Raw genomic sequence first — 71,440 nt, forward strand, 5'->3', positions numbered from 1 at the left:
TAGGCAGACCCCTGTAACATTCCTGTAGCAGAAGTATAGGCAGACCTCTGTAGCATTTCTGTAGCAAGAGTGTAGGCAAACCCCTGAAACATTGGTGTACCAAGAGTATAGGCGGACCCTAGTAACATTTCTGTAGCAAATGTTTAGGCGGACCCCTGTAACATTTCTGTAGCAAAAGTATAGGCGAACCCCTTAAACTATTCAGTAGAAACTGCACAGGCGGACCCCATTAACATTTTTGTAGCAAAAGTATAGACGGACCCCTGTAACATTTCTGTAGCAAAAGTATAGGCAAACCCCCAGAAACATTGGTGTACCAAGAGTATAGACGGACCCCAATAACATTTCCGCAGCAAAAGTATAGGCAGACCCCAGTATCATTCCTGTAGCAGAAGTATAGGCGGATCCCAGTAACATTTCTGTAGCAAGAGTGTAGGCCAACCCCTGAAACATTGGTGTACCAAGAGTAGAGGCGGACCCCAGTAACATTTCTGTAGCAAAAGTATAGGCAGACCCTTGTAACATTTCTGTAGCAAGAGTGTAGGCAAACCCCTGAAATATTGGTGTACCAAGAGTATAGGCAGACCCCAGTAACATTTCTTATCACCGTGGCAACAGTGTACTTCCAAACAAAATTCGAAATTTATCCCCGAGAAGAACTGTCTGACTAATACGTAAAACGTAACGTTTATTCAATAGTTAAATAAAATTCATGGACGAGTACATACATAAAGTATTTAAAAGAAAATAAATCCAACACCCAAGGGTGATGAGCGTAACCTTGTGTTTAGAACCTGAGACACTCCTCAGGCACAAAGTACTAGAACATACATCTCCTACTGTCTATATGTCACACGTCATCATAATATTTTCACGTGTGGCTACAGACCTCTAGTTATGGTATGTATATGGCAGATAATGTTCAAAGTTGTAGAGAGGCGATGCATCTATAGATTATACAAAGCAATGCATCTATAGGTTATGCCTCCTTCATCTCCCCTTGTCCTAGGTGGGATGTATCAGAGTTCACTTATAGAGCAGAGCAGAACTATATTATCACCTCTAAGGTTCACAGTCAGTTGACCCTAGGGTGAACTTCCTAGGTAATAGGTACTCAAAGAGGTATATTTTTATTCCGCTAGCCCTCAGTAACGATGCTTGTGTAGCAACATGCAGGTTGATATTACTGCATAAGGTACATCTATTCAGCACGTATATTTATATTACTGCACTAAGTGTCCCAGTATGCAGGCTGGTACCGCTGCATTCAGTACACTCCTTATTATTACTGCACCAACTATATTAGTGATTCTATCTCTCTCATCTCTTTCTAGTTAATCTCTTTCTGATCAACGCGTTTCCGCAACAGGTATATACGCCTGTTGTTTCATCTGGACAGAAAGCAATACTTCCAAGACTGGGACTAGGGTGAAAAAGTCTCTCAGTCTTGAGCAGGTGTTTGACCTAACTTATAGATTTCGATAGCATATGCCCAACACTCCACTAGATGCAGCAGTGGAGGGTAAGGGTTAAGTGGATTTGAGTGCAACAGCCCATAAGTTCAGGGCACAACTTGTAGCACAAGCAGCTACATGGATAGAGGCAGCAATGGTAAGTGAAACTAAGGCTCCAACTTAAATACTTCTAGCTCCGCCCATATTGGTCATGTGGGGCTGTCTCTGGCCCCAATCAGGTCCTTAGGATACCAACACACCCTCCCCTGTGACGTCAGTCCGTCGTTGCATGATCAGAAGATCATTCCGAGTACCTCCCACTCATCTCCTCTATTCGTGCAACGTGACCGCGTCATCACGCACGGCCGTGCCACGTCATGACGCCAGCGCCCTGTCCCACTGGGGGGACGTCGCGTGGTGATGCGAACATACAGCGACGGAATCCGTCGCAGCGTCAGCGTCATCGGCATCCACAGCCAATGGGAGTAGGTCTTCGCTCCCTTCCATATTCGTATCTTAGCGCATGCGCATGGCGCGAAGATACTGCGACGAAATCCGTCGCGGCGTCAAAATCATCTATAACCATAGTTAATGGGAGCCGTTAATAGCCCCTCCCATATTCACGTATCTTTGCGCATGCGTAGGCCCTCCGAATAAAGACTTAGTCTCTGATAGGTTAGCGCATGCGCCTAGAGTTTCTACATGGACTTAGTTATTTGTCCAGTACTTGGACACATCCCTGATGCCGGAGATGTCCTGTATTGATGAAAATGACATGAAGGGGTAGGTGTTGTGCCTAGAGACATCTAAGTCCCCAATCCAATAATAAAAGAGGTCACAAATCTCCGTGTCTTGATTTCTTTAATTTATGTCGGAATCCCTGCACACATAAAGGTAAGTTGAATCATCCAGCCTGATATAGATAATAGCTGGAATATCCCACCTGAGTGTAATTTAATTCACTACATCATTGACCTAATCTATAATGCCCTCACTTAAAGAGGATACAGTAGCGTATGTAAGTTGAAATGGACTCTTAAAAAGGGTCCTATTTTATGGCCACCGATACCTGTGTGTATACATAGTTGGTCATGGCCTCATGGTCTCAGCAGATTTTCATAGGGGAAAGTACATACAAGGAAACGGAGATAAATTAGTCCCATTTCCGTAGTATCATTCCGGGGACTTTTAATACCATGCCTTAAATGCACAGTCATATGTAGGGAACAATGTAAATAATAATATAATTTGATGTTATAATGATTTTCAAATAAATGAGGTAAACGAAAGGGTCTCATTCAGGCCCTTGGGTGCACATGTATCCAGTCTGTATATCCATGTGCATTCTTTCTGTAATAGCCTTTTGTCCAAATTACCTCTTCTTCCATTGTCCTTAACACATTCAATGCCCCGAAATGTCACCAGATCCGGATTACTGTCATGTACCTCTTTCATATGTACTGCTAAGCTTGTTTGCTCCTTTCTATTGATGTTCCCAATGTGAGCTAACACCCGACGCCGTAACTGCTGTTTAGTCTTCCCTATGTATACCAGAGGGCATGGACATGAAGCCAGGTATATTACTCCGCTCGTGCGACAATTAATGAACTCTCTAATGCTGTATGTTTTCTGTATGGAAGGGCTTGTGAAGGTGGTACTCTTTTGCATGTACTTGCATGCTTTGCAACTACCACATGGAAAAGAGCCCTTTGGGGCTTCAACTGGAAGCCATGTTGGATTTGTTGGTATATGGGACAGATGACTGTGTACGAGTCTGTCCCGCAGATTTCTACCACGTCTGTAGGTTACAAGGGGCCTACTGGGCAAGAATTCTCTCAGATCACTGTCCTTCATCAGGATATCCCAATGTCTCGTAAGTATGTTTCGAACATCTTGTGATTTGTCGTCGAAGCACCCGATAATTCGCGTTGACTCAGATGTAGATTTTTGCTTGGGTTCCAGTAGATCTTCTCTCCTCAATTCAGTAACCATCCTCTCTGATTTTGTGATGACTCCTTCTGGGTATCCTCTATCTCGGAATCGTCTATGCATCTCCACAGCCTTAAGATTATAGTCGCTCTCATTGGAGCAATTACGCCTAGTTCTAATAAATTGGCCTTTAGGTATTCCGCGCTTCAACTGGATCGGATGATGGCTGGACCAATGGAGCAGAGTGTTTGTAGCCGTCTGTTTCCGAAAGATAGTGGTCTCAATGCAGTTATTCTCTGTACGTGAGATCGCCAGGTCCAAAAATGTTATCTTATCGTGGTCAATCTCTGCTGTTAAAAAGAGGTTGTGATCGTTTCTGTTTAAATGTTCCACAAACTCAAAAAAATCCTTTTCAGGGCCCGTCCACAGTACAAGGATGTCATCGATGAACCTTATCCACAGTTCTACAAATACCGTCCATTTTTCATTTTCTTCACTGAACACCTTCACTTCCTCCCACCAGCCCAGGTACAGATTGGCATAACTGGGGGCACACGGGCTCCCCGTAGCCGTACCCCTGGACTGGTGGAAGAACTTCCTGTTAAACAGGAAGTAGTTGTGTTTCAGTACATATGACAGGAGTTCAAGTAGTAAGATGTTATGTTCTTTCAGATGTAACCCTCTCTGTCTAAGAAAAAATTCCACTGCATTTAGGCCTTGTGTATGAGGGATAGAACTGTATAAGGATTCCACATCGAGACACGCGAATTTTGTTTCCTGGGACAAATGGATGCCCTCAATACGTTTAAGGACATCCATTGTGTCTTTCGTATAGGCCGGAAGTGCCTCGACGAAGGGCCTCAGTACCTGGTCGAGGTACTTACTAACGCCCTGTGTCAGACAGTCGATACCCGAAACGATGGGTCTCCCCTTGAGTGGGGATAACCCCTTGTGTACTTTGGGGAGCCCATAAAAGGTGGCAATCTGAGGACTCGTATTGTACATATACGCAAATTCCTTGTCACTAATAAGTGATTTATCCCTAGCTCGTATCAGGATTTCTTTCAGTTCACTCAAGAACTCGTCTGTGGGATCTTTTTGAAGAATTTTGTAGGTGGCATTGTCGTTCAGCAGGGAGAAGCACATTTCAAGATACTGCTTCCGATCGAGTAGAACAATGTTTCCTCCTTTATCAGAAGGTTTGATAACAATACTTGTATCTTTCTCGATGGTTGTTAAAGGATTTAATAATGGCAAGTTTTCTGTCAAGCTGCATTGACACCGCACCTTGGCTTACTGAGGCCAGATCAGTCTTTTCAAATAAGGAATTGGATACTAGTTCACACACCATCTCCATCAACCAAGCGTTTAAAAACCTGACTAAACTATATAAAGATTTCGTACGCGCCTGGTGGGAGGTCCAGGGTCTCTCCAACTATCTGGAGAATAAAATAGTGCCCCGAGGACTTAGAGTTCATATACTGCCCCCTCCCAAGTTGAGGAATAGCACTTTTATGTCCAAATGGGAACAAGAGGCTACGGCCAGCTCTTTAAGATTGATGACCTTACTCCTAGAGGAGGAAAAGATTAACCTGGAGAGGAATAGCAAAGCTCTTGATGAGTTCATTAAAGAGATACAGAAGTTCTCAAGTGAGGCCGATTTTGAGAGAAGAGAGAACTCTCTCAAATTAACTATTGAAAAGTACACTTGCCACTTGAAAGAACGAAAACACTACCAATACAATAGAGATATGAACGACTTTAAAGAGAACAGGGCATATGATAACAGATCCCAAACGGAGTCAGAGCTAAGTTCCTCGGAAGGGGAGGTGCCCGTAAGTGATATCTCAAGGAGAGGTCGATTCCCAGGTAACCCCAGAAATAGGGGACCTAGCAAACAAAGGCCTCGTAATAAGACAAGAACTGATTCCAGAGATAGACATTTTTTAGGGCAGCCAATCTCTCACTATATGCTACGAGACAGAGGGGGCCCAGGACCATCCCACCAGTAAGTGATACTCTAATCACTGAGGACTGTGAAGCCATTGAGACTCCGCAAAACGAGAAGATTAATGAACTCCAAATCATGAATTTATCTAAAAAGATTCTATCAAATGAGGAGACGTCTGTATTGAAAAAAGGCCTTTCATTTATCCCGACTAATAAATATAATGACTTCAACTGGGTAAAAGATGTATCATTGTTCCTACGCAAACTCCGATGGAGGAAACATTTCCTGATACAGGAGAGAAAAAAATGCTCAGAACTGGGTCTGAATATTAATGATAGAGAAGCATTGTCAATACTAGAATCTCTTGAACTGGAGAATGAGAGGGACCCATCGCAGGGACCATTTACCAATCTCCAACTCAAAAGCACGAGTACTCCGATGGGAGATTTCCCATTCATTGACCTATTTGAATCTATGGTCAGCCGAGAGCTGAAGCAATTATCAGTCAATAAGACATATGGGAGACAGAATTTAACACCTAACGAAATGAAAGCTTTAACAACCATCGAGAAAGATACAAGTATTGTTATCAAACCTTCTGATAAAGGAGGAAACATTGTTCTACTCGATCGGAAGCAGTATCTTGAAATGTGCTTCTCCCTGCTGAACAACAATGCCACCTACAAAATTCTTCAAAAAGATCCCACAGACGAGTTCTTGAGTGAACTGAAAGAAATCCTGATACGAGCTAGGGATAAATCACTTATTAGTGACAAGGAATTTGCGTATATGTACAATACGAGTCCTCAGATTGCCACCTTTTATGGGCTCCCCAAAGTACACAAGGGGTTATCCCCACTCAAGGGGAGACCCATCGTTTCGGGTATCGACTGTCTGACACAGGGCGTTAGTAAGTACCTCGACCAGGTACTGAGGCCCTTCGTCGAGGCACTTCCGGCCTATACGAGAGACACAATGGATGTCCTTAAACGTATTGAGGGCATCCATTTGTCCCAGGAAACAAAATTTGCGTGTCTCGATGTGGAATCCTTATACAGTTCTATCCCTCATACACAAGGCCTAAATGCAGTGGAATTTTTTCTTAGACAGAGAGGGTTACATCTGAAAGAACATAACATCTTACTACTTGAACTCCTGTCATATGTACTGAAACACAACTACTTCCTGTTTAACAGGAAGTTCTTCCACCAGTCCAGGGGTACGGCTATGGGGAGCCCGTGTGCCCCCAGTTATGCCAATCTGTACCTGGGCTGGTGGGAGGAAGTGAAGGTGTTCAGTGAAGAAAATGAAAAATGGACGGTATTTGTAGAACTGTGGATAAGGTTCATCGATGACATCCTTGTACTGTGGACGGGCCCTGAAAAGGATTTTTTTGAGTTTGTGGAACATTTAAACAGAAACGATCACAACCTCTTTTTAACAGCAGAGATTGACCACGATAAGTTAACATTTTTGGACCTGGCTATCTCACGTACAGAGAATAACTGCATTGAGACCACTATCTTTCGGAAACAGACGGCTACAAACACTCTGCTCCATTGGTCCAGCCATCATCCGATCCAGTTGAAGCGCGGAATACCTAAAGGCCAATTTATTAGAACTAGGCGTAATTGCTCCAATGAGAGCGACTATAATCTTAAGGCTGTGGAGATGCATAGACGATTCCGAGATAGAGGATACCCAGAAGGAGTCATCACAAAATCAGAGAGGATGGTTGCTGAATTGAGGAGAGAAGATCTACTGGAACCCAAGCAAAAATCCACATCTGAGTCAACGCGAATTATCGGGTGCTTCGACGACAAATCACAAGATGTTCGAAACATACTTACGAGACATTGGGATATCCTGATGAAGGACAGTGATCTGAGAGAATTCTTGCCCAGTAGGCCCCTTGTAACCTACAGACGTGGTAGAAATCTGCGGTACAGACTCGTACACAGTCATCTGTCCCATATACCAACAAATCCAACATGGCTTCCAGTTGAAGCCCCAAAGGGCTCTTTTCCATGTGGTAGTTGCAAAGCATGCAAGTACATGCATAAGAGTACCACCTTCACAAGCCCTTCCATACAGAAAACATACAGCATTAGAGAGTTCATTAATTGTCGCACGAGCGGAGTAATATACCTGGCTTCATGTCCATGCCCTCTGGTATACATAGGGAAGACTAAACAGCAGTTACGGCGTCGGGTGTTAGCTCACATTGGGAACATCAATAGAAAGGAGCAAACAAGCTTAGCAGTACATATGAAAGAGGTACATGACAGTAATCCGGATCTGGTGACATTTCGGGGCATTGAATGTGTTAAGGACAATGAAAGAAGAGGTAATTTGGACAAAAGGCTATTACAGAAAGAATGCACATGGATATACAGACTGGATACATGTGCACCCAAGGGCCTGAATGAGACCCTTTCGTTTACCTCATTTATTTGAAAATCATTATAACATCAAATTATATTATTATTTACATTGTTCCCTACATATGACTGTGCATTTAAGGCATGGTATTAAAAGTCCCCGGAATGATACTACGGAAATGGGACTAATTTATCTCCGTTTCCTTGTATGTACTTTCCCCTATGAAAATCTGCTGAGACCATGAGGCCATGACCAACTATGTATACACACAGGTATCGGTGGCCATAAAATAGGACCCTTTTTAAGAGTCCATTTCAACTTACATACGCTACTGTATCCTCTTTAAGTGAGGGCATTATAGATTAGGTCAATGATGTAGTGAATTAAATTACACTCTGGTGGGATATTCCAGCTATTATCTATATCAGGCTGGATGATTCAACTTACCTTTATGTGTGCAGGGATTCCGACATAAATTAAAGAAATCAAGACATGGAGATTTGTGACCTCTTTTATTATTGGATTGGGGACTTAGATGTCTCTAGGCACAACACCTACCCCTTCATGTCATTTTCATCAATACAGGACATCTCCGGCATCAGGGATGTGTCCAAGTACTGGACAAATAACTAAGTCCATGTAGAAACTCTAGGCGCATGCGCTAACCTATCAGAGACTAAGTCTTTATTCGGAGGGCCTACGCATGCGCAAAGATACGTGAATATGGGAGGGGCTATTACCGGCTCCCATTAACTATGGTTATAGATGATTTTGACGCCGCAACGGATTTCGTCGCAGTATCTTCGCGCCATGCGCATGCGCTAAGATACGAATATGGAAGGGAGCGAAGACCTACTCCCATTGGCTGTGGATGCCGATGACGCTGACGCTGCGACGGATTCCGTCGCTGTATGTTCGCATCACCACGCGACGTCCCCCCAGTGGGACAGGGCGCTGGCGTCATGACGTGGCACGGCCGTGCGTGATGACGCGGTCACGTTGCACGAATAGAGGAGATGAGTGGGAGGTACTCGGAATGATCTTCTGATCATGCAACGACGGACTGACGTCACAGGGGAGGGTGTGTTGGTATCCTAAGGACCTGATTGGGGCCAGAGACAGCCCCACATGACCAATATGGGCGGAGCTAGAAGTATTTAAGTTGGAGCCTTAGTTTCACTTACCATTGCTGCCTCTATCCATGTAGCTGCTTGTGCTACAAGTTGTGCCCTGAACTTATGGGCTGTTGCACTCAAATCCACTTAACCCTTACCCTCCACTGCTGCATCTAGTGGAGTGTTGGGCATATGCTATCGAAATCTATAAGTTAGGTCAAACACCTGCTCAAGACTGAGAGACTTTTTCACCCTAGTCCCAGTCTTGGAAGTATTGCTTTCTGTCCTGATGAAACAACAGGCGTATATACCTGTTGCGGAAACGCGTTGATCAGAAAGAGATTAACTAGAAAGAGATGAGAGAGATAGAATCACTAATATAGTTGGTGCAGTAATAATAAGGAGTGTACTGAATGCAGCGGTACCAGCCTGCATACTGGGACACTTAGTGCAGTAATATAAATATACGTGCTGAATAGATGTACCTTATGCAGTAATATCAACCTGCATGTTGCTACACAAGCATCATTACTGAGGGCTAGCTAAAAATATACCTCTTTGAGTACCTATTACCTAGGAAGTTCACCCTAGGGTCAACTGACTGTGAACCTTAGAGGTAATAATATAGTTCTGCTCTGCTCTATAAGTGAACTCTGATACATCCCACCTAGGACAAGGGGAGATGAAGGAGGCATAACCTATAGATGCATTGCTTTGTATAATCTATAGATGCATCGCCTCTCTACAACTTTGAACATTATCTGCCATATACATACCATAACTAGAGGTCTGTAGCCACACGTGAAAATATTATGATGACGTGTGACATATAGACAGTAGGAGATGTATGTTCTAGTACTTTGTGCCTGAGGAGTGTCTCAGGTTCTAAACACAAGGTTACGCTCATCACCCTTGGGTGTTGGATTTATTTTCTTTTAAATACTTTATGTATGTACTCGTCCATGAATTTTATTTAACTATTGAATAAACGTTACGTTTTACGTATTAGTCAGACAGTTCTTCTCGGGGATAAACCAGTAACATTTCTGTAGCAAAAATATAGGCAGACCCCTGTAACATTCCTGTAGCAGAAGTATAGGCAGACCCTTGTAACATTTCTGTAGCAAGAGTGTAGGCAAACCCCCAAAATATTGGTGTACCAAGAGTATAGGCAGACCCCAGTAACATTTCTGTAGCAAAAGTAGAGGCAGACCCCAGTAACATTTCTATAGCAAGAGTGTAGGCGAACCCCTAAAACATTGATGTACAAAGAGTAGAGGCGGACACCAGTAACATTTCTGTAGCAAAAGTTTAGGCAGACCCCTTAAACCATTCAGTAGAAACTGCCTAGGTGGCCCCGAGTAACATTTCAGTAGCAAACGTATAGGCAAGCCCCTGAAACATTAATGTACCAAGAGTATAGGCGGACCCCAGTAACATTTCTGTAGCAAAAGTATAGGCAGACCCCAGTATCATTCCTGTAGCAGAAGTATTAGCCGACCCCTGTAACATTCCTGTAGCAAGAGTGTAGGCCAATCCCTGAAACATTGGTGTACCAAGAGTATAGGCGAAACCCATTAACAATTCTGTAGCAAAAGTATAGAAGGACCCCTGTAACATTTCTTCAGTAAAAGCTAAGGCAGACCCTTGTAGCATTTCTGTAGCAAAAGTATAGGCAAACCCCTTAAACCATTCAGTAGAAATTGCATAGGCGGACCTCTGTAACATTTCTGTAGCAAGAGTATAGGCGAACCCCTCAAACCATTCAGTAGAAAAAGTATAGGCGGACGCCAGTAACATTTCTGTAGCAAGAGTGTAGGCAAAGGCCAGAAAAATTTGTGTACCAAGAGTACAAGTGCACCCCTGAAAAATTGCTCAACCGCGAGGGCAGGTGAAACCTATAACCTTTTTTAAACATACTGCCCTTACTACTACCTCACTGACAGACAACTGTGTCTCATCATCCTCATCCACAAAAAGCTCTTGAGACAGTTGCCGGCAGTCCCCAGCCTCATCACATGGACTCCGTGAACTTTCCAAAGATTGGGCATCGGTCACGACAAATGCCTCAGGTGAGAGAGGAACCATTTTTTCCCACTTATGGTAGGGACCTGAGAGCAGTTCCTTGGAGTCCACCTGCTCATAAGAATATGTCATTTTCATGGAGTGAGGAGGCTGGTAGGAAGGAGGAGCAGAAGCGAGAGGATTCAGAGTTGCAGTCCCTAGGCCTAGAGTAGTGGACTGCGTAGAAGACTGGGCGGTCGATACATTGCTGGACGCATTTTCTGCCATCCACGACAGGACCTGCTCACACTGCTCTGTTTGTAATAAAGGTCTACCACTCAGACCCGTAAATTATGATATGAAGCTGGGGAGCCCAGAAACTTGCCTCTCTCCTAATCCTGCAGCAGCCGGCTGTGATTCACCATGACCAGGAACTCGGCCTGTGCCCACACCCTCACTTGGACGTCCGCGTCCATGTCCTCGACCCTTACCCCTACTTCTCATCATGGCGGATTAAGAATAGAGCAGGGCCCAAATAAATTACCCCACTGTACAGCACTGACAACTGTGGTTTAATTCACAGCACACAGAGACTTGTAGCTAGCGGATGCTCTATGCTGTGACTTGAAAAAATTAACCCGCTGTCTTGCGCAGATACCTAGGGGTAATTTACCGCTCACAGAGACTTGTAGATAATAGAGGCTGTGTGGAGTGGGAGAAGACTCTTAAGTCAGTGGATAGTGCTGGTAACAGCGGCTATCTCAACCCCACCAAGGAAAGGGTATTGTGAGACGCTCTGCACAGAGGCAGAGCTGAAATACTTTGCAGTGGCCCAGGAAATATTACAGTACTGTTTAGCGGTAAGACCTTTGTCTAATGCACTGCAGACACAGAACGGTATAAAGTATGAATGGTATGAAGTCGTTTGCAGTAGGCTAGGAATTTAGGAAATATTAGAGAGCAATTTCATGGTGAGAGCTGGTTGGATTTCCTGCATGGAGGATCAGGACTGTATAGTGTAACTTTACCTATAGAAGTGGCTGTGCCCCTACACTCTGTGTCTAATGCACTGCAGACAACGAATGGTATAACTGAAGTCGTTTGCAGTAGGCTAGGAAATATTACAGAGCAATTTCACAGTGAGAGCTGGTTGTACAGCACTGCAGGCTGAGAACGCAATTACTGAAAGGCTGGGAACAGGCCTAGATGCGTAATACAAAAATTGATGCACTGCTACTCCCAGCCAGACACAACTATAATGCACACGGTCAGATGTAGCCCTAAGAAGGACCGTTGGGGGCCTTGAAGACAGGGTCCTACTCTAACACTTTCCCTATATAAGCAGCTCCTTCCCTAAACTCTGCATAATACACTGCAGACTGAAAATGCTATAGTTGAAATGGCCTGCACAGCTCGAGATGCTTTAAAAAAAAAAAAAAATTGGTGCACTACTGCTCCCAGCCAGCCACAACAGTAATGCACACAATGAAGAGTAGCCCTAAGAAGGACCGTTGGGGTTCTTGAAGACAGGATCCTACTCTAACACTTTCCCTATATCAGCAGCAGCACTTTCCCTAACCTCTGCCAGCATGTGTCTGAGGCGAGCCGTGGGTGGGACCAATTTAAGTACTCGGTGGTCACCTGATTTTACCGGCCACTCACTACTGTGGGGGATGGGAGAGGGCTGGCACGTCACAGCAGGAAGTTGTAATGCCTTCCCCGCATGTTCCTTGGCTAGAACATGGCTCTAAACATGCGGGGAAGGAAATGCAAGTGACTTGAATACCGTGTGGTGTTCGTCTCGAGTAACGAGTATCTCACGTACCCTAATGCTCGAACGAGCATCAAGCTCAGACGAGTGTGCTTGCTCATCTCTACTCTGGATATAGTACCCATTCATAAATTCATGAATGCGTGAGTATCAAGAAGTATAGCATCCGGTGATTATCCAGCGCGGGTTGGTCCTCCTGGTCCAGGGGTGAATAGGAGCAGGTCTTGACTAGGTTACCCCTCTGGAATAGTGTGTGAGCCCCCTGGAGAGGGTGAGCTTTGGAAGAGGGAGTCTTCTCCAGGACTGTCTGGCAGTGGAGGGGAAATATCTGGGGCTGGTCCCTGTACAGGCAATGAAAAACTCTGGGGAGAGGCATTCCTTGTGACTGGCTCTGTAATCTGATGGTCAGCTGATTGAGAGCCATTTCAAATACGTCCTTTAGTGATTGGTCCTTACTGCTCAGGGGCATTTTAAATCTATTACGACCTCCATTGGCCAGTGGAAATGTAATTTAAAATCAAATATATGCTCTCCTCTTTCTCTACTCCTAGTATCTACAATCTGTATTGTTTCAATATTATTTTGCACAGAACAATCATATAATTAGTATGCATGATTGCTTCTGCCATTTGTCAATCGGTTACATGCTCATGCAGTCTGGAAGTTAGCATGGGACTAGTGCAGTGTCAACTGCAGAGGTTAGAAGGAGCAACAGAGGTAAATAAGTGTCTTTTATTTGAATGCATAAAACAAATAAAGATAATTATTATTAATAAGGAACCTCATGGGGTATTCTAACTACTAGAAGATGACCAGGAGGGGCATTATTACGAATGGTGATCATGTGGGGCAATATTATAGAATGCTGGTCTTATGTCCACTTTAAACGTGCTTTAACTGTATTCCTAAAATAAACACACTGGCACTGTTCACACCACAGTACCAGTTGCTAGGAGGATCACAGAACCCAGTTGCTGAATGAACCACAGAATCCAGCAATGTTCTCTTACACCTACTGAAGGAGACTACATGAATTGTACAGCAAGGCAAGGTGGAAATAAAAACCCTCCGTAATTGCCCTCAGGTGTACTCCAACAGCAACACAAACCCTAAACAACTCCCACCAGTGTTAGAGGATGCAAATGAAAAGAAAGACAAAACAATCAGCAGAGTGAAACTCAACTCATAATAATAGTACATCCCCTTCTAGAAGGAGCCTTCGTACCCTTAGAGACCAGTCTACCAGAATTATGTCTATGATAGATCTTTATGAGACAATCCGAATTAACATCCATGGCCGGAACCCACGTCTTTTCCTCTGGCCCATAACCCCGCCAATGAACCAAGTACTGTAATTTATGTCTCACATGACGGGAGTCTACAATGCAACTGATTTTAAAATGGACATCCCCATTATCCTTCACAGGAGTAGGGAGCGCCAAACCATTCCCTAAATTGAAATACTATTTTAATAGAGATTTATGAAATACATTAGCTATCCTCAAAGAGTATAGGAATTTCCAACCTAAAAGAAACCACACTGACCTTTTCTATGGTTTTGAACAGACACAGAATCTAACAATGTACTCCTACACCTGCTGAAGGTGACTGCAGGAATTGAATAGCACAGAAACAAGGCTAGGGGAAAATACAGACCATCCCTAATTGCCTTCAGGTGTACTCCAACAGCAACACACACCCTTAACAACTTGCACCAGTGTTATAGGATACAAATGAAAAGAAATACAAAACAACCAGCAGAGTGAAACTCAAGCAGTCACAACAGTTGGCCATGAAGGGCATTTCTTCTGAATGCGGGCATAAAGGGATACACTATTAATGTGCAAGGCTGCATTTACTGTGTGGGACCTACAGGAAGTACAAAAATAAAGATACTAATATCATGTAGGACATATGGCATTATTGCTATTTGTGGCACTATAGATGTGCAGATTGTGCAGAAGTGTTGGAAATTAAGGCAGGGGGCTGGAAATTTGAGGAGTCAAAGAGGTCCATATGTCACATTCTACAAAAACAAGTTTTGGCCAGGAGAATTTGTGATGGTGGCCTAGGCCAGATGGAAAAATAGAGGGACAGTGAACAACTCCAGTCAGCGGGGATACAACTGGTGATCACTGGAAGTAGCTGTACAGTAATCACTTATATAGTCTGCAGAGTGTGTGTGTAGAATTAGTATCTACAGCTACCGTATTTGGTTATTGTAAAGGCCGTTTTCATCTAGTGCCTTTTTCAGTAACGCTATGGTAGTATTATTTGATCATCAAGTAGTGGTGTTATTAGTATTGTTGATCTTTTGTAGTTGTCTTCTTTCATTAACAGTGTGTATTATGCTGCCACCTTGTGGTGATAATATGGTATAGCAGTGTAATCTGGTCGTTATATAGTGTTGTTATTGATAATATTGCTCTTGGTACAGGGGATTTTGTGAAATTACAGTATGGGAGTAATAGAACAGGTCACGATGTTTGCAATGATATTGTGAGTGTGTGTTTTTTTCATTTTTGGTAAAAACAAACATTTTTTATTTTGTTTTTAACAAACATCATTAGCCAGTCCACCATGCTAGGGATATCACTATGCGTTTGCTTCATTATTTGGATAATGCTTTGCTTTACTCAGTATAGCAAAGCATTATCCCTTGTGAGTCTGGAACATAAAGCAATTTATTAGGCTGAGATAACGGGTCAGACTAATAGATGTATAGCTATCACATGCATGGAGACCTTTCCTAGCCCTTTGGCTGACATGGTTACTCATCAGCAATCTGTGGTTGCATTATGAAGGTGCTGATTAGAAATGAGAGATCCCCTTACCATTATCTAACTACCAAGATGTCATTGTCACTTATGACCATGGCATTTAGAGAGATACATTATAGGATTGGAGTTTACTCTGACCCTTTTAATTACAGCAGATCGCTACCTGCATCTAATTTGAGGCAACTGCAAGAAGTTGTCTTTTAAACATGGGCCAATAATCCCATAGAACAATTTCAACACCTATTGAATTGTATGCCTTGTCAAATTCCTTTGGTTCTGAACATCAAAACAGCCTCAATGACCTAGTAGACAGAAGTCTCTGAAGTGCCCATTCCTTCAATATACGGTAGTTCCCTCAATCCACTAAACTACAGCTAAAGATATATGAACCTCAATGAATTAAGTAAGAAAAATGCCTGGAACATAGTGTTATATCCTGGATCCGGTTTCCTATTTAACTTTATATTTACTTTCTAATAAACTACAAAGATTTATGAACCAAAATGAATCAAGAAAGAAAAAGGCCTCAAGCATAACGCTACATCCTGGATCCGGGTTCCTTTTCTATTTTCTATTTCTTGTGCTTGTTAAATGGGAACACATGATGCTTGAGGCAAAAGTGACGTCATTCCACAGTTGCTTAATTTATTCTGACACATACACTACACTTAATGCTACTTATTTGGTGGTTAATTAATGCTACCAATGCTAATACAATTAATGTTACCATCCACTCTCAATAAAATTTACATCATGGGGGCATGGTTTGGCTGAAAAGTGGAATGGACGCTTAGTCCGGAGCTCCGGGACCCCAGGATCTCTAAAGCAACTAAAAGCCTCCACAACTGCTACCTACTAACTCAGCTGAAAGTGTCTGAACTCCAGGAGCTCCCCGATGTCCCGCTGCAAGTCATCTCAAGTCCAGTTAGGACGCCTTGAAGAGTTCTTCTCAGTGCGTGGCCGACCACGGGAATCTGCAGCCGAGGCCCTGCCACCATTAATCTCCCTGTCGGGAGAAGAAAGGAAATCCTAGGCGACATGTTCCTCCTCACCGCCAGACCTGTCACCCCTCCAAGAAGTGCTAACCCTCTGAGGTAAGCACTGCATATATCTCCAGAAGGCTCTCTTTCCCCAGCAGCTTTATCACCCAGAGAGGAAATTACTATTAGAGAAGCACAACGCACTTACAAACTGTCGTTGGCTCTACAAGATCAGGGACATTCTCGTGCTTCTCCCTCTTTCAGCCCTCTCAAACAACATTCAAAACTATCAGAGGAACAGGCAGAAGGTACATTTATACCTCCTATAAATAACTTTATATCCTCAATGCACAGAAAGAAACAACCTGCAACAGAGAGATTCTCTGCAATCGAACTTCGATTCCTTATCATCTACTCTGAAAAACAACTTGGAAGAGTTTGATAAAAGGATTACTCATGCAGAAAACAAAATGGGAGAAATTACTCACTCACACAATGAAATCATTGACTCCCACTATGCCTAGCAGAAGAAGTAGAACTTTTAAAAACCAAAATGTCTGATATGGAAGATAGGAACCGCCCCAACAACATCAAATTTAGGGGAATACCGGAGTCAATCCCTGCATCAGTAATTACTAAATATCTCCCACAACTAATTCAAGCTGTAATACCTGATGCTTCTTGTATAGATTTAAAAATTGACAGAGCGCACAGGCTACCCAAGCCCAAATTTATACCAGACACAGCTCCTAGAGATGTACTGCTGCGGACCCAATTTTTCCATATTAAAGAGGCTGAAATGCAAGTGGCTCGCAAGCTAAATCAATTACCAGTACCCTATGGGGACAGCCATCTCTATATGGACTCATCCCAAGCAACGTTACAGCCAAGAAAGACATTTTAGACAATCATCGGCACATTATGTCAGGAAAAAATACCTCATAAATGTTTTTTTTACACCAAAGCTTATGATTTAAAAAGAAGACATCCACCATATCCTCGCCAAGCCAGAAGACGCAATTCCTCTCCTAAAATCATGGGGCATCCATCTTGCTGACAAAATGCCTATGTCCCCTTCTAGGAGACCCAGAGACCAGGAGAAAAATCAATCACCAAGCAACTCAAACTGGTAAGGTTATGGAAAATGTATCTGGAAAAGCTGAGAGCCTGGACATTGCTCTTACCTAGGTGAACTCTCCACCCCCCCCCCCATGAACAAGCCCACATTCTGTAGGGTCTTGTTGTTTTTTGCTTTTATGATGATCCACGATCTGTCTTTAATGTTTCAGTTAACATGTTTGTTTTTTGTTCACATTGTTCTGAGAAGATACTTATTTGATTCTATGCTGTGCTCTAGCAAAATGTATGATACAAATGGTGATTAAGCTTCTTTCTATGAATGTTAATGGGCTAAAAACTCACCTTTTAAATGCTCATCCTTATGGAGAGAAGCTTTATCCAATCATGCTGACATCTTATGTGTTCATAAAACCCACTTTGCTTCCTCTGCACACCCACAGATTGCACATAAAAAATTCCCAAACATTTATATGGCTTGCGCTCCTACTAAAAAAGCAGGTCTACTAATTTATTTAAAAAATACTGTCCATTTGGAGGTTTCCTATATGGAGCTTCACCTTAAATGGAGATTTATTTCTCCATTTCGAGTAAGGAGCCCCATTGAAGGCAATGGGCAACTCAAGCATTTTTGTATGGGACCGATGTTCCGCATAGGTCATGACTTGTGAAACACTGGAAAACCTCAGAAAGTCTTGGAAACACCACAAAAACGGATAGTGAAGGGCAGGGGCAGCATGCATGGCTGCATCTGAGGCTCCCAGGTCCCACTATTAAGCCAAAATGGGGGCAAGAGTCTGGTGTCACCCTCCTAACAATTTTTACTTTGGACAAACACTCATTAGCAAGGCACACCTTAGCTAAGCACCACACTACCTGCAACCAAGGACAATCACTGCCTGCGGGTCACACCGTTGCCTTTTCTCCTGGATTACATGCTGGCATTGCTGTTGAAACCCCCCCCCCCCCACACACACACGATCCTGCGTCCACAGCGCACCCAAAAGTTTCCCTGTGCAGCGTTCAGCTGCCCTCATACCACACGCTCGCTTCATAGCCACACCACCCTCATATCTATTTATAAGCACGTACTGGATGAGGAGGAACCGGAGGCACACACTGCAGAGGGTTGGCAGGGCCAGGCAGCGACCCTCTTTGAAAGCGATAGCCCACGATGCTGTTGAGAATTGATGATAGATTGACGTGCAATCATTCCAATCCCATGGCACCTCCGTCACAAAATTGTCAGGAGCCGCAAACGTGGGCATAAAGGGGACTCAGGTGCCAGCACTTCTACACATCTCCACAATGCAGCAATACTCCGTGTGGGAAGCACGTGAGCGGGCCCAGGGTCAGGCTCGGTCCCAGCCTCCATCTTGTGTGACTCAAGGAGCCACGAGTTACATAGCAATAGGAAATCCTCACAATTCATTCTGTGTAGGTGTTAAATAGCTGAACACCACAATGGGAAGTCTTTGAGTTCCTTGGGCTTCCCTATGCTGTCGGTGCACAAAGATGGAATTACACAAGTAGAAATCAGAGCGCTCAAACATGGCAGAGTTTCACCCCGCCAAGGACGTCGGCCCACATTTCTACCTTAGTCAGTCAGTGTATTTGTGCCAGACAGGTAAAGCAACGCAATGGCAAGTCTTTGTGCACTCACAGCATAGGCGAGCCCAAGGAACTCAAGCATGGTATTACACATGAGGAAATCAGAGTGCCCAAACATGGCAGAGTTTCACCCTGCTAAGAGCCTCGGCCTACTTTTCTGCCCTAGTCAGTCAGTGTATTTGTGTAAGACAGGTAAAACACCGCTATGGGAATTCTTTGTGCACTCAAAGCATAGGCGAGCCAAAGGAACCCAAGGAAAGTATTGACATGAAGCAATTACAATGCCCAAACATGGCAGACTTTCACTCCGCTGAGGACCTCGGCCTCTGCCCACACCCTCAGCAATCGTGGGCATAAAGTGGACTCTGATGCTAGTACAGCTGTGAAGGTCTCATTAAATCAGTTATGGTTGCTTTCACCTCTCCAAAGACTGGATGAACCAGGAAGATGTTCCACGGGCCAAACCTGGCGCAGTTGTATTTCCCCCAGGACATAGGTCTCTGCCCACACCCTCAGTAATCGTGGGCATAAAGCGGACTCCGATGCTAGTACAGCTGTGAAGGTCTCATTAATGCAATAACGCTCCTTTTGTTTGGCCCAAACCAGTGTCTCATATAACTGTGGTAACATGAGAAAAAATACATGTTGCCCAGTACTGATCCCCTGACCCCAAATAGGAGGAGGAGGTGGCCTTACAAGGCCAAGTAGCCATGACCAGGACCCGCTATAGTCTGTGTGGAAAGTATGTGAGCGGGCCCTGGGTCAAGCTCTGTCCCAGCCTCCACCTTGTGTGACCCAAGGTGCCCTGAATTACATAGCAATGGGAAATCCATGTGTCCCTACACAATTCATTCTGTGTAGGTGTCAGATAGCTCAATCAACACCGCAAGGGGGAAGTCATCTGCACTCTGCACCCTACCCAGGTCAGTCACTGTATTTGTGCCAGACAGGTAAAACACCACCATGGGTAGTCTTTGTGCACCCACAGCATAGGCGAGCCAAAGGAACCCAAGGAAAGTAATAAACATGAAGCAATTACAGTGCCCAAACATGGCAGACTTTCACTCCGCCGAGGACCTCGGCCTCTGCTCACACCCTCAGCAATCGTGGGCATAAAGTGGACTCTGCAGTAAAAGTAGAGGCAGATCCCTGTAACATTCCTGTAGCAAAGGTATAGGCAGACCCCTGTAACATTTCTGTAGCAGATGTATAGGCAGACCCCTGTAACATTTCTGTAGCAGAAGTATCCGCAGACCCCAGTAACATTTCTGTAGTAAAAGTATAGACGGATACCCAGTAACATTTCTGTAGCAAAGGTATAGGCAGACCCTTGTAACATTTCTGTAGTAAAAATATAGACGGACCTTAGTAACATTTCGTAGCAAAGGTATAGGCAGACCCCAGTAACATTTCCATAGCAAAGGTATAGGCAGACCCCTGTAACATTTCTGTAGCAGAACTATAGGCGGACCCCAGTAACATTTCTATAGCAAAAGTATAGGCAGACCGCTGTAACATTTCTGTAGCAGAAGTATAGGCAGACCCCAGTAACATTTCTGTAGTAAAAGTATAGACGGATACCCAGTAACATTTCTGTAGCAAAGGTATAGGCAGACCCTTGTAACATTTCTGTAGCAAAGGTATGGTCAGACCCCAGTAACATTTCTGTAGCAAATGTATAGGCAGACCCCTGTAACATTTCTGTAGCAGAAGTATAGGCAGACCCAAGTAACATTGCTGTAGTAAAAGTATAGACGGACCCCAGTAACATTTCTGTAGAAAATGTATAGGCAGACCCCTGTAACATTTTTGTAGCAGAAGTATAGGCAGACCCCAGTAACATTTCTGTAGCAAATACTGTCAAGCGACATACTGTCATCCCCCGTCTCCTGTTCCAATCAGAATAATCCTCGGATCACCAACACTTCTGAATTTATTAATGCTTATGACATATAAATATTGTATTGCTGAAGAAAAGTGTCCAGGCCCCTCTTGTACTCTTTTATTTAATTCGCCTTCACCATGTCCTCATGCAGAAATTTCCATTTTCTCACTGCTCTTACAGAAAAAAAAACCTCTTCTATGTTGGTGTAGAAACCTTCTTTCTTCTAGATATAGAGGGCATCCTTTTTTTTTACTGTCAGAGTCCTGGGTATAATAGATCATGGGGGAGATCTCTGTATTGTCCCAATAAATTTATATAGTCATTATTTCACCCTCAGGCATCTTTTTTTCTAAACTAAATAACTCCAATTTTGATGTAGTACAGCACTCCTCCAACTTAAAGAAGAGTCACCCCTGGATAAATATGTACAACACCAGGAGGTATAGGTTACTGGGTGATCCTATAACTCATTAATTGGTGGATGATTGCTCCCTGTGCATGGTGATATTAATTGTATTGGGGTTTGTAACAATAATTGACCACTAAATAGTAGCGTTAGTTGTACTGTGCATGAAAGAACTAAACAAGTACATGTGGTATGACTACGCTTCTGCCTGAGGCTTCACATGTTCCTGCTTAACCAGCACTCATGTACTCAAAACATAAAATGGAAAAGGTACAAAGATCGCCGGCAGACGAACCTTTTCTCCCGCGCGGGGAGATACTCGCTAGGATACTCGCTAAATGCTCGATCAAGCAATTGTCCTTAGCGAGTATGCTCGCTCATCTCTACACACTACATTTGAAAAAAACCCTCCCAAAACTGACACGTTTTTCATTGTAGATTTTGAAATAATATTTTATGTAAAATGTTTGGCACAGAACTCACTCATCTTAAGGTATTTTAAAACTGTTATTGGCATAGCTAATTTTAGCATTCTTGTGTTCCAGGTTTCAAAACTTTGTGATGGAATAACATATTATACTGTTATTGAATAAAGACAACTATAAAGATCAACATTACCAAAAGCAACACTAAATGGGTATAAAACCAGGATACACTAACATGAGGATCAGCTTAGGAAATGTCTAGAGCATAGGAAAGATATTGCTCAGGCACTGGAGCGATGGGGGGAAAGCATGCCAAGTAGTCTGATTAGAGAGGAGATTGGCAGGGGAAGAATTAGTGTGCACCGGCCATCTAAGAGACCAAGAATCATAGCGTGCAAATCCCAGTGGAAGAAGGACACTGAGCAAGAGAGCAGCAGCAGGAGGAGAGCAGCGTGCTGGCCATGTTATTTAGCTCTAGTTCATGGATTGTGTGCAATTTTTTCTGTTGCCTTTTATTACTTGGCATCCTAATATGCTGACTGTGTGATATAATTGAACCTGGTCTGGCAATTCACATCTTACTGTTTACGTAGCATGTACTTAGTAAGAAAAAGCAAATACTAAATGGGATCCAGGATGGAACATTAAGTTCTAGGTGTTTTATTTTCTACTGCGATAAGAAATCTTTCTGACATTTATGTGGTTGAGGAAATTATATATAAGCCATATATACACAGCATTCTCCTTTCTCTGACCACTGTCTCGCTATGTTCAAGTCGTCCACCATTGCCTTCATCACTACAGAAGTGACACAACATAGAATGATGACCATCTTGCTGCTTGTGTGTCTATCGCTTTGTTTTGAAGTCTTACAATCTCAATTGCTGGTAAAGTGATTTATTTCTCAAATTTTGCACTTTAAGCATTGCATATTTGCATTTATGTAGATATTTCAGACTTCTATATTTGAATACTCTCAATATTAACAATAGAGAACATTTATTACAATAAGCAAAAGAGCAATATAATATATCTACAGTATTTACCTGCCAGATATTTGCTGGTGAAGTACATTTTGCTGAGCAGTTAGGCATTCCAAACGTACCACATGCCTATTGTCATATAACTCTTTAACATTTAATTTGTTAATATGGAGCCACAAAGAAACATGTTTGGATGGTAGAAACAATATAGTAAATTTGTTGAGGGGTACATGACAGCACGGGGGGGGGGGGGAAATGAGAGATTCAGGTGGGAGCTCAGTTTATTGCATTTAGGCATCTTTATACAACTTCTTAGACTCCATGTGCATCTGGCTAATAATGCTGGAGGGGTCCAATGAGCGCTTCCCTGGTACTAACAGGAAGCAAATGTGTGCTTAATATGCAGAGAATATAACCCATTGATTTCATGCAGCATGTTTTATTTTTTATGCACATTCGCACAACAAAAGTCCCTATATAAGTGTATACCAATACCCGCACAATTGCACAAAATTCTGCACAATCCCACTAAAGAAAACACACCAGGAACTAAGTAGACCTTTAAAATCGAGCCGTGGCTGTGTCCAGCTCCCAGGTGAAATTGACCAGTGAGCGCAAAAAGTACAGTAATATGTACATATATTCATGTAAGGCGGCTCTTATGCAGAATTGTGGTGCATTACCAGTAATAAATGTGCCCCAATATCAACAATTCTCCCTTACAGTGTGTGAATGCAGAGGCCATATTTACACCTTGTGTCAGTGATATTTTGCTCCAAAACAATGTCTAATCAGTTGTGAGATTCATGTATCAGCCATTTCCACCAGAAATAAAAGGTAATTAGTTCCTTGCATGTTAGGTTTAAAAACTGGAATATAAACTGGGTGTGGCTTGCTGCTTGGCCATTTATCATTTGCCGCTTTTTAAAAGTTAAATTTTTGCACTATCTTAGTCCAATAGATGGTAGGCATACAAATTAGAGAAACATCTCCTAGACATTGTTCCTGTGATGTCTGCGCAAAGTCAGCGTGTGCACACCTGCACAGAAGTGAGTGTGCATAGACTTATTTCTAAGGGAGTGAGAGCACACAGCCTTCTGAAAAAGTCAAGCTTTCTGCCTTCACTTAGGGCTACTTCTGATAGACGTATGCATAACTGTGGACACCTCAGTACAATGAATTTGCTTCATGAAATCAATGGGTTTGCTCCCATACCCATCAGCATGCTCTATGGTTGTGCACATCGATGCACCAGAATCCCCATAGAAGTCTGTGGCAGGTGCAGAAATGCTTGCTCAATGCTTGGGCAAATCACAATATGCAATGCAATTCCATGAAGAAAAAAACATCTCGACCTTCTTTGGTTAAATATACTCTTAAATCACAGCAGGGGGTGTCCCACGCCCCCTGTGAACATGCACTATGTATGCAGTAAATACAGTAAAATATGTCAATACTGCATGAAAAGCACATAATTCACATCGCAAATATATTGCAGTTAGGTGCATGAAAAAATGGATACGCCAATCTGAAGGAGCCCTTGGGGTTGTTGTAGACGTGCAGGTTATCGTTTGATTGAGAGAATGACATAAAAGTTAGCTTGTTCTCCCGTGCAGCTTGTTCAGACAGGCAGATACATCATTGGTTCATTTAAATGAGAACTCATTCAATTGTTTACATTCACTGTATTAAGGGAATGAGAACAAATGATTTTTAAACCAAGCGATAAGTGAATGAGCCAACAATGATTTTTATTCTCAGCTGAGAGCTGCCCCTGTTACAGCTGTGGCAGAGGAGAATGTTTTGTCTACTATATGTTCTCAATGGGGTCAGCGCTGCTGCCGCCGGCCCCATTGAGCGCATATAGAGAAGAGAACAGGAATCGCAGATCGCAGATAGGTGCGATCTACGATTTCTGTTCTATAATTTATCGGACGAGCGCATAAAAAGCGCTCATGTGTCCGATACCATTGCAAAGCAATGGTTTTATAAAATCGCCGGACGCATGCGCAAATCGCACGAAAAAACGCCCGTCTGACTGAGCCCTTAGGCTTCTTTCACATGAGCGCATATCGGCCGTCTGTTTCACAGACGACTGATATATGCTATGTTGTTAGTGAAAAATCTGGTGAACAGGCGCACAAATGAAGCACTTGATTTGCGTGCCCGTTCACCAGATCTTTTTACTAATACTTAGCGTATATCGGCAGACATGTTTTGGGGCCGAAATAAAAACGCCGGGTGCTATATTGGCTTGGCCGGGCATTTTTACGTCTCACAAATACGCCCATGTGATCTGAAGCATTGGAATCCAATGCAAAAGATCATAGTGCATATCAGCCAGCCGTAAAATCAACGGCCGATAAGCGTGCATGTGAAAGTAGCCTAACTCTGACGGTGCTGGAAGAAATAGAAAGAGACTCAGGAGGCAGGACGACATCTCCATCTGCTAGACCAAACACCATCTATAAGGTGTGAGTAGAATTAAAAGGGCCATCCATGTTCCTTTGGGAAATATGCAAATAGAAAGATGGAACAATACCTCTGCAGTGCCACCTATTGGAAGACAGCATTCCTGCAAAACCTTGTAAGACTTTTTAAACATGCCTTGTAACAATAACTGAGAATTGTGAGCCAAAGCCACAACTACCACCTCTGTACGCCTTTCATTAGCCTAGTCAGAAACCTGCTGCACACTAATGAGTGGCAATCACCCCAAAACAGCTGTCTGTCATTGTTACAAAGCTTGTTTAAAAAGTCTTACATCAACTTGTAGGAATGCTGCCTTCCAATAAATGGCATTGCAGAGGTATTGCTCCATCTTTCATGAAAAAGGCACACTTCTACTATATCTGTGGGCTCAGCACCAGCTACTCTGCCTCACTCATCATGTCGAACAATGGTGGTTCCATGGGGTCTGCCAGCAGGGGGCACTGCTGATCTTCATGTAACAACAAGGCCAGCAGTAAGTCCAAGATGTTTCATGCTCCAGCAGCCAGAGCCAATGGAAATTATTTATAAAAGCTCGTTTGTAAAACACCTCAGCAACATGCGGTAGATTTGATAACTTTATGGAATCCGGGAGGTCGTTCCTTTTTCTGGGAGTCTTAAGAACAGCCTTAATTGACAAGTGTAAATTGGTTTACTTCCTCCTGTGACATTAATATGAAACCTTATAAATATATTCACTAAACATTTATTTCCTGTATTTTACATGTAGAAGTGTGGAGATCCGTGTATATACAGTGATGATTGTGAGAGCCGGTGTTGCTTCAGGGATTCCCCTAAGGGCTCTGGGAAATGTGTCCTAAAATCAACACCTTATGTGAGATGCTACGGCCCGGTGAGTACCTGTAAGCCGCTGTTGTACTGGTTCCTCCTCCCCGCACTCAGCATAATTACTCGCTCACATTGGCTTTAACCTGTCAGATCCCCATCATTAATTTTCCAATATGATACTCCATGAGGCAGAATTCCCACTTTATGACCTACAGCTCAGATTGGCATATTATTCAACAGAATTTCAAAATAGTGCAGATTTAGCTGTATATTCGGGTGCGGAATCTGTGCCCAATTGTGCAGTGATATTTTACCATGTGAACGAGTCCTAAGGGCCCTCTGTCTGTCTCTTTACATTTTCTTAAGTAACTATTTTGCATTGCTCATAAACCCGGAGCATCTTATGAGAACTATACATGGAGGGGTTACCATTTATTTCTATTAGAAGTACGAGGTTAGCAAAATTGTACGTCCCCCAACTCACAGGGCTCTGAGGGCATTCTGCTTCTCCAAATTAAGAGCCGAGATGAGAAGACCTGGAAGTTTTGTTCCGATCATCTGTTCAACTTTTAAAATCTGCACCAAATGTCTTTTGTTGTAGATTTTGGTACATATTTGCAAAATTTGTCCTGCATGTTGTCCATCCCCATGCAATATGTTGGTGTGTATGTGCCAAGATAGATAGCACAGCCTGCAGTTTTACTTGCATTACAAAAAAAAATAAAAATTGCTGGCGATAGTGGCTCAATAGACGTTAATAGGCTAGTGGCATTGCATTTCGCACCTGCGCAGAAGCCTCCAAGACATATTCTTAGGCTTATTTGCACACCAAAATCCCCATAGGAGCCTATGAGGTGCACGAAAGTGCACATATGTACGCATAGGCATGTGCAAAACACTGAGCATACTGGAACTCTGGCACCTTGTAAGGCTAATAAGCCTTTTAAATCAGGGCGTGACTTCTCACCCATGGGAATGAGCTATGCCTGTGCAAATTTAGCTTGGTATTTAAACTCATGCTGATTCTTCTGAATCTCCTATTAGTTTATTTTTATTTTTTTCTTTTATTTTCTTTTTTAGATGCATGTGTAATTTTTTGCTATACTGAGTTTACCAAATATCACATTGTGTGGCTAAATAAATACAAAATAAATGTCAAAATGTATTTAAAAATGTACTTAAAAAACAAGAATCTAGGGCTTATTCAGACAACTGTATATCTGCTGCAATTTCACGCCTGGCCGATATACGGTGTCCCTCTCTACAGAGGGAGGAGGCTGGAAAAGTCGGGAGCAGTGCACTGAGCTCCTGCCCCCTCTCTACCCCTCGTCACTATTTGCAATGGGAGGGGTGGGCAGAGCTAAGTCAGGGAACTGTTTTCACTGTCAGTGAAAACCTGGCCGATATACGGTCGTCTGAGTAAGCCCTTATATTGTAGAAGTGACGAATAGCAAAAAGACCCATCCAGTATTACAGTAATCATCATAGCCCATATAATCATCTCCATACTGTCACTGAACAAATTCCACTATACCAAGAGCAATATCACCAATAATAACACTATATAAGGCCTAAATATTCCCGTCACACCATTGATTACGTATTACACCACATGATCACCACAGTGATAAATACCAACATACTATCACTGAAAAAAGAACACCACAAAGATTAATAATAATCAGTAACAACACTTTGAGGGTCGGATAATACCCCCAGACTGTGATCACATAATATCATTATAGTGTTACTGAAAAAAATACTGCACAAAAAACTATATTACATCCCATTCAGTGACCATATAGTGGTAAATATTAGATCTACACAGATGTTTTGCAGGCCGTATATACGATTACAGTACTGTTCTCTCTAGTGATCACAGGTGATATCCCCTTTGACTCTAGTTGTTCGCTTTCCCTTTTACTTCATCTGGCCCAGATAGTCATGACGACTTCTTCCAGTTGCAACTTCTCTCTACAGAATTTGACACAGAGATTTTTGACTCCTCAATTTTCCAGGAACCTAGCTTTGTTTCCAAACGTCTATATAATCTTCCCATCCCTAGTGCCCCAGGTAGTAGTAATGCACTTGAGGTGACCAACGTAGTATTAGTATCCCATTTTTTGTGTTCTTTCTAGGCCCCATATAGCAATTGCCACTTTTTGAGTCCCAAACACAATAAAAGAGCCCCCACTCGATAATATTACCTCTAAAAAGAATTTCCACCCAGTAATAATGGCCCTGATAGTCCACTGCCAAGTAATAATGGCCCATATAGGCCAGCAATCAGTAGTAATGCTCCATATAGGCACTCACTCAGTAATAATTCCACATGTAGGCCACCCATTTAATATTAATTATTATTACCCACATAGTGATTATTAATCACCCACATAGACACCCAATCAGTATTAACCCCTTAGTGTCGACCCCATTGCCTTTTTATGTCCTGCCTTAGTGGGCTTTAATCCTAGAGGACGTAAAAACATGCATCCTCTTAGGAATAAAGCTCCGCAGACTTTGGACATGATATCTCCATGATGTTGGTGACCTGAGGTAGCCAACAGCATGGAGCTGTCATCCCGGGCTGTGAGGAGCCACCCCCCACCCCCACGGCAATACAATAGCGCCAATCACATTAAAGTAAATAAACAGTGCAACATAGATGGAGTTTCAGCTCCCCTCACAGATCGCAACCATGAGGGGGACTGAAACTTCTTACCTAGGTCCTTGGCAATGCCCGGTGATGTCTGGCGCTGTACCGGACCCTTTGCCGCCTTCTGCGTATGTGCGCCAAGGGAAAAATGGTGACGCATGGGCACAAGCCTGGATCACACAGGGAGATCTAAAATTTCCTGGCTCACGGCCAGTACTCTATGATGGTAACAATTAACACATGCCTCCAAACCGTCTCGGATCCTGTGGTACAGTCTTGGATTTTGGGGGTTATTCCTCCATACCAGGAGGAATGTCAAATGTCCTGCTCATCACTATATGGACAGTGATGATGTCACCAGCATGTGATAAAATGGGGCCAAAGTTTTATATAGAGGAGAAGAAATTGGGCAATGCTGCAGTTATCACCCTCTTGCGTTCAGGCCAGACGAGGTTTTAGCAATATTTCTGTCTTTTCTGGGGCTGAGGGGCGTGGTGTCACTGTAGGTAGCAGAGAGACAGGAGAAGTCACCGGGGACCGTGGTGACCAGTACCCGGGTCCGTGATCACCGTTAACCAATCGTTAATGGCGGCCATGGAAAAGTTGAAAAAAGTTGAAATAAAGTAAAAGTTTCACCTTCCCTCATGGATCCAACCTATAAAGGGAGGTGAAACTATTGACCACTGTCCTCCGTGATGTCTCATGGCGATCTGCACTCGCCGCTGGCTTCTGCACATGCGTGCCAAGGAAAAATGGCGGCGCATGCGCTGAAGCCCAGATCACCTGGGAGATTTAAAATTTCCTGTCTCCCAGCTGGCTACAGATATAGCCAGGAGACAGGAGATGTCAACGGGGACTGCGGTGAGTGGTCTCCGGGTCTGTGATCACTGCTGTGCAATTGATAGCAGCAATCATAAAAAAAGTTTTTAAAAAGTAAATCAAGTGAAAGTTTCATCTCCACTTACGGTTACAATCCATGAGGGGAGATGAAAATACTCCCCTAAAGCTCTCCAAGCCCCCAAAAGTGGAGGTAATAACGGCCGATCTGCGCATGTGCTGACAAAATGATGGCGCATGTGCAGTAAAAGCTAATGTCAAAGTTGCCTTTAGCATAGTAACCTGTCACAGCTATCCATGTCATTTGTTTAATAAATATGGGACACGGTTAGTCCTGGGTATCTCTCTCCCCTCACTGAGAAAGATTTGTGAGAGGATTTTCAGAGAAAAAACGTGTGCCATACAAAAAAAAAATGTAAAAAATAAAACAAAACCTGTGTCACCCCATAATCACTGCCCCTCATACACTATTCACTCCGCCATATCCACATCCGTTTTTTGGGGGGGCAGTTACATTATTTTTTTTTCATTCTGTCTACCTCATCACCCCGTCATCATCGCCCCTCATACCGCAATCACGATGCTATACCCACGTCCTTTTGGGGAGGGGGTTACATTAGTTTTTCATTTTGTCTACCTCCATAGAAAAAAAATGTCCAAAATGGAGCGCAAACATTACAGCACAGAGGAAGTGTACGTCCTGTTGTTTGACAGTAGCTCTGGTAGCGATATCACAACCCAGTAAGGAGTTGTTTTCCGACAGCAACAACTCTACCGCTCGCCCCATGGAGGTTGAGGAAGGTGTTGGGCCAGTGGGGCAAAGTAATGTGGTGTCTGCCACAATGTGGAGTTCTGCCAATTTATTTTCACCCCACATCTACAAATTTACTGTGACTCCTGGTGTCAATAGGGACATTGCTAATTTCACCCCTTTTAATGTTTTTTTTTTCCATTTATTCATCAGCGACAGCATCCTAGAACGTATTGTCCAGCAGATTAACATCTACACAGGGCAATATATTACCCCACATCTGTATATATTCAAGGACGTGGGCCCCCATAAATATCCCAGGGCTACAAAAATTCTTGGGAATTGTCCTTTTAATGGGACTTGCTAAAAAATCCTCCATACGGTCCTATTGGTCCACTAGCGCCGTTCATGCGACTCCTGTGTTTGCATCTGTAATGCTCCACCAGCAATTTCAGAATACAATGCGGTTTTTCCATTTTGCCAATAATGCACAAATGCCCCCCAGAAATGACCCAGAGTATGATAGATTATGAAAATTGAGGCCCCTAACTATTTTATTTCAATATTCCTTTAAAAATGTTTACACTCCAGAAACAAATTGTCTGTGGACGAGTCGCTTATGAGCTTTAAAGGCCGTCTATTATTTCACCAATTTATACCCTCAAAATCCGCTAGAAATGGTTTTAGGCTTTATAAAGTTTGTGAGAGCGCAACAGGGTATACCTGTGATTTTTTTAAATTTATGATGGCAGAAACCGCCATCTAAATCCCCTTAACTGCCCGGAAAATATCGGCAAAAATGGAAAAATCATGTGGGAGCTCATGGACCCAATTTTAAATAAGGAGTACCACGTTATACTGACAACTATTACACCAGTCTCCCAGTTTACAAAGCATTACACAACGCAGATACAGGGACCTGTGGAACTGTGTGCAAAAACAGGGTGGGGTTCAAATAATTCCTGCCGTCCAGATGCGTAGAAGGGGGGGGGGGCGTCTTGCATGATGGCAAATGACCCCCCGCTTGCCATAAAGTGGCATGACAAGAAAGACGTGTACATGATCTCCACTGTGTACACAGACACCTGAGTTCCAGTAAGGAAGAGGGGAGCTGCGACACAGAAAAGAAAACCTGTCTGTGTTACGGACTATAATACATTTATGGGAGACGTAGATCTGTCAGAACAGGCACTTCAACCGTATCTCGTGAAATGCAAAACCAGGGCATGGTATTAAAAGGTAGCGATCTACCTGATGCAGATTGCTACATATAATGCCTACGTGATTTATAAAATATCTCTGGGAACGCTGAGCTTCCCGCAGTTCCAGGAGCAGCTTGTAGAGCACCTTTTATTTGAGACCACCGCACCTCAGGATGCATTACAGTCTGAAGAGGCGCAAAGGCTTACAGAGCACAATTTTCTGAACCCCATCACTGAAACTGCGGGCAAAAAATACCCTACAAATAAGGGAGGAGGGGGGATACCCGATTTTATTGCCCCATGTGTCCGTCCAAACCAGTTCTCCGTAATTACCTGTGCTTTGAAACCTACTATACAGTCCTACATGATTAATTTTATTTAATATATGGAAATGCCAAAAAAGGAAGGGAGGTGGGGATTCTTTTTAGGGGGTCATCTTTTTTTTTTTTTGCAATGGGGCCTGGAATTTATTCAGTTGCACCCTGAAATCCAATGGGTGTTCCCTTCATTATAGGTCTCACCATGTGTTTATTAAGCAGATTGGGGCTACAATAGGTAAGTTTCTAAACAAGAAACAAATAGGGGTATCCATTTTGGGGTGCAATTGTTCATTCACATGTGTGCTGTACAAAAAAAACTTTTTATTAAAATGACACAATCATAATTTTTTTCCTTATGCTCTGCTTAAATTCATTCATAAATTTGGGGTAAAAATATGCAGTACACCTCTATTTGAATTTATTAAGGGGTCTAGTTTTCAAAATGGGGTCATTTGTGGGCGTTCTCTATCGTTTTGGCTGCTCAAGGGCTCTACAAGTGGGCAATAAGGCCTAAAAGGCTTTCAAGCAAAATTTCTGTTCTGAAAGCCACCAACTACTCCTTTCATTTTGGGGCCCGTTGTGCATCCAGACATAAGATTAGTCCAACATTGGGTATGTTTCTGAACACAGGACAAACAGGAGGATCCATTTTGGGGTGTCAATCCTCATTTTTATGTGCACTATAAAAAAAATATGTCTTTAAAATGACATATTTGCAAAAAATATACAATTTTATTTGTTCTCCTCTAAATTGCCTAAATTCCTGAAAAAAAGCTGTGGGGTCAAAATACCTATGACCCCCCCCCCCTCAGTAAATATATTAAGGGGTGTAGTTTTTAAAATGGGGTCATTTGTGAAGGTATCTATCATTCTGACACCTATGAGCCTTAGCAATCTTGGCTTGGTGTAAGAAAGCAAAGTGTTCGTCAAAATGCTGAAAAGAAATGTTCAACTTGTATGTCTCCTTTAAAGGAAAAACAAAAGTTTTTCAAATGTGCATTTAGAGTAAAGCAAACAGATGGAAATATATATTATATATAATCAAACATTTCTACAGCATGTTTGCACATATTTGAGATATTACAGTTGAAAATGTTTTTCTAAATTTTCCCAATATTGGCACTTTTAATAAATATACAAAAATTATATCGGTCTATTTTTACAATCTAAATGAAGTACAATATGTGGCAAAAAAACAATGTCAAAATCACTTGGATACGCAAAGCCTTTAGGGAGTTATGCTATGTTAATTGACACATGCCTCAAAGACCCCCCCCCCCCTCATTAATATTTTCTCACAGGCCCCTATATAAGCTCCGATTCCGTAATAATGCCCCTCATAGGCCCCCATTCAGCAGTAATGCCTCGTATATGCCACATTCAGGAATAATCCTGCAAATAAGCTCTAGCACCTCCACTCAGTGGCAGAGCACCACATTGGCCTCTGCCCGACACTCAGTAGCATTTTCCCTCATAAGCCCCACACTCTGCAGAGTTGTCTATCATAGGCCCCAGCTCGCACTCAGTAGCAATTGTTCTTATAGGCCCAAGCCCCCATTTCATAATAGTGAACTTTGGACGTAGTAAAAAAAAAAAGAAAACAGTTATACTCACCTATGTCGCTCCGGCCAGCCTCTGCAGTCATGTCTGCAAAGCTCACATGATCAGTGTATGTAGAGTTAACTGGTGAGAAGTACAGGCATGGATTACATAGGTAGAATGGGAGGAGCAGTATTGTTGAATTATTTATTAGATTTCACAAAACAATCTCCTCCTCTCCTCTAGCCCATGACCCTAATGGCTCACTGGGATTTCTCCCGATATGTTGAATGACCAGTCAGCCGGCATCTCCAGAGCAGGGCACGGTTTGCTTGCAGGCAAGGCAAAGGTTCCAAATGCCAAGAAAGTCCCAATCGGACACGTTTTTGGTGATCATGAAAAAAAAAAAAAGATGCGTATGTGAATATTTTGAGGCTGGTAATACCTCATCAGGTTATTAAAACTGAAATTATTAGCATTTTAAATAAATAAAAATTAGATTGGCAGACCTGAGGAGAGATAAGTAGGAAGTCCGCATGTTCCTGACTGCCTGCCATACATCCGCCGCCAGGGCTGAAGGATATTTCTATGGGGCTCCTTCCTAGAGACTTCAGTGACATAAAGCAGATTTGGCATCTTTCCCGGAAATCTGGAACGTCGACTCTTTTCTGGGAGGCTCATGGAAGAGTTGACAAGCATGTAATAATCTTCACTAGGTCATGTGACATAAATGTGAAACATTCTGAATTCATTAAACATTTATTTTGTCTGTTTTATATTTAGAATGAATCAAATCGATGTTTTTACAGTCACCAATGTCATAGCGGGTGTTGCTTCCCTATGGGCACAGCGAAAGATGCGACATGTGTACATAAATATCCAGAATCCCGGAAATGTTTGGGTCCGGTGAGTACCTGTAGCCAGCTGTTGTCCTGGTTTCTCATCCATGCACACAGTATAAGGTGATGTTTACACGGGTTTTAAGTTGTCAGATACATGTTGGATTTTTCCGACATGGATCTGTCAGTTTAATCTCTGTTAGAATATTGCGGTTACAGTTTGGCACATGCACACTTGGATTTGGCACCTGTCAGTGGGGTATATACCCTTATGCCCATTGCATGTGGTTTCCGCCTGATTTTCATTCTTTTTACCACAATGTGGATTTGAAGATCTGCATATAACCACTTCACTGAATTGGACCTTAAAATATAACTTTTAATCATAATCTTTAAAATTTAAACTTAGACACATATAGTACAAAAGAAAAAACAAATCTGTTCTTAATATTAAATATAAAACAAAAAAATATATATAGAACATTGCGGATAAAAATCCACTTTAAATCACTCTCACTTGTTTACGTGAGCAGGTTTTGTCAGTTAGTATGTGGATCTGTTATGCACTAACCTAGATTCATCTTATTGTAATGGGTGCCACTAAAGATTTGGCCCAAGATCCACTTAAGATCACTTCTCACTTATCTACGTGAGTAAGTGTAATCAATATGTGCATAGACTAATTTTATACTGTCCCAAATACTATTAAAGATTAGCCCAAAATCAAGAAAGACCATAAGTGATTTGTCTCAAAAACTCCGAGGCATAAGGGAGTTTTATTATATGTAGCACTTCGTCTGAGAGAGAGAATAGTCAATACTCAGATCATCACTATAGCAGAAAGGGTAATATTTGCTACATGGGTATAAATCTAGGACAAGTACAGACAGCGCCTGTCTGAAGGGGGCGTAGTAAGCAGTGACAGTGCTTGAATGAGTGCTTCAGTTGCTTCATTCTAGCAGATCAGTGGGGTCTCAGCATCCGCAGCACCAGCGATAAAACACTTGACATGTCAAATGATTTTAGAGAGTGCACTTCTTTAGGGGACATAAATGTGAAATCTACTAAATGAATAATTTTTCCTGTTTTACGTTTAGAACAATGAAGATTTATGTTATTCTAGTGAAAACTGTAATAGCGGGTGTTGCCACAATACAATATATCCCTGGATATTTTCTATATGTGGCCCAAAAAAAGAAACTTGGAAATGTTTTGGTTCGGTGAGTACCTGTTACCAGCTGTTCTATTACTCTCTCCTGCATACATACAGTATAAGGCCTCATTCACAAGAGCTTTAAAGTGTCAGATTCCACTTTGTTTTTTCCAACATGCATTTGACAGCTCAATGCACTGAGGCAAACAGCAAAATTATACCCCCCTCCTCGAAAACCACACTACTGATGACAAAGAAAAGAAATAGAAACACTGACTTATAACTAGGCAGAGTCCCTCCTGCTTCTTCTGTCATCCTTGTAGATATTCTCTTTACCTTCACAGATTCTTTCTGAAGGTTCTGCGTGGAAAAAAAGGCACAGGGTGGCGCTATGCCCCAGAACAGTCCCCAGGGAACACTTGGTGGCCTATGTTCTAGCTGTGGCTAATGCTCTGGCTTGGCATGTGGGTCACAGACTGGATCTATCATACATGATACACGCCTGTAAAGGTTTTGTTAAGTAGTTCAGAACAGAAACAGCAAATGTCCTAAAATAAGAGTTCCCACAGTGGTGGGAGCAAGTACTGCATGTCATCACTGCCAGCCTGTAATCAAAGACTGATGGGCAGCCACCAGGGCATCGGCACTGCATCATAAGAACATTTTCAGCTTTGCTTCGTTCTTTCTTATTTTAACTTGAAGTCAGGTAGGAACTTTTCAAATGTTGATCCATGAGGTATTTGGGAGAGGTGAGGGTGGAAACAGCCTGAACTGGATGGGCATTAGTATTTTTTCAGCTTATACTACTACATTACTAACTATTGAAAACCGGTTTAATAGAAATTCACTGCCTTTTTAGTGTTTTATGAAACTTGTGGTGTAACGGTTAATGGCCATATCTCTAGTTGTCTAATAGGCAAAAGAGCTATTTGGTCTATAGTAAAGAAAGGGTTAATGACCACATTCCTGGTGGTTGCAGGCAGTGAAGGACACATCACTGGTGGTCTAAGGCAGATAGAGGGTTAATAAGCAGAAGAACTTTGGTAGTCTAGAGCAGAGAAAGGGTTAATGGGCACATCATGGGGATTTAGGATAGGAAAGGAATCAATAATGAAAGAACTACAACTCCTAGCATGCCCAGGTTATTGTTATGCAGCATCAGAGAATATTACAAGAACAGGGGTATAACATAAGAGAATTATAACTCCCAGCATGTCGCTCTTAATTCTCAACCTATAGAAAAACCATTACATGCATAATTTACCCACTTTCTCCTCCATATAAGGCCTAATTCACACGGGCTACAAAATCGCACAACTTTGTACGCTACAAAATGTATGTATGTGAAGCTCATGCTTTCCTATGGGTCCTTACAGGCTCATGTGAAAGAACATATGTGCGTTTTTGTAGCAATAAAGAATTGTGCTATTTTGTAGCCCGTGTGAATAAGGCCTTAAACTTCGGCCCCGTTGTATCACATGATGGTGATGTCATCGCTATTCCTTTAGTCAACAGTATTCCTCTTCACTGAATGGGATATTTAACATTCCTCCTGGGATGGTGGGACAGCCTCCAAAACCCAGGACTGTCCCACAGGATCCAAGATGGTTGGGAGACATGTGTTGATTATTGTAAAGCTCTGCTCCTTTATATAAAGTTCTGCCCCATTGTGTCACATGATGGTGATGTCACAGTTTTTTCATTTAGTATTTTTCCTCTCCATTGAATGGGACATTTAACATTCCTCCTGGGATAGTGGGATAGCCTACAAATCTTGGCGAGCCACAACCTAACCAACCCACACCATAGAGAGCTACACCTCGATAAACCAACACTATGATGAGCCACGCCAAAATAAACTGTGCGTGGTCAAGGATGAAGTGTCCCTAATTGTAGCCATGGAGTGCACAAATATGGTGCAGTTTGGACCCACCACAATACTTATTATTGAACAATATGGGAAGGGAAGTAAATGGCCAGACAAAAATATGTAGCTAAAAATATATAATTTAGAACTCTGCTATTAAAAAGTGAAAAGGAACAAAGACAAGTTTAGAAATGCATTATAATGGACTTGCCCAACACCCCCTGGAGTGGATGAGTTGGTTTGGCCCTGAAGCCCTGGATATTGGTAAAAAGACCCCAGTGAGGGAGTGGAAAGTTTGATATAAAAGCAGGGGGTTAGACGACAGCACAGAGAGCCTGCAGCACATGGGATCTAAGGGGAGCTGCCCTGTCAGCTGGGCAGATATTCTCCTACAGCCCAGAGAGCTGCTTCATACTAGCTGTGGCCAAGTAAGTAATACCTATCAGTACCCTATATATGTATACATATTTGGTGCAGAGTGTAAGTATTGTAGAGCAACAGATCCTTTACTTTGCAATCACTTTCAGTTTCTCTGCAGAGCTAGTGATCTCAACTCTGCTGATTGTTTATCAACACACCAAACAAAAGAGAACCAAACAAACAAAAGGGGAGTAATTTCTTACCGGAAATTCTTTTTTCCCGAGTCATCCTGACGGCAGACATGGAGGTTGCACCTTGACCTTGTAGGGACAGGAAGCAAGAGACTTCAAAAGGCTCCTCCTGCCTCCCATTCACCAGTGTCTTCTAAATTACTTACATGGACATGTCGTGGTTAAGCAAGGAAGATTTTTATTGCTCCGAAACAAAATTAACATGGTTAGTTCTATTTTGAACATAAACAATAAGAGGGTAGCTTACCCGGCTTAAACAAAGGAAATATGCACGAATTTTCCGCATAAACAAAGAAAAATGTCCAATATAGGAGCCCCTGGGCTACTGGCTCGCGCCCACACAGACGTAGGTACCACCGTGTGAATTTTCGGGAGGGAAATACGTGCCGTCAGGATGACTCGGGAAAAAGGAATTTTCGGTAAGAAATTACTCCCCTTTCCCGGCGTCATCCTGACGGCAGACATGGAGTATACCAAATTAACTCTTAGGGAGGGACCACTGCTTGCAGGACCTTTCTCCCGAAAGAGAGATCGGAGGAGAGGTCCGTATTCAGCCTGTAGTGTTTTGTGAAGGTATGCAGGTTGGACCATGTGGCTGCCTTACAAATTTGATCCGGCGTCGCCATGGCCCTCTCTGCCCAGGAGCAGGATACTGCCCTGGTTGAATGGGCCTTGAGTCCTTCAGGAATAGCACTGTTGCCGGAAGAGTAGGCCTGCTGGATGGTGGATTTTATCCAGCGGCTAATGGATCTTCTAGAAGCCGCTCTTCCTCTGCCCGGCCCCTGGAATTGGACAAAAAGACAATCAGCCTTCCTGAAAGATGAGGTCTGCTCTAGGTAGCATAAAATGGCCCTCCTTACATCCAGGCTATGGTAGTCTCTTTCCCTATCATTCTGGGGATTTTGGCAGAAGGAGGGAAGAATAATTTCTTGCTGCCTATGGAATTTTGAGGCTACCTTGGGGAGAAAGAAGGGGTCTGTTTTTAATATGACCCTATCATCCTGGACTAGTAGGTAGGGTGTTTTGCAGGATAGGGCCTGGAGTTCACTTACGCGTCTCGCTGTAGTAATAGCTACCAGAAATACCGTTTTAAATGTGAGGAACCTAATTGGTACCTGATCAATAGGCTCAAAGGGGCTTTTGCACAGACTTTGGAGGACTAAGTTTAGGTCCCATGGGGGGACCGTACTACGGCTAATTGGTCTAATTCTTTCCGCCGCTTTTAAAAACCTGCGAATCAATCTATGTTCCGCCAGGGGTTCATCTAGAATGGCCGAGAACGCTGATACCTGTACCCTCAGGGTTCCCGGTCTCAGGTTTCTGTCTAGACCATCCTGGAGGAAATCCAAAATCTCCGCCACCGAAGTATCGAGATTGGAGACTTCCAGCCCTCTCCAGGAGGAGAATCTTTTCCAGATCTTATTATAGATCGCTGAAGTCACGGGCTTTCATGACTGGCGTAATGTCGCGATGACTCTGGAGGATAAACCTTGCCTTATTAGCGTCTGTTCCTCAATATCCAGACCGCTAGGTTCAGCCTTTCTGAGTTGGGGCACAAAACTGGGCCCTGCACTAGAAGGTCCTTCCTGGATGGCAGGCGGATTGGCTCCGTGATGGCGAGCTTTAGAAGTACCGGAAACCATGTCCTTTTTTCCCAGTGTGGGGCGATCAGGATCAGCGTAATGTTGCTCTGCTGAACCTTCCGAAGAACTCTCGGGATCAGGGGTATGGGTGGGAAGGCATAAGCCAGACTGAAGTCCCACCTCTGGGAGAAGGCGTCTAACCCCTCGGCCCTGTCCCTTGGATCTAGGGAAAAGTAGGCTGGGCATTTTGAGTTCTTGCTGGTCGCGAACAAGTCCACCTGTGGACTGCCCCAGGTTTCCGTAATATGATGAAACTCCTCCTGGTTCAGGGACCATTCCCCGGGGTCCAGGCGTCTTCGACTTAGGAAGTCGGCTGTCTGGTTCTGGGACCCTTTGAGGTGGACCGCTGTTAGGGATTGTACTGTGGTCTCGGCCCATCGGAAGATCCGCGCTGTTAGTCTCAGCAGGTGAAGGTTTCTGGTGCCTCCCTGGTGGCGAATAAGTGAAACTGCAGTCATATTATCACAGAAGATTTTTACATGTTTCTTCTTTAAGATGTCTTGGGTTCTGTGAAGTGCTTCCGAGATGGCCCTAAGTTCTCTGAAGTTCGATGACTGGGCACGCAACGTCGGCCCCCATTCGCCCTGGAGTAGGCACTGCCCTACTTGCGCTCCCCAGCCAGACTGGCTTGCATCTGTTACTACGGGGATGAAGGGTTCTGCCACCCATGGGGACTCTGCTTCAAGGATGTCAGATGACCGCCACCAGCGGAGGGACCTTAAGACAGCTGGAGACATGGGCATTCTCCTGTCCAGAGAGGTGGATCCCCCATCCCAGTTACCCAGGATGGATCTCTGTAGTGTCCTAGAGTGCGCCTGGGCCCAAGGGATAATGCCGATACAGGAGGTCATGAGGCCCAGGAGCCTCATTGCATCCCTAATTACGATTTGCCTTCTCTGGCCGTCCTCCTGCGCTGCCAGTCTAAGACTCTCCTGTCTGGGTGGGGGTAAAGACAAAGTCTGTGACACTGAGTCTATCTGTACCCCCAGGAAGGTCTTCCGCGTCTCGGGGAGAAGGCTAGATTTGGGGAAGTTGACTATCCACCCCAAACTCTGGAAAAGGGAGATTACTCTGCTAGTATCGTCCCTGAGGACCCTGGGTGAGGAAGCAACCACTAGGAAGTCGTCCAGGTACGGGATGATATTTATACCCGCCAGATGGAGATGAGCCACCATCTCTGCCACTATTTCAGAAAATATTCTGGGAGCCGTGGAAATGCCAAAGGGTAGGCACCGGAACTGAAAGTGACGCACCCTGTTCCCTATCTTGATGGCGAACCTTAAATATTGGTGATGCTCCGGCAGGACTGGGACGTGATAGTACGCGTCCTTTAGGTCGACGGTACTCATGAAGTCCCCCCTTTTGATCAGCGTTACCGCTGACCTGACGGTCTCCATTTTAAATCTTTTGTAGGCAATAAATTTATTCAGGCCCTTCAGGTTAAGAATCATCCTGAAATTACCATTTGGCTTTCTGATCAGGAAGAGAGGCGAGTAGAATCCCTGGCGCTGCTCTACTGTGGGGACCCGGACTATCGCCCCCATTTGCAGCAGCTTCGAGATTTCGTCTTTAAAGATATCCTGCAGGGTTGGGGATTGTGTGGGGGTGATTCTGAAGACATTGGGGGGTCGGGTGAAGAACTCTATTCTGTACCCCTGAGCTATGAGTTGCAAGACCCACGGGTTGTCTGTAACCCCCTGCCATTCTCGGGAAAATTTCAGTAGTCTACCCCCCACCTGGCACTCTTCTATGGGGGTAGGGGTTGTTTTAGTCTTACCCCTGCCGCCTTTGGGGTAGGACCAGCGTCCCGTCTCCAGCATATCACCCCTGCAATTTGTCACACTTACGGTTTGCAGGGCTTCCATCTCTGGTTCCTTAGTAGTCATCATGCTAGGTAGCGATAGACAGGACCAGCCAGACAGATAAATCCTTCCCTGAAGGTGTGCTGTCAGTGGAAGCTTGCCGGAGGGGGTTTCCATTTTTAAATCTCCCGCCATTTCCGGGTTCTCCGACGGCGTCTGACGTCACCGCGTCACGCTGCGTCTTTTGGCTCCGCCCCCCGACGGCGCATCATTGGCTCCGCCCCCTGCCGCCGCGCGGGGACGCGCCGGCATGCCTGGGGGAGAGAGGCATCTGAGCCTGTGGCCCGCCGCTCTCCCCTGCCGAGAAAACGCTGCACGGAGCCGAAAGGAGGAAGGAGGGGACTCAGGGACCTGTGGTCCGCCGCTCCGACCATTGCGGTGGTGATCCCCGGGCGGTCAGACCTGTGGCCCGCCGTGCTCCCGGACCGCGCTGACCCTCCGGAGGGGAGGTAAACGGGGAAGCAGCCCTGTGGACCGTCAGCCCCGCTTGTCAGCCAGATTCCGTTGGAAAGGTGAGGGGAAGCGGCCCTGTGGACCGTCAATCCCGGTGTTATCCTGTAGCTCCCTGGAGGGAGCACCTCTTGCATGTCCCTGTAGGGACAGGAAGCACTGGTGAATGGGAGGCAGGAGGAGCCTTTTGAAGTCTCTTGCTTCCTGTCCCTACAAGGTCAAGGTGCAACCTCCATGTCTGCCGTCAGGATGACGCCGGGGAAAAACAGATAATAAGCAGCACAAACCTTTCAAACTGAAGTCAGTGAGGCAGACATGGAAAGCTCAAGGGGTAGTGAACCAGCGATCCTGACAGAATCCAATATAGAGATAAGATAGAGAGATTAGGGCATTTCGACCCACTTGGGTTCTTTGTCAAGCATGTCCTATCTTTTGTTAGGCGCACAAATTCAGCGTGCCTAACATTCTCTCATGCGAATGCTTCTGGAGGAATCTATTGGTTAATATAGCAGTGTGTTCTGCTATACTGCAGATGGGCATCGCCTATGTGAAAGAGGCCTACCAGCAAGCATGCTGCTTTCTTTGTACGCTTGGGCACTGACTGACCCGACATGCTCTATGTGCTGTGAACTTTACCCGTACTTCATGCCAGGGCCACCGGTCCAAACATTTTTGGTAAAAAGTGAGTGAGGTGGATTTCGCTAGTTTGTTTCTAAAGGTATGTTGTAGTAGGACCACCGAGTGCCCCTGTAAAATGTTATGCATCTATAATAAGGGCCATGTACCACCATAAGTCCACGCTGAAGTGGAAGTCCTGCTCGGTGAACATGTTAGCGTACACCAGAGAGCTTGAAGTCATTCTAGTATGGATTAAGCATTACTCCAACCCCAGCATACACAGACATATTTCCTCTAACACCATTAACTGATAAATATATACTGAATGGTAACTTTGTTAGAGACCTCCCCATCACTACCACCATCTACTAGCACATTGGACCCCTTTCGCCTTGAGAACTGCAGCGATTCATTGTTATGTACAATCCATTGGATGAAACTCTTCTGCAGGAATATTGGCCCATGTGGGCAGAAGATCAGCTTGAAGTTCCCACAAATTAGATGGAAGTGCTGACATGCTCTCGATTTTCTCGTGCCATGATTTCAAAATAGTTCCATGAGAGGGTGTTTACATCAGATTAAGACCTTATACTGTCACCCATATAAAAAAAGGAAGCATGTGGTCACTGATGGGTTAATGTGTTTTTGGCAAATGAAAAAATCCAGATGCCTTTTTCATAAAGCTTTTTATCCAATTTATGGTTTTCCTATAGAACTTCCACAGAAAAAAGAGTGCCAAACAGACTTCATACACACAACGTCTGTCTGAATGTTCAAGGACGCAGTCAGAGGGCAGTTGTCGAGTTATGCGTGAGAATCTTGGACTCACCTCCCAGCGGACAGCACACAGATGCAGGTCCATGTACTGTCTGAGCGGCGGGTAGCGGACATTACAGACCAGAACAGGACATAGGCCACGTAAAATAGCACTGAAGTGAATAGCCTTATTGGCAAATAGGTGTCCGTGTGCCGTGAAATACATGGACAGCACACAGATGGGAAAAACGACCGTCTGAATTGTCCCTAATAACCTCTCCTACCTGGTGTGAAGTAATAATTGTGGCCGATCTCAGGAATAACAACAATGAAACAAACCTTATAAAAGAGGGAATAAATGTGTTTTTAATTATAATTCTCTTTATATTTAGGATGATGGAGATTCCTGTGCTCTAAGTGAATATTGTAAGAGCGGGTGCTGCCAATTACTGACAAAAGGTACCTGTAGACCAAAAGCAAAAGAAAATGAGGAGTGTGACCCTGAGGTGAGTATCTGTAAGCGGCTGCTATTCTGGTTTCTCTATCAGGCGTATTCACACAGCGAAGAACGAGTTGTACTTGAGATTCTCGTAGGCAGTTTGCATGGCAGAGCACACAGACCCCCATACACATGCTGTGTGGGACCCCGCAGCTTACATGTCACATGATTGTACAAGACTTGTATAAAAATGGGTCATGCAGAGATTTATCAAACTTGAAGTGACAAACTGAGTGGGGAAAAGAAAAGTGTATCTTATCTTGGATCTCCAACTGGAGCTGTGGGGTGCTCGTACACAAGGCAGTGCTGTGACATGAGCTTTTCGTGAAAATTACCACAATTTTGGATGCACCGTAAAACCTCATTCCACCTTTACAAGCTGTGTGCCCAAACATTGCATTGACAAGCTGCTAAAAGGACTTTATCAAATCCTTGATTTTAACATTCAAGTTCTATACGAGTTTGAAACTGACAAAACTTGCACAAGACTTCACCCCATTAGGGCTCAGTCAAATAGATGTACTTTCTATCCATATTACAGCTGTATTTTTTATGGACAGTATACAACACCATTGATTTGCATTGGTGGATTGAAAATAGTATATTTGATATGCATAAAAACTAGAGATGAGCGAGCACCAAAATGCTCGGGTGCTCGTTACTCGGGACGAAATTATCGCGATGCTCGAGGGTTCGTTTCGAGTAACGAACCCCATTGAAGTCAATGGGCGACCAGAACATTTTTGTATTTCGCCGATGCTCGCTAAGGTTTTCATGTGTGAAAATCTCGGCAATTCAAGAAAGTGATGGAAACGACACAGCAACGGATAGGGCAGGCGAGGGGCTACATGTTGGGCTGCATCTCAAGTTCACAGGTCCCACTATTAAGCCACAATAGCGGCAAGAGTGGGGCCCCCCCCTCCCAAAAACTTTTACTTCTGAAAGGCCCTCATTATCATGGCATACCTTAGCTAAGCACCACACTACCTCCAACAAAGCACAATCACTGCCTGCATGACACTCCACTGCCACTTCACCTGGGTTACATGCTGCCCATGTCGTGCTTAATACAGGTGGGCTTCGGCCCACACTGCATGCCCCAGTCAGACTGGGGTTCTTTACAAGTGGAAACAGATGCATTTATAATTCCCTGTGGACCCACAGCATGGGTGGGTGCCAGTAAGCCACCGGTGGTACATAGAAATATCCCATTGCATTGCCCAACACAGCTGAGGTAGTAATGTCGTGCTTAATACAGGTGGGCTTCGGCCCACACTGCATGCCCCAGTCAGACTGGGGTTCTTTACAAGTGGAAACAGATGCATTTATAATTCCCTGTGGACCCACAGCATGGGTGGGTGCCAGGAAGCCACCGGCGGTACATAGAAATATCCCATTGCATTGCCCAACACAGCTGAGGTAGTAATGTCGTGCTTAATACAGGTGGGCTTCGGCCCACACTGCATGCCCCAGTCAGACTGGGGTTCTTTACAAGTGGACAGATGTAGGTTAAACTCCGTGTGCACCTACAGCATGGGTGGCTCCCTGGAACCCACCGGCGGTACATAAGAATATCCCATTGCATTGCCCAACACAGCTGAGGTAGTAATGTCGTGCTTAATGCAGGTGGGCTTCGGCCCACACTGCATGCCCCAGTCAGACTGGGGTTCTTTACAAGTGGAAACAGATGTAGGTTAAACTCCGTGTGCACCCACAGCATGGGTGGCTCCCTGGAACCCACCGGCGATACACAAAAATATCCCATTGCATTCCCCAACACAGCGGATGTAACGTCAGCTGTAATGCAGGTGGGCTAAAAATTCATTTGATTACACTGTAGGCGAGGGCCCACAAAAATTGCTGTATCAACAGTACTAATGTACATCCAAAAAATTGGCCATGCCCAACCAAGATGGCAGGTGAAACCCATTAATTGCTTTGGTTAATGTGGCTTAAGTGGTAACTAGGCCTGGAGGCAGCCCAGTTTAACGAAAAATTGGTTCAAGTTAAAGTTTCAACACTTTTAAGAGCATTGAAACGTATAAAAATTGTTTAGAAAAATTATGAGTGAGCCTTGTGGCCCTAAGAAAAATTGCCCGTTCAGCGTGATTACGTGAGGTTTCAGGAGGAGGAGCAGGAGGAGGAGGAGGAATATTAGACACAGATTGATGAAGCAGAAATGTCCCCGTTTTGGATGGTGAGAGAGAACGTAGCTTCCATCCGCGGGTGCAGCCTACGTATTGCTTACGTATCGCTGCTGTCCGCTGGTGGAGAAGAGAAGTCTGGGGAAATCCAGGCTTTGTTCATCTTGATGAGTGTAAGCCTGTCGGCACTGTCGTTTGACAGGTGGGTACGCTTATCCGTGATGATTCCCCCAGCCACACTAAACACACTCTCTGACAAGACGCTAGCCGTAGGACAAGCAAGCACCTCCAGGGCATACAGCGCGAGTTCAGGCCACGTGTCCAGCTTCGACACCCAGTAGTTGTAGGGGGCAGAGGCGTCACGGAGGACGGTCGTGCGATCGGCTACGTACTCCCTCACCATCCTTTTACAGTGCTCCCGCCGACTCAGCCTTGACTGGGGAGCGGTGACACAGTCTTGCTGGGGAGCCATAAAGCTGGCAAAGGCCTTGGAGAATGTTCCCCTGCCTGCGCTGTACATGCTGCCTGATCTCTGCGCCTCCCCTGCTACCTGGCCCTCGGAACTGCGCCTTCTGCCACTAGCGCTGTCGGATGGGAAGTTTACCATCAGTTTGTCCACCAGCGCCCTGTGGTATAGCAACACTCTCGAACCCCTTTCCTCTTCGGGAATGAGAGTGGGAAGGTTCTCCTTATAGCGTGGGTCGAGCATTGTGTACACCCAGTAATCCGTAGTGGCCAGAATGCGTGTAACGCGAGGGTCACGAGAAAGGCATCCTAACATGAAGTCAGCCATGTGTGCCAGGGTACCTGTACGCAACACATGGCTGTCTTCACTAGGAAGATCACTTTCAGGATCCTCCTCCTCCTCCTCTTCCTCCTCCTCAGGCCATACACGCTGAAAGGATGACAGCCCAGCAGCATGTGTACCCTCACCAGTGGGCCAAGCTGTCTCTTCCCCCTCCTCCTCATCCTCCTCATGCTCCTCCTCCTCAACGTGCTGAGATATAGACAGGCGGGTGCTCTGACTATCCAGCGACATACTGTCTTCCCCCGGCTCTGTTTCCGAGCGCAAAGCGTCTGCCTTTATGCTTTGCAGGGAACTTCTCAAGATGCATAGCAGAGGAATGGTGACGCTAATGATTGCAGCATCGCCGCTCACCACCTGGGTAGACTCCTCAAATTTTCCAAGGACCTGGCAGATGGCTGCCAACCAGGGCCACTCTTCTGTAAATAATTGAGGAGGCTGACTCCCACTACGCCACCCATGTTGGAGTTGGTATTCCACAATAGCTCTACGCTGCTCATAGAGCCTGGCCAACATGTGGAGCGTAGAGTTCCACCGTGTGGGCACGTCGCACAGCAGTCGGTGCACTGGCAGATTAAACCGATGTTGCAGGGTCCGCAGGGTGGCAGCGTGCGTGTGTGATTTGCGGAAATGTGCGCAGAGCTGGCGCACCTTTCCGAGCAGGTATGACAAGTGGGGGTAGCTTTTCAGAAAGCGCTGAACCACCAAATTAAACACATGGGCCAGGCATGGCACATGCGTGAGGCTGCCGAGCTGCAGAGCCGCCACCAGCTTATGGCCGTTGTCACACATGACCATGCCCGGTTGGAGGCTCAGCCGCGCAAGCCAGCGGTCGGTCTGCTCTGTCAGACCCTGCAGCAGTTCGTGGGCCGTGTGCCTCTTCTCTCCTAAGCTGAGTAGTTTCAGCACGGCCTGCTGACGCTTGCCCACCGCTGTGCTGCCACGCCGCGTGACACCGACTGCTGGCGACGTGCTGCTGACACATCTTGATTGCGAGACAGAGGTTGCGGTGGAGGAGGAGGAGGAGGAGGAGGAGGAAGGTGCTTTAGTGGAGGAAGCATACACCGCCGCAGATACCACCACCGAGCTGTGGCCCGCAATTCTGGGGGTGGGTAGGACGTGAGCGGTCCCAGGCTCTGACTCTGTCCCAGCCTCCACTACATTCACCCAATGTGCCGTCAGGGAGATATAGTGGCCCTGCCCGCCTGTGCTTGTCCACGCGTCCGTTGTTAAGTGGACCTTGGCAGTAACCGCGTTGGTGAGGGCGCGTACAATGTTGCGGGAGACGTGGTCGTGCAGGGCTGGGACGGCACATCGGGAAAAGTAGTGGCGACTGGGAACCGAGTAGCGCGGGGCGGCCGCCGCCATCATGCTTTTGAAAGCCTTCGTTTCCACAAGCCTATACGGCAGCATCTCTAGGCTGATCAATTTTGCAATGTGCACGTTTAACGCTTGAGCGTGCGGGTGCGTGGCATCGTAGTTGAGCTTGCGCTCAAACTGTGGCACTAGCGACGTCTGGACGCTGCGCTGAGAGACATTGCTGGATGGGGCCGAGGACAGCGGAGGTGACGGTGTGGGTGCAGGCCAGGAGACGGTAGTGCCTGTGTCCTCAGAGGGGGGTTGGATCTTAGTGGCAGGTTGGGGCACAGGGGGAGAGGCAGTGGTGCAAACCGGAGGCGGTGAACGGGCATCGTCCCACCTTATGGGGTGCTTGGCCATCATATGCCTGCGCATGCTGTTGGTGGTGCCTCCCCAGCTGTTCTTGGCGCGACAAAGGTTGCACACCACTGTTCGTCGGTCGTCAGGCGTCTCTGTGAAAAACTGCCACACCGTAGAGCACCTTGACCGCTGCAGGGTGGCATGGCGCGAGGGGGCGCTTTGGGAAACAGTTGGTGGATTATTCGGTCTGGCCCTGCCTCTACCCCTGGCCACCGCACTGGCTCGGCCTGTGCCCACACCCTCACTTGGCCCTCCGCGTCCTCGGCCGCGTCCACATCCTCTAGGCCTACCCCTACCCCTCAGCATGCTGTATTACCAGTGATTTGATTTCCCAGGCAGGAAAGAAATTGGCGCAAGGCTGCACTCAACCGTAGCTGGTTGCGTCTGATTTTTGTACGTTGTACACGCAGCACACACGTACACGGAGACCTTAGGACTGACACAGGCAGGCCAAATATAATTTTTTTCCTTTTTAGCTTAGGGAAGACCCCACTGCGTATATTCAATGAACAAGAAGTTTAATATCTGTGGTGTGGCCCTCAAAAAGTGTCACACAACTATAGTGTAGCAGAGTTATTAACTCTAGCAGAGCAGGTATTTGCCAGTCAGGAAAGACAATGGCGCTAGGCTGCAGTAAAGCGTAGCTGGTTGTGTCTGATTTTTGTACGTTGTACACGCAGCACACACGTACACGGAGACCTTAGGACTGACACAGGCAGGCCAAATATAATTTTTTTCCTTTTTAGCAAAGGGAAGACCCCACTGTGTGTATTCAATGAATAATAAAGGTCTTCTGGCCCTGCCTACACAATTCTATCCCTGTAGTATTAATGCCGGGTGCATTGCTCTGCACAGCCGGTTTTGAGAAAAAAAAAAAAATATGCAACACTGCTAACAGCAGCCTGCACACGGATAGAAGTGGCTCTAGAAAGGACCGTTGGGGTTCTTGAAGCCTACACTAACTCCTAACACTCTCCCTGCCTAACCCCCACTTCTGTCCCTATTGCTGGGCGCAATGCTCTGCAGATCCAATTTTGGACAAAAAAAAAAATACTGTGCTAACACAGTACTGCACTCTAGTAGATGTGGCCCTGAGAAGGGCCGTTGGGGTTCTTGAAGCCTACACTGACTCCTAACGCTCTCCCTACAGCAGCACCAGCAGCACTTTCCCTCAGCTAAGTCACAAGGCATGTGTGGCGAGCCGCGGGAGGGGCCGATTTTTATACTCGGGTGACATCTGATCGCCCCAGCCACTCACAGCAGGGGGGTGGTATAGGGCTTGAACGTCAGAGGGGGAAGTTGTAATGCCTTCCCTGTCTTTCAATTGGCCAGAAAAGCGCGCTAACGTCTCAGAGAGGAAACTGAAAGTAACCGGAACACCGCGTGGTACTCGTTACGAGTAACGAGCATCCCGAACACCCTAATATTCGCACGAATATCAAGCTCGGACGAGTACGTTCGCTCATCTAATAAAAACCCATGTCATCTTTTTGGAACAAAATCTCCAATTAAAGTCAGAAGATTGCACAATCACTGTTTTTTTTTTAAATCCAAGTTGCCAGGAGATATATGGGGGAGGTGATGGGGACAGAGGGGGGAACCATCAAATGATCCTTCTTATGTTTTTAATAATTTTTGCATGTGTGAAAATTGCAGTAAACATGGATGCAATACAGATGTAAAAATCATGCACACGCATCAGAGAAGTATGAAAAGTGAGAGCAATGCATTTTAAACAGAATAAAATGGTGTTGAGGAGCCCTTGTAGTTAATGTGTTCAGTTACATATGCAAATTTCGCAGATCAATGTTGCATATAAAAATAACTACAGCACGTCCTATTCCGGTGTGATTCTCATACAAGAGTCATCCATTGAAGTCAATGGGTGTGTTTAGGAAAAAAATATATATATCATACTCCATTTAAGTGCATTGCATTTTTTTTTAAATATATATTTTTTAAGGGTTTCTTCCACTGTAGATGGTATTAGTCCATGCTGGCACTTCTATGTCACAGAGTTCTGCCAGATATTTTGAAGAATGCATTCTGAAGTTAAGAACACAACAAAATCTGCACTAATTGACATAATCTGTCCCTGTGGCTTATTTTGTCCCATGTGAAAGCACTCTAACACACTGTAGCACTCCAGGGGGTTTAAACACCAGGCAAACAACAGAAGTCCATTCGTGTTGGTTTATTCACATGAGAGTTTATAACATAAACAGCTGGTACCCCACTAAAAGTGGAAGAAATCAAAAGTCCTTCAAGTTCAATGCTGTAAGTAGCATCTGAATGTCCCTTTTATCCATAGCAATAAGCAATACAACAGTGGTAGTTCTGTTTCAGACGGTCTTTACCAGCTTGAAGTGAAGCCTCTTTGGTAACAACCTCTTAGTAGACTTGTGAGTAACTTCCTCTAGTCAGTAGTAGCAGGGACAGGGATCTCGTCAGCCTCCTGGGAAGACACATTCCTGGTTTTGTCTTCCACAGTGCACATGTCAGAAGCTCTCAGACACACAGACAGACACACACCACCGCCTGCTCTGCAGACTGACTCCTTTTATATCTAGCAGGTGCCTGAGCTCCACCTGGTTCCCTGGCTCAGGTGAAAACCTGTACTGGAGAGAGGATTTGAGGCCTACATCACCGTGTTGAGAAACCCCTGCGACACATACCTTCCATCCCTGACTTCTCCTCTCACCATGCTACAACACATACTGAATACAATCAGTTATAAACATCATCAGCTGGGCCACTCTCATGTTCATCCTGGACTGCAGACAAAACCAAGAAGTGTTCAGGTAACAGAACAGTCAGGATGGGCGTGTTTCCTTGCTGCTCAGGTGGCTAGATGCAGGAGCAGACAGAACCAAGGGGTAGCTAATAATGCTGGGCACTCGGAACCCCTCTGATAGAACCCACCCTGGAGCTGAGAACCAGTCCTGAAAGGAATGACCCCACTACTTCCACAAGGATGGGTCCACTCGCCTTGCAGCGCAAGAAAAATGCTGCAGTAACACCAGTGTTTTCAATAGGGCCAGCGGCAGCAGCGCTAGCCCCATTGAAAACATACTGGAGTATACTGCGGACGTCTGCCACAGCTGTGAAAGCTGTGGCAGGAGTTTCCTTTATCCCCGCGGGGACTGCAGGGATGAAGGAATCCCCTGCAACAGCTGTCACAGCTATGGCAGAAGTCCAGGATGCTATCCAATTGCTTTCAATGGGGTTAGCGCTGCTGCCAGCCCAATTGAAAGCAGTGGTTTTGTGGCAACTCCCACATCATGATTTTCAGGGAAGGGCTTGAAATATAAGCATTCCCCTGAAAATCATCCCTAGCTGGTTAAAATTTTTTTTTTTTTTTAATTTACTCACCTCTCCGCCACTCAGACGCATCCTCCAGCTAGCTGCCCTGTACTGCTACCCAGCTCTTTCAGCAGGTGAGGATTTAAAAACACTAAGCAATATCGCAGATTTCTTCTCTGCGTTGCAAAGCTCTGCTGAAACAACGCAAATAAGTAGGAAACCATTAAAAATCATTGGTTTCATTATCATCGCTGTCGCATTGCAGGTAAAAATATCTCAAGTGGGTTTTCGTCCCAAAGGTGCCTTCACACTTGTGAGAAAATCTGGCTTTTTTGAGCAATGGGAGACTCAGGGCTCCTTCACACTGGTGATTGTGATTTTGCCATGGGATGTCTGAGCATCGGTGATGGTTTTTCTTGCAAAAAGATGGCTGGCATTGGCAATTTTCTTGTGCGTTTTTCTCGCAATAGACAATAGGAGTTCTAATGTTAAAAATGCATTGCATGAAAATTGCAAGTTTGTGCATTGTGATGTGATAAAAAGGAGGCTCAATACAGGAACATGGGAGATAAAAAAAACAAAACGCAAAAAGACAGGGCATGTAGTGTTTTGTTTTTTTTTCACTCCAAATCGTGTAAGTGGAAACATTGCAAATGTGAAGGAAACCATTAAAAACCAGTGTTTTCATAATTGTGCATTTTTACTTGGGGCTCCTTCATACTGGCAATCACGATATTGCCATTATGAAATTGCGGCAAAATCACAGCTTTGTACAGGCGATTTCTTTTTAGCGTCAGCAATGCCTTTTTTGGTGAAAAATCAGGCATCGCATCGCTGCCGCCCATGATTTTCTCATGCGATAAAATCAAGTCAATAGGAGTTTCTAATGTTTAAAACGCATTGCATCACATGAAAATAGCAAGTTTGTGCATTGAAATGAGATAAAAAGGAGGTTCCATAGGGAAGCAAGAGCTAGAAAAGAAATCGCAAAATGCTGGAAGATAGGACCTGCCGTGTGTTTTTTTTTTTAATGCCATATTGCATGAGTGAAATCAATGTAAATGGGAATGAAACCATTGAAAATCATCGGTTTCATAATTTTTTGTCCTCACTAACTCTTGCATTGTGTTATTTTAGTCCCAGTATGAAAGCAGCCCAAGGTTGGACTGTCTGATATTAGGCTGTGATTCCCGGCCTGATGATGCATTTGGCATAATATAAAAGCCCCTGGATGTTGGGCATTCATGTGACAACAGCCTTGCACCACTGCGGGGAAGAAGGGGATCCCCACTGCGGCCGTCACAGGATCGCAGAGTTCTCCCATTGCTTTCATTGTCTCCTGCATAGCATCACATATCGGTGCCGTGCAGGAAAACATCACTAATGTGTATGATCCCATTCAAAAGAATAGGATTCATATTTGTGCGAGATTTGTGGGTCTCGCAGTTCACAATTCTCACTCAATTTTCATACAAGTGCAAAGGCAGCTTAAGGCTAGCCTGAAATATGGCCCAATATCGCCATCACCAACATGCATTTTCCCTGCGGATGTGTGGTATTTTTTAGCAACACTGCCTCGCAACATTGTGGGAAAGTAGCGATCCCCATCCAGGACAGTAGGAGCAAGGAGGCTCTCCCATTGTTTTCTATGGTAAGACCTTGCATGGCATGAACCTAGCACATGGTGCGATGCTGCTGCCGGCCACCATTAAAATATTGGGAGATGTGATGCGAGAACACACACAAAGATGCATGCTGGGAGTCATGGATCGCATCGCAATGCAGGAACAAAATCACTCATGCGTGTGACCCCATTTATATTCGTATGAGATGCACATCTCACACTGCTCAATTCTCGCATGATTTTTTTTGCAAATATGTAGGCAGCCTATACTCACAGTTCTGATAAATAAGGCCTAATGAGCTTTCATGCTGGCCTCATCATGGCCGAATGTCGCATTAATGAAAAATAGCCATGATCGAGTCCCGAGCTTAATTAGCATTTTCTCGTCTGTTCAAACGGGTGTATCGTGGGAAAAGAACGCTGCCGCGTAGATTTCCATTGGTCAGCAGAAGTCCTTGGAATGACTTCTAATAGCTGAAATAGCAATCTTCTTTTCGGAGTGCCTCCTCCCTTTGTTTTCAGCTCCCAAGAAGTATACTGGAGACTTCCAGTGGTTTTCGACAAAAGATAGGTCAAGTGAAAAATCGGTGCCCGAAAATGGCTGCCAATTTCTTGGTTTCTTTTAAGCATTTTGTTTTTATTGAATATAAAAACCACATATAAATGCCAAAGTTATGATAAGAAGGATCATACAGGACCTTAGTTAAACTCATTCTCTATATACAGTCAGGCAAGAACCAAATGAATTAGAATAAAGACTGCGAAATATCTCTGACTGATGACATAAAAACAAAAAGAAAGTGATGTCTACAAGAGCAATTAAAGAAAGAATTGGGTGGGAAATGGAGAGTGGAAAAAAAGGAAGAGGGGGATGGAGGGCTAAAGAGGGAGGAGGGAAAGGTAACAGGACAAACAAAACCTCAGAACCAACATAACAAATGGCGAGTATTACTGCAATATCTTAATTGATCAAAAGGAGGCCCAGACAGACCACTCCTGCTGTAAGGCAATAAAAAATAGGCTATTGAGTAGAAAGGGTAACCCTTTTAATCCAAAAACCAATCTAGGGTGCCCAGATAGATGTGAAGACATCTCTCGACCCCATTTCCCAGGCTGAAACCTCTTCAAAACGGAAAATTTGTTCCACTTTTTCTAACCATTGTGATATTTGAGGGGGTTCCACTTCTTTCCAGCAGAGAGGAAAAGGAAGTTTGACTGCTGAGATTAAAATTGTTGTGTGATGGACAAGCTGCCGTTAACCGGAACTCTAATAAAGTCCTAACTAGCCCTGTCAAATGCTTTTTCTGTATCTGTGGATATCAACATAAGTGGCAATTTATTAGTTTTAGCAAAATGCACCTCATAGATAACTCGAATCATGTTGGACTTCTCTTCCCTGTCTGGAACAAAACCCACTTGGTCTGGATTTACTAGTTTGGGGAGAAGAGGTGCTATCCGTTGTGCAAGTGCTTTGGTCTAGAGTTTAATATCTGTATTTAATAGCGAGACAGGACGATAATTGTGACAAAGAGCATGATCCTTCCCTTCTTTAGGTATTAGTGCAATATAGGCTTCTAGGGACTGTTTGGGTAGGGCCAAGCCAGAGAGAAGTGCATTGCATAGTTTAGTGAGATATGGGGGTGAGGCTTCTGCAAATTTTTTTTATAGTAGAGGATCGGGAGTCCATCCGGGCCTGGGCTCTTTCCATTGGGGATAGAGGTTAGAACTTCAGTCACCTCTTCCTCAGAAACTGGCTGTAAAAGTAAGGAGGCTTCCTCCTTCAACAGGATCGGGAGTCCAAGAGGATCGAGGAAAGCAATTGGGGTATGGATTGTAGAGGAATATGGACTTCTCTCAGCAGCCCCCTACATTATACAATGTTTGATAATATTTCTCAAACTCCCCGGCCAAATCTGCGGTGAACGTCACCACTGAGCCCGAAAGTCTTGATCTGTGAGATGAAAGATTTCTCTTTTTGTTTCTTAATAAGCTTTTCATTGTTTTTGAGCCCCTATCTCTGTGCACATAAATTTTGTTCCTTCATTAGCCGTGGGACTTGATGTTAGCTACTATAACTTTAAATGAACATCTAATTTTGATCTAATTTAGTTTGTAACAGACCGTGTAAATTTTTGGTATGTAATATTTAAAAATCTATTTAAAAAAACCTTAGAGAGCAAATGTAGAAGAGCATCTGACTGCACAGAGGGCGCTCAAAGGCGGGGGGAGGGGGGTTGGTACGCAGGCCAGAGGTTTAGTTGTATGCACTGGATTCTTGATCCCAACGCTCCCCACATCCAGGGACCACCAATGTCAACCACTGCGCCCTGCAAACCACCCTCCCAGCACCCACCACCTGCCCAGCGAGCCCCACTGGAACCAAATTGGCCGGCGTCCGACAGGGGTTTCTGTTCCCTCTTCTAAGCAGGCGCTGAGAGGGTTAAATTTCTATGCTGGAGGGGCTAGATGGGACACCTAGGTCTCCGGCTATATAGAGAGCGGCTGCTGTGCTTCGGAGTGCAGCGTTGCTTCCCAGTCCGCCAGCCGCAGGTAGTTAAGGAGCCTGCTTCTATGGACTGGGTCTCCCCGTGTCCCACTATCAGCTGTGTTATCTTATAATAGTCTTTCCTTCCTCCTCTCTCTCTTACGTCCTAAGTATTAAATGAGTGGGGTGCAGTATCTCTCCCCTGCTCAGCCCCAAAATGGCGCCAGAGGAAAATGTATGTCTTTATGGCTGTGTGCTCTCAGTTATGCAGGCACCTGGAGGGTTAATATGCCTGTGACTAGTACTTAGTTAATATGCCTGTGACAGTAGGAAGGGGCACTTGCCAGTATCCAGGAGGAGGGCTAAGATCACTTCACAGGTGTCTGTTTAGACTCAGGTAGCAGTAGGTAGATGGGCAATGCTGCTGGATGGTGTGCAGCAAGTTATGATTGGTGATGCCAGCCATGGACAGGCAGAGCAGGAAGGCACCGTTCAGGGTCTCCCTAAGCCTTAGGGAACTGTCAGATGCTGATGAAGAGCCCTGCACCGCTCTCAGCAGTCAGATGGATGCACATGGAAGGCAGCAGGAGTGGGAGACCTGCAGTGCCACTAGTTGGATGGCTGACAGCAGGAGGTGAATGACGTCCCTGAGAGGGGTCAGGATCCCTTGCCAGGTGCCAGTTCAGCCATCGGAGGTTGCAGGGAGATGGGTGTTACAGCGGGTTTTTTGTTGGCCTGTGTGCAGCAGGTTGGGGTTGGCAGCTCTGCACTAGCTGCTGGCTGTGTAGGTCAGTGTACAGCACTGGGAGGAGCAGTCCAGGTCTCCATCAAACTCTGGGAGATTGTCAGAGGTGAATGGAGAGCCCCGCACTAAGCCGCCGGAGCAGATCTCTCACCTCAGTCCTGGCGCCGCAGAATGTCAGTACCTGCAGCGTCTGGCCTCTTCTCCACTCTGTCGGCTCTGCTTGTGTGGTTGTCGGGGTCCCGGGAAGGGCTTGCAGATTGAGCTCTGTGTAGGGTGCCGCTTGTTCTCCTCTCCTATCGGGATATCTGGGGACTAGGAGTGTGCAGATGCCGGGACTGGTTGTGCTGAAACACGCAGTCTCGGGCAGCAAGCAGGCAGCTGATCGTCACAGCCACTCCGGGATGCTGCCTGTCACTCCGCTTGCTTCTCCTCTTCTCCAATGGTCTGGAGAGTTGGCAAGAGTGAGTCGTGGGATTCTCAGGAACCTAAAATTAGTGTTTTTCTTACAATTTAGTGGGAGCCGATTCACCATGCATTCTTCCTGCTCTGATGCCCGGCCACGACCCCGGCTGCCGCTGCCATTTTCTTGTTTTAATGGTGTGATTGTTTATTTTTCACATGCCTGCAAATCGTTTAAAGGGGTTGTCCCGCGCCGAAACGGTTTTTTTTTATTTTTTTAACACCCCCCCCCCCCCCCCCCCCCGTTCGGCGCGAGACAACCCCGATGCAGGGGTTAAAAAAACAAACCGCTCAGCGCTTACCTGAATCCCGGCGGTCCGGCGTCTTCATACTTACCTGCTGAAGATGGCCGCCGGGGTCTGCTCCCTCCGTGGACCGCAGCTCTTCTGTGCGGTCCATTGCCGATTCCAGCCTCCTGATTGGCTGGAATCGGCACGTGACGGGGCGGAGCTACACGGAGCCGGCATTCTGCACGAGCGGCTCCATTGAAGAGAGCAGAAGACCCGGACTGCGCAAGCGCGGCTAATTTGGCCATCGGAGGGCGAAAATTAGTCGGCTCCATGGGAACGAGGACGCCAGCAACGGAGCAGGTAAGTAAAAAACTTTTTATAACTTCTGTATGCCTCATAATTAATGCACAATGTACATTACAAAGTGCATTAATATGGCCATACAGAAGTGTATAGACCCACTTGCTGCCGCGGGACAACCCCTTTAAGTGAATAAATGTATTGGAATCCGATGCTTCACATGGTCTCAATTTTCGAACGACATTTTATCATGGCTAATTAGCAGCGTAAAAACGCTCATGTTAATGAGTCGTAAAACCGTGTGCGGTGGGAGATGTAGCATCAGACGGGACATTCTCAGTAACTGGACCCCCAGCCTTACGCTGCATCTCCCACCGCTGATCCTACATGTTAGTGACAGATGTGGATAGAATTCATATGTGTCTTCATTAACCCTGTCATCTCTTTCTTCAGAGTCATAATGGGCTTTATGATAACTGCCCGTGTGAGAGCGGACTTATATGTGAAAATGACAAATCTGAAAGACATTTCGACCCATTAAGAGCAGAATTAATTTACCCAGAATACTCCCTATTTGTAAAGTACAGGAACAGAAACAGAAGAATCTGCAAGAAGCCAGACACAGCAAATAAATGTAACTAAGAGCTGAGAAAGTATCAACTGGTATCTACACGGATCTACAAGAGGTTGTCAGTCTTATGGAAATAAAGCTTCTACAACTTCCTAATGTTTTGTCTTTGCTCACTGTTTGCATGATCTCCATTTGCTGTCATTAAGGCTGGTTTCACATGGGCGATACAATCACGTGATTTTCTCACGATGTGACAGTGCTAAAAATCGCATGTTTGTGAAGCCCATGGTTTCCAATGGGTTCCTTCCCATTGTTTTGTAGGCTGCTACATTCCAAGAAAAAAAAAAATCACGGCTTGCTGAATATTGCAGCAATTTGCTATGTTTTGCCTATATTTCCCTATGGCGCTTTCTTTTCTGTTGCATTCTATGAAAAAGCTGTGCGAAGCAACTATTACAATAGGAAAACCTATTGTTAAAGCCCTAAAATAAGACCTAGCTGCATCAAAATAACAAAACAAAAACACAATACATCTCCTAACAAACGCTGTCTCATCTGCAGCTCTGGCAGACTTGCTTATAGTTTTCAGTCAGCATTTCATGGTTTGCAGGTTCAAAATCCTTGCCTCCAGGAAGCAGTGGCTCTGATTGATACTTGAGCACTATGGCCCAGCCAATCAGAGCCATCACATTAAATGGCTGTTATTGGTTAATCAAGCTCTGCAATGATTGGCTGAGCCACAGCACGCGAGAACCAATCACAGCCACCGCTTCATGGAGGCAGGGATTTTTAACCTGCAAACTAGGAAGTGCTGACTGAAAATTACAACTAAGTCTACTAGAGCTGCCCAGGAGATGTGTGGCGGAGCTGACAGAGCCTTTTACGTGATACATTATATATATTTTTCTTTTTATGCAGGCTTCTTTTCAGGAAGGGTGTTAACCCTTTCCAATCCAATTTGTATCCTGGTTTTCCAAGGGGGCTTCTTCTTTCTCTGCCATTATACTACAGCACTATATTCTGGCTAAAGCCAGTACTGCAGGAGGTGACACGTTGGATAGGCTCTGACAGCAGAGAGGCTGGCAATATGCAGTAGGAGAACCCCCGACGGATGTCTTTAAACATTGGATCTGTACAGCCTTAAATCATAATGTCTTCAGAGGTCAGACAGTGGATTGGAAAGGGTTAATATTTCAAGCCGACAAAAAAAGCTCAACAAAAGAGAGCTGGGCCGTTTTGACCAGACTGTTATGGGTTGTTGGGACCAGCGGATGTGTGAAGGTACACACACATGGCTACCGGGCTCACGAGCAGCTCCAACTATTTTGTCTGCCACCCAGAAACACTCGCACAATCGTTACACACCCTTGTGTCTGTCAGAACCATTTCCAGGCACTTGGCTGAAGAACATTTGGTCTCCCCGCACTCTTTACATGTACTGTCACAGCATACCATACAGAATCTGTATGCCTCCCATATCACATCTTGCATTCAAGAAACAGGCAACTTAACAGGGTGTTAGAGGCCCCCTTCAAGGGGGTCGATTTTTCACAATAAATTTTACTTTTACTCAGATATTACAATCATGTTTCACTTGATTCCTACAAATCCTTCTAGGGGCTTGATTTTTTTTTTTTCAGTGTAATTTTAAGTTGTGCTTAACCATAAAGAAATTTGGTAAGTATTTCTGTGTCTGGGGTCCTGATTAGAGATGAGCGAACGTGTTCTTCCGAGCTTGATATTCGTGCGAATATTAGGGTGTTCGGTATGTTCGTTATCCGTAACGAACACCATGCGGTGTCCGGGTTACTTAAACTTTCTTCCCTGAGACGTTAGCGCTTTTTTTTGGCCAATATAAAGACAGGGAAGGCATTACAACTTCCACTGTGAGTGGCTGAGGAGATAAGGTGTCCGCCTGATATGAAAGTCTGCCCCTCCCGCGGTTCGCTATGGATGCATTCTATATGCGCTCAATGGGGCCAGCGGCAGCAGCGCTGACCCCATTGAGAACATATAGAAGACAAATCCTTCTTCTCTGGCACAGCTCTAACAGCTGTAGCAGAGAAGAACAATGTTTGCCCATTGAATTCAATGGAGCGGCAATACAGCATGTTCCACTGAATGCAATGGGCTGCCCGCGATCGCAGGATGAATGGTCGGAAAGGGGTTAAATATATAACCCCTTTCCTGCAATTCATCCAGAAATGTGTTACACTAAAAATATATACCGGCGTGTAAGGCGACGGGGCGTATAAGACGACCCCCCAACTGTCACCTTATACGCCGGTAATACAGTGGAGCAAAGAATAAAAATCATTACTTACGTTTTTAGATGATCTGCGGCGCTCCTGCAGGCTGTCACTCCCTCCTGGTCCACGGCAGAGTATTGCTTTCTCCACGAAAGACTTTAAATCCCTGCCTCCAGAAAGACACGTGCCTTCAGCCAATCACAGCCAATGACAATGATGTCTTTGAATGGCTGTGATTGGCTGTGTTTCTGGAGGCGGGGATTTCAAGGCTTGAAATCCCCGCCTCCAGAAACACAGCCAATCACAGCCATTCAATGACATCATTGTCATTGGCTGTGATTGGCTGAAGGCACGTGTCTTTCTGGAGGCAGGGATTTAAAGCCTTTCATAGAGAAAGCTTGTCTGCCGTGGATTAGGAGGGAGTGACAGCCTGCAGGAGCGCCGCAGATCATCTAAAAACGTAAGTAATGCTTTTTATTCTTTGCTCCACTGTATTGCCGGCGTATAAGGTGACAGTTGGGGGGTCGTCTTATACGCCCCGTCGCCTTATACGCCGGTATATATTTTTAGTGTAACACATTTCTGGATGAATTGCAGGAAAGAGGTTATATATTTAACCCCTTTCCGACCATTCATCCTGCGATCGCCGGCAGCCCATTGCATTCAGTGGAACATGCTGTATTGCCGCTCCATTGAATTCAATGGGCAAACATCGTTCTTCTCTGCTACAGCTGTTACAGCTGTGCCAGAGGAGGACGATCTTTATGCTGACAGTGGGGGGGGGGGGGGGGCACTCTTGCCGCTATTGTGGCTTAATAGTGGGACCTGTGAACTTGAGATGCAGCCCACCATGTAGCCCCTCGCCTGCCCTATCCGTCACTGTGTCATTCCCATCACTTTCTTGAATTGCCCAGATTTTCACACATGAAAACCTTAGCGAGCATCGGCGAAATACAAAAATGCTCTGGTCGCCCATTGACTTCAATGGGGTTCGTTGTTCGAAACGAACCCTCGAGCATCGCGGGAAGTTCGTTCCGAATAACGAACACCCGAACATTTTGGTGTTCGCTCATCTCTAGTCCTGATGCAGCACAAAGATTGTAGTCACTATGTGACCCATGTCAGGCTCATGGCCATGTTATAGGGTGACACCCAGGTCACCAGGCAGCAAAACTCTCACAAAGTACAAGACACTAGCTTATGGTCTTTTTTGCCTTACTTGCAATACTGAATCTATCGCAGTCCACACAGACCTTACTATCACTACCAACAGAGATGAAGGTCAAACAGTCCACACATGCTCTCAGATTTGGCCTTTCACTGCTTTGAAAGTTTCTCACAGCCGAGAAATACACAGGACACTTTCCTCAGCCAGCTGACTGACTGTTTCCTGTGACAATAATCAGGCCCTGCTGTCCTGTACCACTCTCTCATTTCCTCAACCTTTGATCCCTGTCAGACCTTCATCTGACCCACATACAGGTGGTACTCAGGCACACTGTCACTCCACTCCATTTCCAACCTACCGATGGCTCCTCTGAAGTAAATTATATTTTGTATTAATGTGCTCTGTTTTGTATTTCAGTAGAAACATACTAATGTAAGACCTGCTGAAAGCAAACAGGATGTTCTACAGAAATCTCCCCACATAAGCACAAGATGAGCCCTGAGTGTATCTAAACAGAATAACAGGGTGAAAGCAGGAATAACCAGCTATCTAAGAATGATGTGGCACACTGTTATGCACATGTCTGTTAGCATTCTTTAGCTATTGCACTGTTGCCATCTTACAAGGGCTAGCCATAAACAGATGCCAAATAATATGAGAACCTTGACCTGAAATGCATGCTCAAAACAGACAAACAGCATGCGCAAGGGTAATGTTAACTGGTTATATGTTAATAGGCTAAATACTAATTGACAAGTTACAATTGGTTGCATTATTATCACAAAGCTTGCTATTTTTGTAATTTGCCCACTGCAGGGGATAGTTTCTCCTCAGAATAATATATAAACTGCTGAACACTAAACCTAGGTGGAATCATATTGTAAATACATCTCATGTGTTATGTGTATCGATTCTCCGAACTTGTACCAAGCAGAGCCAATTTGGCACCCACATTATATCCAACAGCACAGTTGCTCTAACACACCTCAGCAGATAAGTTCAAGCCTAGTCTTCCTCACAGCACACAGCAAATATTACAGGCGCCTCATATGGTTCCACCACACCTTCAATAGGAACCGAAAACTGTACTTCAATAACCCTTCCCTGGCCTCCATCTATCAGTGTTACACTGCAGCAATGCCAGAACACTCAAATCTTGTACAACGTCAGGGCCTTCCTCAGCCAACATTAACATTAGACAACAATCAGCCTTATAAGGGATTCACAGCGCGATACAGCTAGAACAGCTAGATGCAGAAGACAAGCGGGGACACTCCATTTGTCTTCTGCATCCTCCGCTCAGAGTGCTTGGCTATATAACAGCCGGGCACTTGGAGCATGGAACAGTTGGATGCAGAAGACAAGCTTACAGCGCAAGGTGATCGCTCATTTTAATCTATGACAGCAGTGCACCGTAATTCTGGCCTAAAAAAGTTGCAAGGATTAGTGACATTCTGGTCTTTTTTGGCACCTTCAACACTTTATTATTATTAAAAATAAATAAGTGGGGTCGCCTGCATCCCAACAAATCTACTAGAAATTACACCACAGACTTTGATTTGTATTTCTTGCATAAGCATAAGAAAACACTAAATTAACTAGGAGGGAATGCACTTCATAATTAGAGATGAGCGAGCATACTCGCTAAGTCTCTAAAGATTCGGCTGCCGGTGCGGGTGAGTTGCAGGAGTGAGCAGGGGAGAGCGCGGGGGGGGGGGGGGGGTGAGAGACAGATCTTCCCTCTGTTCCTCCCCACTCTCCTCCGTTGCTCCCAGCTTCCCGCCGGAAGCCGAATCTTTAGAGATGAGTGGGCAGTCTATATCAGCAGTGACATCTCCTGGGAATTTGCACCAATAATCATCACTAGTGTGATTTTCTGCGGATTTTACAATGCTAATGAAAAAAATCAACAGCCAATCCACTACATGGAGCAACCCTTAATCAATAATATTCATTCTTATTTTAAGAGGTTTCCCACTAAATACATCTATCATTTAACTGAAGGATCAATGATAAATGTATAAGCCCTTGGGGTCTGACTACTTAGACCCCTAGCAAATGCATGAATAGCACATACTGAATTCCCTGAGTGACTACAACATGGTGGACAGGCATAACCAGTTCTCCATTTATTTCTATGGTACTGACAGTATTAGCCAAGTGGTGCATAAATCTATCTCCATAGATAGTGAGTAGGACAGTGCTCACACACGTACACCACCGCTTCATTCACTACTGGTACTTGGGGGTTCCAGGTCTCATGATTGGTGGAGGTCCAAGTGGTTAGATGCTGTGATCATACATTTATTCCATGGAATCAGAAGGTCAATCTTCATTAATTAGGTGTGTACCCAATTTACAGCGGCATTTAAAGGGTTAATAGCCGCAATCGGCCGAACGCGGCTATTGCCCACGGGTGTCAGCTGTAATAAACAGCTGACGCCCGCGCTGTATGGAGGGAGATAGCGGCGCTACCTCTCTCCATACACGTCCTGCAGCTGCAGAACGTAAAAACACTATGGTCCGGTCGTTATGGGGTTAATTAGGTGTGTACCCAACACAACATTTGGATGCTGCTCCAGATTTTGTATGTTTGTCCTCAGCAGAAAACTTTCACTGCATGGCACATTATATTTTGTGGTTGTTAATGAAAGGGTTAATCATCTATGGAGGTAAATGAGTCAAGTACCTGGTGTACAGGGGTTCCTCACCTCCTCAATCTCCAGCGCTGTCTGGTGCCCCAATCACTGGTCTACAACTAGGCTGGCAGGAGGGGAGTGCAGGGAACCTTATATCTATAACATTCTGATGTGTAGAATGTGTATTAGGTGAGATACAGAAATAGTCCCTAGACTAAACCCCTCCTAATACAGACCCTAGACCAGACCCCTAGAATGAGGACAGACTACTGAGCTCAAAATAACTACAGACTCAGAATAAATACAGATGTATACCTGACCCAAAATTACATAAAGACCCCAAACCAAACACCACCTTGACTACAGACCCCCAAATAAAAACTGTCTGCCGATGAACACCTTAAAATACAAAACCTAGACTACAAACACCAAAGTAACTTAAGACCCCACATCAGACCTCAATCCAGTGTTACCAAAATCCTATTTAATTATTTACTAGTAACCGAGCAAAAAACCAAACCTTACATGGCCACATTTTAAAGTGTTTGTGTGGTTTCAGGACAAATATTTAAAGGGCTTGGCATGAGTTAAAATAATGCATACTTTCCTGTCCTCAGGCCTCCTAGGCACAGCTAACTCATTTCCACTACTCCCTTCCCAGGACTGCTGCAGTCAGTCAGAGATTGTAGCGTCACCTTCGGAACCTCTGGCATTACTGCTCACACCCTGAGTGCCATGGTACCGGGGCTGGAGTTTACTGAGGCCTCTGATTGCCCACAGAAGTCATGTGACTTCCAGTGGCAGAGGAAAGGGATGGAGCAGCAAGAATCAAGTGTTGATGGCTTATCCTGAATTGAAGTCATCTATAGAAAAGTCGCGGAAAACCCAAGAATATTTCAAAAGATGCAGAAAAATTTGCATGCATACATTGCAGGCTATGGAGCAGAAATCTGCAGCAGCAGATTAAAGGCATATTCAGATGAGCATGGGCATACTAGGTTTGGTGGCACGGAGCGTAGGTCTGCCTGAATAAGGGCGCCCACCCACTGGCGTTTTTTTACCTGCGTTTTGCGTTTTTCCTGCACAGGCATAGAGATAACATGTGTTCCTGTCCACTGGCGTTTTTTTTGCGTTGCGTTTGCGTTTTTAACATAGGAACTGTCAGTTGCATAAGTGTCCTTATTTTTCTCCTAATGCACCCATGAATGTCAATGGAAATTAACGGAAAAATCGCGGGAAACGCGGCGAAAACGCTGCGTTTTTTTCCCGCGGAAAACGCAAACGCCAGTGGGTGGGCGCCCTAAGGGGAATTTCCTTTCCCTTTGCTGGCTTTTCAAAATCCATACCAGAGCACAGGAGTGTTGATAAAAACATGGGAAGGTAGGACAGGTCGCCTTTACAATTAATGTACAATTAAAGGGCAAGAATCCCGATAGCTAAAACGAAACCACTGCAATACATTGATATTAGTGGTTTTGGTTTCTCCTGTTATGCAGCCGTGATAATCATAGAGACAAAACCACGTTCTTCTGAATCTTAGGTGCATGTGTGAAAGGTCCCTGAGGGTGGAAAATCTACAGCAGAAAAATTTACTATCAAAGTTAATAGGTTTAAAGCTAATCCCGTAACAAAATACTTCAGATTTTCACTGTAACCGTACTGAAACAATTTTACCCGCAGAATTGCTGTCAATCAACTGCCTAAATCCCAAAGCAAATCCGCAGCGCACCCACAACTTGTGAACACACCCTAATAGTGTCAGAGTTATCATGATTTTTTTTATTACACATGTTGGGTAAAACTCTGTATTTTTCTTATAACTGTGATTACACGGTATAAGCCCGGGCATTTGGTGCGGGTAAAGGGGTAAAGATAGCACAAAGGACGATATAGATAGTAGAGCTATGAAAGGGGAGTATGATGTCAGGCCAATGGAGAAAGTGATAGTGTGGTGTCTAGCTGCAGAATAAGCTAGTGAGAGGAAAAGCTAAATTTTTTGAACCTTTGAAAGCCCCCAGACTGCAATTTCAGATTACCTATCAAGCCATATCTATAATATGGCTTTTTAGACTGCTTATCAGATTGCAGTATAATAGATTATGGTATTACATCATACTGCAGGAGCAATCAAAACATTCCAAGTTCAGGTCATCCATGCGGACATACGAGTTTACATGTATGGATGTGATGCTACGCGGGAAAGAAATCACAGCATGTTCTATCTGGCTGCGTGATCTCACCACAGCCTCATTTAAAACAATCATAATCATGTTCCACAGCTGTAACAGCTACGATGGAATCCCTTCATCTACAAAGTGATGCAAAGCTATTTTGCCATGAAAACGCCTCACATCCCTGGGGAATTCACATGGTGGGCAGTGCAATACAAAGGCAGGATTCAAGGCCCCATATCGTGTGTGCCTTGTGAAGTTAGCCTAACAATTTATGTTAAAAATAAGTTTAAATTATATCTCAAATCTAGGTTTAATAGCTTAAACTTTGTGTCACAGACAGCTTAAGATGCCCCAAGTTTATCAAAAAAGTGTATACAGTATGGAACACATGCCCCCTTGCCCATCTTCTTTAGGGTACAGTGTGCACATCATAAGTAGGTGTGTGACCTTTCACATAATAGTTCGGACTATATTAGTCATCCTTCCCTGGGAGGATGCCTGAACAATTTGGTTCCTCCAGTTGTGTAAGCCCGTTCTAGCGCATGTTAGTGTGCACTTTTGGTTTCCTGACTTCGGCCTGCGTCTGAAAACTTTTACTCCATTCCTGACCTTGGCTGTGTTTTCTGGACTACTCTCTCTGCTTGTTACCTACTTTGACTCATACCATCTATTGTATTGAAACAGATCTATTAGTACTACAACTCCCCCCCCGCTACCCCCCGCTGCACCCCGCTCACCCCCATCGCCCGCCCCTCCCCCCCGAGCCAGCTCGGACCAGTATCACACACATAGTGGGTACAATAATGGATACATTATTATATAAGTAATAATTGTAGTGTATAAAGCAGGGCAGGTGTGAGAGAAATATTCAGTTTAGGTTGTTTGGTAATGGGAAGAGAAAGAAAGTGATAAGACCGTAAGTTACATGTTTGAAATCCCCTTTCCACAGCAGTATACAAGTAACACATATACGTAGTAACATTATGCAAGGTCAAAAAATAAAAGACAGCTGCCCATGCAGTTCAGCCTACTAACCCCCAGTGTTGATCCAGGAGGAAGTAAAAAAAAAAACAAAAAACAATGAGGTAGAAGGGGGAAAAAAATCCTTCCCGGCTCCAATCTGGCAATCAGAATAATCCCAGAATCACCGACGCTTCTAAATTTATTAATGATTATATCATACAATATTGTTTTGCTGAAAAAAGATGTCCATGCCCCTCTTGTACTCTTTTATTGAGTTCACCGTCACCACATCCTCATGCAGAAATTTCCATATTCTCACTGCTCTTATAGAAAAGAACGCCCTTTTATGTTGGTATGGAAACCTTCTTTCTTCTAGGTACAGAAAGCACCCCTTGTTACTGTCAGAGTCCTGGGTATAAATAGATCATGGGAGAGATCTCTGTATTGTCCTGATAAATTTATATAGTCATTAGGTCACCCGCAGACATCTTTTTTTCTAAACTAAATAACTCCAATGTAGATATAGTATAGCACTCCTCCAACTCCAGAGTCACCGCTGGATAAATATGTACAACACCAGGAGTTAAAGGTTACTGGGAGATCATATAACTCATTAATTGGTGGATGCTTGCCCTTTGTGGTTAGTGACATTAATTGTATTGGGGTTTGTAACAATAACACTATGTAACAAATTGTAACGTTTTTCTGTCCTTGGGCATTAATTGTGTTTTCCTGTTTCCCTATGTCTAGAAAGTACAGAAAATGGTAATTATGCTGTAAAACATTTGCTTTTGGGGACAGGATATTCATATGTAGCATTTGCATATTTTCACATTACTTGTATGTGATTATGTTATATATTTGCATGCTGTGATACATATATACTTTACCTAGGTAAATAGAATGGCGTCAAGAAGCTGCAAGCATCCAGCAGACTTTTTTTGTTATGTCTGTGGTGAATTTCTCAAGACGAGAGAAAAAGTACTCTGTACAGGAATCACAGAAAATGTGTGAGGCTTACAAGGCATATTTTTGAATGCCAGTTGGAAATCAGGATAAAACATGGGCACCTCATTTCACCTGCAAGAACTGCAAAAGAACTCTAGCAGGTAAAGTAAAATTAAGGTAGTTGTTGCTCACTAGATGTCTTAGTTTTACATTGATTTCATTTTGTTCTTCTGCAGGATGGTACAGAGGAGAGAAAAAGGCCATAAGTTTTGCAATTCCACGAATTTGGAGGGAAACTACTGACCACACAAGCAACTGTTACTTCTGCATGGTGGAACCTTCAAAACGCTGATCTGGTAAAAATGCACAACCAGTGGTGTATCCAGACATTCCTTCATTAATCGCCCAAATGCCACACAGTTAAGAGTTCCCAGTGCCGACTCCACCAGCAGCAAAAAGACAGTTAAGATCCTATGAAAGTAATAAATCAGGCAGCGAAGGAGATGAAGATGCTGATTTCACTGACACTGCTGCAGATGAAGTGACATGTTTCCCCAGTCTATAGGACTGAATGATTTGATTACAGATCTTGGACTAAAAAAAAATCTAATGCCGAGCTGTTGACCTCCAGGCTCAAGCAGTTGAACCTTTTGGACAAAAGAGTACATGTAGCAGACCAGAGGAAGCGCCACCACGTTTTTACAAATTTCTGCACCAGTCAAGATGGACTATGTTTCTGCCATGATTTGAGAGGTCTTTTTGATGCAATCAGCATCACATACAGTGAGAATGAGTGGCGCCTTGTCATTGACAGTTAGTGTAAAAGACACAAGGCAGTCCTGCTTCATAATGAGAACAAGTTACTTTCCCCTGGCACACTCAGTGCATCGCAAAGAGGACTATTACAACATGAAGATTTTACTGCACCAACTGAGGAATGATGAGCACCGGTGGGATGTCATAGGAGATTTTAACAAGGTGACAATCCTGATGGGTATCTAAGGTAGTTGTATGCAATTTTCCTGCTATCTTTGCCTTTGGGACAGTAGGGACATTGATTCACACTACCGTAAGCATGACTGGCCACTGCAAATGGAGTTTTTAGTTGAACAGAAAAATGTCAAGTGGGAGCCAGTGGTGGACACTACAAAGGTGTAGTGGTGACGTCAGCACATCAAATTGAGGCTTATAAAACAGTTTGTCAAAACTGTCAACACTGACTCAGCAGTAGAGATGAGCGAACGTACTCATCCGAGCTTGATACTCGTTTGAGTATTAGCGTGTTCGAGATGCTCGTTACTCGTGACGAGTACCACGCGATGTTCGAGTTACTTTCACTTTCATCTCTGAGACGTTAGCGCGCTTTTCTGGCCAATAGAAAGACAGGGAAGGCATTACAACTTCCCCCTGCGACGTTCAAGCCCTATACCACCCCCCTGCAGTGAGTAGCTGGCGAGATCAGGTGTCACCCGAGTATAAAAATCGGCCCCTCCCGCTGCTCGCCACAGATTTGTTCTGACATAGAGGAGGGAAAGTGCTGTTGGTGCCGGAGCTGCTATAGGGACACTGTTAGGAGTATTTTAGGCTTCAAGAACCCCAGCGGTCCTTCTTAGGGCCACATCTAACCGTGTGCAGTAGTGTGGAGGCTGCTTTTTGCAGTGTTGCACTTTTTTTTTTTTGTATATCGGCCGTGCAGAGCATTGCGCCCTGCAGTAATTATACATACTCCAGGGCCTGTAGTCGTGGTGAGGCAGGGACAGAAGACATATATTGTGAGGCAGGGACAGAAGACATATATTTATTGAATATAGGCAGTGGGCCTTTCCAAAAACATTTGGGGAAAAAAATCTATTTGGGCTGCCTGTGACTGTCCTCAGTGCTCTGGGTCTGTGCTGGGTGTAGTTGTCCTCCTAATTCATACGCAGCCAGCTAAGTGTTACAGCAGGCTTGCGCAAAATTATTTCATGGCTCTGTGTTGGCTGTTACATCACATTCCAGTCCACAGTGCAACAGTCTGCAGTTATTTTACATACTCCAGGGCCAGTAGTGGTGAGGCAGGGACAGAAGACATATTTATTGAATATAGGCAGTGGGCCTTTCCAAAAACATTTGGGGAAAAAAATCTATTTGGGCTGCCTGTGACTGTCCTCAGTGTACTGGGTCTGTGCTGGGTGTAGTTGTCCTCCTAAGTCATACGCAGCCAGCTAAGTGTTACAGCAGGCTTGCGCAAAATTATTTCCTGGCTCTGTGTTGCTTCTTACATCACCGCTGTATTCCTGTCCACAGTGCAACAGTCTGCAGTTATTTTACATACTCCAGGGCCAGTAGTGGTGATGCAGGGACAGAAGACATATTTATTGAATATAGGCAGTGGGCCTTTCCAAAAACATTTGGGAAAAAAAATCTATTTGGGCTGCCTGTGACTGTCCTCAGTGTTCTGGGTCTGTGCTGGGTGTAGTTGTCCTCCTAATTCATACGCAGCCAGCTAAGTGTTACAGCAGGCTTGCGCAAAATTATTTCCTGGCTCTGTGTTGCCTCTTACATCACCGCTGTATTCCTGTCCACAGTGCAACAGTCTGCAGTTATTTTACATACTCCAGGGCCAGTAGTGGTGACGCAGGGACAGAAGACATATTTATTGAATATAGGCAGTGGGCCTTTCCAAAAACATTTGGGGTAAAAAATCTATTTGGGCTGCCTGTGACTGTCCTCAGTGTTCTGAGTCTGTGCTGGGTGTAGTTGTCCTCCTAATTCATATACAGCCAGCTAAGTGTTACAGCAGGCTTGCGCAAAATTATTTCCTGGCGTTCCGTAAGCGAAGTCAGCCTCCAACCACAGGCCAATAAGCGGCACATTTAATTACAGCGTTCTTTTTCTGCACTACTGGTAATACACCATGCTGAGGGGTAGGGGTAGGCCTAGAGGACGTGGACGCGGGCGAGGACGCTGAGGCCCAAGTCAGGATGTGGGCACAGGCCGAGCTCCTGATCCAGGTGTATCGCAGCCGACTGCTGCGGGATTAGGAGAGAGGCACGTTTCTGGCGTCCCCACATTCATCTCACAATTAATGGGTCCACACGGTAGACCTTTATTAGAAAATGAGCAGTGTGAGCAGGTCCTGTCGTGGATGGCAGAAAGTGCATCCAGCAATCTATCGTCCACTCAGAGTTCTGCGCCGTCCACTGCTGCAACTCTGAATCCTCTGGCTGCTGCTCCTCCTTCCTCCCAGCCTCCTCATTACAATGACACATTCTGAGGAGCAGGCAGACTCCCAGGAAC

At 44.7% G+C, this 71,440-nt stretch overlaps 1 protein-coding gene across 1 annotated transcript; it reads left to right on the top strand.

Annotated features, from left to right (window-relative positions):
• The first annotated feature begins 22,535 nt into the window (after positions 1 to 22,535).
• On the top strand, positions 22,536 to 58,167 carry LOC136614717 (uncharacterized). The gene is made up of 6 exons (XM_066594129.1): positions 22,536 to 22,657; positions 25,974 to 26,096; positions 34,121 to 34,243; positions 35,274 to 35,396; positions 43,529 to 43,642; positions 57,903 to 58,167. The coding sequence occupies exons 1-6, from the start codon at positions 22,538 to 22,540 to the stop codon at positions 58,089 to 58,091; spliced, it is 792 nt and encodes a 263-aa protein (XP_066450226.1). The 5' UTR covers positions 22,536 to 22,537; the 3' UTR covers positions 58,092 to 58,167.
• The last annotated feature ends 13,273 nt before the right edge of the window (positions 58,168 to 71,440 follow it).

This window comes from Eleutherodactylus coqui, chromosome 1 (assembly GCF_035609145.1).
Source record: "Eleutherodactylus coqui strain aEleCoq1 chromosome 1, aEleCoq1.hap1, whole genome shotgun sequence".
Taxonomy (NCBI): Eukaryota; Metazoa; Chordata; class Amphibia; order Anura; family Eleutherodactylidae; genus Eleutherodactylus; species Eleutherodactylus coqui.

Coding starts and splice junctions, on each gene's coding strand:
- LOC136614717 (XM_066594129.1), top strand. CDS start 22,538: ATGTTCAAGTCGTCCACCATTGCCTTCATCACTACAGAAGTGACACAA. Junction 34,244..35,273: donor CCCGGAAATGTTTGGGTCCG/GTGAGTACCTGT, acceptor TTTTACGTTTAG/AACAATGAAGATTTATGTTA. Junction 35,397..43,528: donor CTTGGAAATGTTTTGGTTCG/GTGAGTACCTGT, acceptor CTTTATATTTAG/GATGATGGAGATTCCTGTGC.